Source organism: Zosterops lateralis (genome assembly GCF_965231275.1).
Source record: "Zosterops lateralis genome assembly, chromosome: 4".
NCBI lineage: Eukaryota > Metazoa > Chordata > Aves > Passeriformes > Zosteropidae > Zosterops > Zosterops lateralis.
The window spans coordinates 49,359,879-49,431,967 of NC_139765.1; the positions used below are offsets into that span (position 1 = coordinate 49,359,879).

Genomic DNA, 72,089 nt, shown 5'->3' on the forward strand with positions numbered 1-72,089 from the left:
ATGGTATGTACAACAGACAGCTTCCCCATGATACTGTATAGAAGACATGAATTCTGGAACATCTCCTGAACAACCAGCCCCCCATGCTTGCCTCCACCTATTCATCTTCAAGGGCTAGTCCCTAATCCCTTATGGACATAATTTTGTCGCAAAGGTGCCTCACAGCTGTATTTAATAGTCTTTCCAGTGCTGCTTCTGCAATGACTTCTCCCATTATCGGTCTCCCTCACTTTAAAGTTCCACGAGAACTTCTCTGCTATAAACCATACCATCATGCTCCTCCTCTCCTTCTGCTCTCTCTGGTGTTTGATTTCTTCCACAGCCAGTTCAGGTCTCTAAATTCAGCCCACTAAGAGGACAAAAAATTAATTAATCACAAGATTATATCTTCTGGTTACAGAGTTGAACTGGCTACTCAAGGAATCAGGTAAGAACCAGAGATGGTACAAGTAAGGTCATTAGACTGGGCAAAGGGCAGAAATGAATGAAGAAGGAAAAACCAGTACTGCTTTATCTAGAAATGGTTGTTAGATAGGACCATATGTCTTCTCTCCTTGTTCCTCAGCTACACAGTCACCTTTAATGAGTAATTTTTTAATGATGCAAAAATGGTTTTATTTCTCCCCAAAACATATTTGTTAGTGATATGTAAGTCATTAAACCACTTAAAGTCAATTGCACCATGTAGCTGTGTAGCGCTAAAAGCATAGGCAAACTACTTGTAGGACAAGCCCTAAGAAAGACCAAATTCAGTAAGCAAATATAAGCATCCACCTGTGGCTGAACTTATGCCTCTTTGTCACAGGAAAAGAAATCAGATTTTCTGAAAACTTTGGAAAAATGTTTTTATTTGTTGAAAAAGCAGTTTGCTCTGATTCTTGAGACATCAGCTGCAGTCCTGAATATTAAGCCATGCTTTTCACCTGTTTCAGAGCTAGAAAACCTCTACACTAGAGGCCGAGGCAAACAGCAGAATAAAATGGCTGAAGTAAATTATATGCCACGTATTTTCATTTTAAATGAAGGCACAGATGTAGGGAATGATCTTTGTGGCTGACTTGTGACTCTCAGCTAGCATTCCCATCCGCTGGATCAGAGCCTAAGCTTGTATTTCAATAGAGGCAGCAAATGCTAGAATCATATCAAGGCCATATTATATTATGACATTATTGTATGAAGAAGGATTAGAGTGCAGTAGAAAGTCTTCCAGAACCGATAAAAACAGAAGTGGCAAGCCCAAGCAGGGAGTTTACTTACTGCAGTCCAGATAATTGTCCTAATTTCAATTTTTCTGTCAGTATACCATCTGAAACTATAAATCACATACCCTGAGACTAGTCCTTTGACAACCTGTAACTTACTGAGTAAGATCTCAAGTGGGTACCTTTTTAACTGGGCTAAGAGTAGGTTTGATCAGTAGAAAAAGCAAGAGTTTTTGATCTATCAAAGTGACAGCTTGGAGACCTATGATCCTAGTGACAACTTCAGTCTGTTTAAGAGAAAAGTTTGTGCTTGCAGAGCCAAACCAGAATTTTTTTTAATGGCTCTAAAAAGAGGTCTGGTATGCAGAAAGTTTGATCATCAGAGCCCGTTTCCTAACACTTGATAGATTTGCTTTTCTCAGATGTGGGTGGCAAGTATCACAAGATACTGGATTATGAACAGACACATAAAGAATTCAATTACCTATTAATGTTCCTTGGCATCTGTAACCGTGAAAGCATGATCCCATATACCATAACTACTTTATTTCAATAGCATTAGACATCATCTCTTCAAGCCTAGGCTGAAGTTATTAAATACAAATTATAGCACAAGAGTTCCTATGATTCTATCCAGATGGTGCTTAAATTATCCTTCTCTAGACATATGCAATCTTTATGTAAATTATTACTAATGGAAAATCTGAGAACCACAGAACCTTTACTGGAGCTGTCTTGCATGGGAAAGAAGCCAAACAAGTGCTCATAACATTATATTGTCAGCAGAGCTGTATAGGAAATTAGTTCCCATTCCACAGTTTTTTTGAGAGTATAAATAAAAAGTTGTCTCGCATTGCATTGGAACAAACCCAAGAATGTTCCAAGTGAGAAACCTGATAGAAACAGCCTTCACCCATTATTGAACTAACTACTCCCATAGTGGAAGTAGTCCCCATGGTTACAGTCTTCTACCCTGACCTAGGCAAAGCAGATATTGCTCTTCTGCAACTCATGTAAATACCTTACCCCTAATGAGATGGAAATTGTTTTTCTTTGTTCTCTTCTATGCTCAAAAATTCTACTCGTAGTATTTGAATTCCTGCAGAAAACTTTGATCTCAAAGAACTGCTCTGTTGTCAAGACAAAATAAAAAACTGTTTGCCATAAAATTTCTAAATAACCATAGTTTTCAAAAGTTTGCCTCTGGATATTGAGAGACCTCTGACATAATTCACAACAAAAGAAAAAAAAAAAAAAACTTATTGACTTTGATAAAGTCCAGGTAGCCAATAGATAAACATCAAATTTTTGATCTCTCTTCAGATAGAAAATACAAGTATGTAGACAGCTGTTACAAATCAAAGTATACCTGTTTCTTTTGTCCCAAGGAGCCCAGATCTGCACACATTACTTCTTTCTGATAAGGCATTATCAGTGTAGAGGGGAAGGATCACCTCCCTCAATCTGCTACTCAGGATATCCTTTGTCTTCTTTGCCACAAAGGAAAATGCCTAGTGCATGATCAAGTCAGTGTCCACCACTACCCCCATGTACTTTTCTGCAAAGTTGATTTTCAGTGGCTCAGCCCCCAGCAGGTATTAGTGCCTGGGGTTGTTTCTGCCCAGCTGCAGGTCCCTGCAGTTCCTGTTGAATTTAATGAGGTTTCTGTCAGCCCATTTGTCCAGTCTGTCCAGATCTCTCTAGATAGCAGTAGAACCCTCTGATGTGTCTGTTACACTCACCTGCTTTGCATTATCATCTTGCTGTGGATACCCTCTGCCCCATCACCCAGTAATGAGGATGCTCTCTCATTTACCAAACCAGTTATGTCATGGACGCACCTCAGGATTATATCAGGTTGGTCAAGCATGACTTGGTAAATCCATGCTGAATACCTTTGTCATTTATATGCCTCAAAATGGTTTGGGGATGAGCTGCTCCACCAACCACCACAGGGATAAAGGTAAGGGTGGACTAGCCTGTAGTCCCCTTGGTCCTCATTCTCCTGCTTTTTTTGAAGATAGGAGTTACCCTTACTTGTCTCCAGGCTTTAGGCACTTCTCCCAGTAACCATGATGAATCCAAAATTATCCGCTGGTCTCAAAATGGCATCATCCAACTTTCTTGGCAGTCCTAGGTATCTCCCACTAGGACCTACAGACTTACATATGCCCAGTTTGCTTGTGCATGCCCTGACCTCACCTTCTTCTACCAAAGGTATGTTTTTCTTGTTCCAGTCTTTCCCACTGGTATCTGGGATTTCTGAAGGCCAGTCCTATTAGTAAAGACTGAGGTGAAAATGGCAATGCCTTTTGCATATTCCATGTCACCAGGGCCACTTCCCCATCTAGCTACATGTCCACATTTCCCCTACTCTTCCTTTTGCTACTTGTGTACTCAAGAACTTTATCTTGCTGCTTTTGACATCATTTCTCAGGTTCAACTACAAGTGGACTTTGGCTTTCACGTATCTTTGCATGCCAGACAGTGTCTCAGTATTCCTCTCAGGTTACCCATTCCAGCTTCCACCTTCTATAAACTCCCTTTTTCTGTTTGAATTTTGCCAGGAGTTTCTTGTTCATCCACTAATGAAATATTTATAGAAACTTACTAAGCTCTTTTAAGAACAAGAAGTGCATCTCTGGCTCTACTTAGTATTTTTTTCGGATACCATACATTTTAATTTTTTATAATTTATAATACATTTTGAGTAGGTGTTTGAGACAGTGTTGAGTAGGGATTTTTGCCTAAGAGATTTATTAGAGATTTAGTAATGCAGGAACCTTCTTCAGGTTGTAACTACTAGGACTGAGACTGAAAACCAGAGATGAAATAAAGAATTAGCTCTCTTCTCTAGTACATAATTTCTGAGTTATATCCAATAATTGACTTAGAAACCTAAAAGTGACACGTTTAGAACCTAAGGTACATAGACCTCATGGAGCAGTCCCATAATTCAGAACAGACTCCAAGTCATGAAGCATATTGAGCAAAAAAGAAATGCTAGTCAGCAACCAGCTGTCTCCTAACTTGGCTGAATCACCCATACTTGATAGAAAATATCTCTGCTTGTTGGGAAACAGAGACTCCTTCTATCCCAGTTCTTTCGAACAACAGAGCACAGCTTATTCTTTCCTTTTAGAAAAGGTTTTTCTTTTATTTTTTTCTCTCCTTCTCTTTATGCCCTTAAAACTGTCCACAAAGTGGACAAGCTCCTCTTCTGGTTGAAGGAAGCTTTGATTTTCCCAGCAAGTGTCAAAATCATCAAGCTCCACTGCATTTTTTGCCCCATTTTGCTTTGCACTGTTTCAAGAACTGAGAAGTCACAGGGACAGTCAGGGAGAACAAGAAAGAGCACAACTGTAGCCTGTGTTAAGGGTTCTTTGGGATAACAAGCCCTCATTTGTAAAACTGTATGTTTACCCAACATCTGGCCAATGTAGGCCTTGGGACTGCATAGCCATGTAGACAGATCCACTATGTCACTATTTCAGTTAGCACTTTTTCTTTTCTGTACAGTGGTACTACTATAAAAGCACAGTTAATACAGAGTAGCCAAAGTCTGGTAGCTAGTCCATGGTCCTAACAGATGGAAGCTGTAGTTTGATTCCCCATCATGCTGAGGAAAACTTAAGACCTTGTATTCTGACCTGGGGGAGGGTTCACTATCTACTCAGGCTTTATAGAAAAAGCAGGGCAAAGCCTCTTCTGTCTATATTCTTTTAAAAAGGCAATAGCGGTTACCAAACCTCACATTAAATTAGCCTCTATTTCATGCATGTCTGAAACTTCCTAACATACTAAGCCTTTGTGTAGATAGAAATACAGTGAAATTTAGTTTCTAGATTTTGAATGGACCAAGCATGTACCAATTATCAAAATTACTGTATCAATATTAACACTCATGGTATCTGAAATCTGAGACAGTAAAAAAAAAAAAAAAAAAAAAAAAAAAAAAAAAAAAAAAAAAGGTAAAATGGAGAACCATATATATGCTTATCTGGTAAGCAGATAATCAATAATACCTCCAGACTTACAACTTTTGATTTCTCCACCCAAATTCACTTCTGTGTTTTTACTGGACCTGCCACAAGACATTTCATGTAACATTCCTTTGTTTTATTCAAATGGGTACAGAAAGGCAAATGTTATTCCCTTCTCAAACTGAAATGTTTCTTTAAAACTAAATTACTGTATTAAGCCACTTTGAGGCAAGACAGGCTCCTTATATTTATATCACACTTCAGATTATATTTACAAGAAAAGATCTTAAAAGCAGTGTCATTACTTCTAACATATAAAGCACTGAGTAAACAGCAAAATTAGGAGAACTTAACTGGAAGCCAGTCTCAAGTATTTGCTTGAAAAGTTTAAACAGAGGAACTGTTTATTAAATAACAGCTTTACTGGAAACAAATTTTCAGCATTGCTAAGTTATGATACTTTCCATCTGAGGATGGATATTTAAATCACCTATATAATCTACATACCTAATGTTTGGAGAAATGTAGTTACATTTATCATTAGGGTATCTGAGTGCAAAGAAAATTGTAGAACCAGGAAAATTATCTGACAGACCATCCACTCTCTGCTGTCCCTGTTGCTAGAAACATATATGGTAGAAGTATTAGCCTTTCCCAACTTCTGCCTCTTGGGTTTATGAACATTGCTGTGGGAAAGTTAGTGCTGGGATACATCGTGTGCTTTCCTTAGAAAATACTAATATTTAAAACAGGTCTTGGATATTTCCCAGGCAGTTATGATAAAGCCCAGCTCTGTGCCCTGGTATGTCAATGTTGTTCTTCTGGCAACTTCAAAATCTTTAAGTAGAAGAGTCATACAAGATCACATTCACAGAATAGGAAATTATTTCTGCCTGGCAAATTAAAGCCATAGTAAGCACAGAAACCAGATAGAATCTTAAAATGCATTCTTTATTGATCCAGGTCTCAGAGAAAGTGTGCTCCAATGGCCATCTGCTAGTTTGCAAAGCAGAAGTTTTATATTACTGTTTGAATTTTCCATTATATGCATAAATTTGTAGGCTTCATATACAAATTTGTAGATAGGAAAGTTGTTAAAAGATTACCACATTCTGGCACTAAATGACACAATTGAAATATGCACAAATCACAACCAAAGCAACTCCAACTCAAGAAGTTTAGGAAAAATAAAAGCAAATGAAATTATTAACTGAGCAGTGTTATAGCTTAGTAGGGAAAAAAAGAAAAATTACATGATCAAAACTGTTATTATGCCATTATACCCAGAGAGGTAAGGATAAGCAAAATATGCTTAAACCATACAAGATTTTCTTTCTCTTTTGTTTCCTAAAATGAAAATACGCTCCTTCATCCATACCCAAATGAAAAGCATATAATGAGAACTATGGTGGTTTCATTTCTCTGCTTATTTTAGTCAAAAATGCCTATTTAGTCTTTGCAATTGCTGGCATTCAACAGCACATTTACTGAACAAGAATAATCTCCTGCTTACTCCTTTGACCTTAGTGTGAGGCAGTCATGTGGCTTGATGGTATTCAAACCACAGGGCCCCAGGTACACCAGCATCAGACACTCCTAACTTCCCCTTGTCTTTCAACCCCCAAGCCAGCAGGAATCAACCACTAAACCAAACAAAACAGACTGAGAACCAGAAATGAGAAACAAAATTTCAAACTCAACCAAACAAAATACATGCAACAGCTCCTATTGTTCACCTCTGTTAGGGAGACACACACTAAACACGGCAGCATCACCTGGTGGACTGTGTTGTCTCATTTTATCTAATGATGCAGCTTGAGCCCACCCTCTCTTAGTTTTTTACTGAATTTCTTGGCCAAGGTCTGCTGCATAGATTCACCTGTAGGAGCTGTTGGTCCTACATGGCCCACACCATGATGCCAGTCCTAGCAGAAAAGTCAGCTTTGCTTTTATCTGCTAACAGACAACAAACAGACCTGGTCTCATTTTCACTTTGCAGCAAACATCTTTCAACAAGTGGTGTCAGATAAAAGAATTAAACACTGAAAGATAAGTATCTCTGGCCTGTGGGGAACCAAAAAAATGACATAAGATCTACTTAAGAAAAGCTGTTCTGTGTGGAGAGAAAAACTAGATTCTGCAAATGAATGATAAAACTATATATCAAATTATTCACCACCGAGGGTAGCTATAAAGTCTGTATGAATGTTTGTTACTTTTTCCAAAGATAAAATATGAAATATTAAAATACTTATGGAAATATTCAGTCTTGCAAATGCTTCATTTTTCTGTCATTTTTTCATTATGTGAACATTATAGGTAAAATACATTTTATATTATCAGTGACATCCCAGAACTGAACACATGCCTAGGAGTTTGAAGACTGGGATCAGAGCCTAACTTTTGTTCCTCCAGCAGGCAGGTAGGTGGAGCCTGGGACCCAGCCCTTGTGGGCCCGGCCCTGCCCAGGAAGTTTCTGGGGATTCGGGAGCAATCTGGCCCAGGCAGGGCAGGGCAGGACTTTGCCCACTGCCGCCTTCCGCTCCTCCTCAAGCCAATAAACCACAGAATGAAAGAATTGTCAGCGTGGGTAGGGACCTCTGGAGATCCTCTTGTCCAACTCCCCTGACAAGGCAGGGATCACCCAGAGCAGGTGGCACAGGAACTCCCCACAGGTGGGGTCTGAATGTCTCCAGTGAGGGAGACCCCACGACCTCCCTGGGCAGCCTGTTCCAGTGCTCTGCCATCCTCAATGTGAAAACGTTCTTCCTTACATTGAGGTGAAACTTTTTGTGTTTTAGTTCATAGCCACTGCTCCTCGCTCTGTCACTGGGCACCACTGAGAAGAGCCTGTCACCATCCAACTGACAGCCTCCTTTGAGATATTTATATGCATTAATGTCAGTGTTCTCTAGATTAAACAGGCCCAGCTGCTGCAGTCTCTCCTCATAAAAGAGATGCTCCAGACTCCAAATGATCTTTGTGGCCCTACACTGAACCCTCTCCAGCAGCTCTTTGTCTCTCTTGTACTGAGGAGCCCAGAACTCCACACAGCGCTGCAGATGTTGCCTCAGCAGGGCCGAGTAGAGGGACAGGACCTGCTGGCCACACTCTTCCCAAGGCACCACAGGTTACAGGCCCTCCTGGCTTCGAGGGCATGCTCGCATTATAGCCCGAGATTTCCTCTTTTCTCATGCTCGGGAGGCTCCACATTTGCAGACGTCTGTACCCGCAGGCGAGACACCGCACCAGGAGCGCCCTGGTTGTGACCCCCGCCCCGCCGGGGCTGACTCAGGCCGGGCTGGGCCGGGCGGGGCGGGGCGGGGCGGGGTCCGCCGGCGGGGATTGGCTGCCGGGCCGGCGGCGACCGGCGGGGATTGGCTGCCGCGCGGCCTTTGTTCGGCTGCAGCCACTGCCGCAGGGCAGCGGAAGTTTGAGCGCTGCGGAGCGCGCGAGCGGAGCCTGGTCTGGGGGAGCCGCTCCGCGCCAGCCCCGCCATGGACCTGGAGAATAAAGTGAAGAAGGTAAGGCGGGCTGCCCGCCGGCTCATCTGCCGCGCACGCCGGTGTCCGCTCTCTGCGGAGCGGCGGACCCGCCTCGTCGCCGCAGCCCCCGCGGGGCCCGCCCTGGGGTCGCCCCCGGTGCCGGGATCGGCCCTTCCCGTGCCCCCGGGCCCGCGGCAGGGGCGGGGGCAGGAGCGGTGTCTGCGGGCGCCCTCGGGGCGTGTGGCTGGGCCGCCCCGCCGCTCCCACCATGGGTACTCGCCGCACTTGGTGCCCCAGGTGGGGACGTACCGCTCTTCTGTCATGCAAGTAAAACGTGTTCCGTCCCCCCAGTAAACCCCTGAGATCTGATAGTTGTTTCCATGTACCTGCGCTTTGTATGTAGGTATGAAACTTCAATTACAAGCGGACAGGTCGCTGTTTGTGGTTATGTTAGTGATTAATTTCAGAGCTACGATGTGACTGAGTCCTTACAAGTGTGTTACCACCGTTCCTATGGATTACCCCCTTGAGGGAGAAGCCTGGGCTTGATTTTTCTTTCTTTTTAAAGGTATATTGACAAGTTAGTTGCGTCAAAACTGGCAAGAAACCAAAGATAAGTAAAAGAAAGCAATAGGTAATCCAATTGCATTGACTCTCTTTCCAAAACTCACCATTTAAGACTTCTATGTTAAACTGACTTCATGTGGGACACTCACGTAAGTCTTTTACTTCTAGTTCTTTTCACAAATTAAATGTAGTGCTAAAGCACTGACTTTATTAATTCAAAAAGTTATTTGTACTATCTATTTTGATACTTTATTTGATAAAGGGAAAAGGAGCTTTGTATGTGAACACAGGTTAAATCTATACATAACCTTCATTGATCTGTGAAAAGTAGAGTATTGAAGTGCATGTTGTATGAATGTGAATGGGGTGTATTCCTGAATTGTTTTATTTAAAGGTAGCAACTTGTTTTAAAACACAGACGTGCACTTTTGTATACCTGTGTGCTTTTCTGACAGGTAAGAAAGGCTAGAAACTGCAGGCTAGAAACTGGCTTGGGGATGGAAGTAGTTTTGTAGTGTGGAAGGCTACCTGTTAAGGCTGAATCCTAGCAATGATTAGCCTTGAGCTGCAGTTTGCTTTAAGTGAAGTCACCACATGATAATGTCACTTGAGTGAGGATCCTGCTTTGGAGGCACTGTCTATCTCATCCCAGTCATTAGGCCATCAGCTTATAGAGGGGTGTAGCTAAGTAGTGTCCCTGACTTTAGAAGCTAGTGGTGTGCACAGGCTTGTGTCTCTTGTGTGATTCCTTGATGCAATGAAAATAAGCTTCTTGAGTAGGTTTGCTTACGTTTTCTAAGCACAATTTAAAACTTAACCTTGATGGCATTGCAGAGCTTGTTCACTGGAAGTTTTTCGAACTCCAGGAGGTGAGAGATGCATATTTGTGGAAGATAGAGCATTATAATTCAGAATTTATTCATCTAAAGAGAAAATAAGTATGGGGTGTAAAATGACTGATAAAACTCTGCAGATAATGATTAAGTGAACTTGTAGATACTGAACATCTGCTTTAAATTCCACTGTATTGGGTAGTTGCGCATGTTTTAAATTTATTTGACTATTTTTGTCATATTTTTCTTTGCTTATCTTTTACTTCTCTTCATCAACTTTGAAGATTCCTGAAGACTTTTCTGAACCTGCTCAGATAGACACAGAAGCTAGTTCCACAAAAGAATCCAGCAAAGCTTTGTTTAGTGAAAGTAGTATTTCTATTCTGCTCTGCTTTAGTAATATGCAAAGATGTCTGTGATTTGAAAAGCTTCATATTTCCTCTGTTTCTACTTTATGTATATTCAGAAAACTATTTCTGTTATTGTGCTGTTCTCCCTCCTTTGCTCACATTTTCTGCCCATCTTTGTAACTTGGGTGGAGCTCATTTTCCCAGAGAACAGAAGAGGCTCTGTGAAAGTCCCTATGGGGAGAACTGGGAAGCTTTGCTAGGTACCAGCGAGTTTGGTACAAAATTCTTCTTTTTTGACTATCAAGATTTATTTAATCAAAACTTCTTAGATATTGTACACTGAATAGAATTACAGTTCATGTCAACTCTGGACAACTGTGTCTTCCTTTTCTGTCCTTTAATTCCAATTCTCAACCTGTTTATTATATTTTTCCTTCTCTCATTTTTGCCAACTTCCTTCTTTCTTGAAGGGTGGAAGAAAATTCTGAGGAGTTTCCAGTCAAGATTGTCAAAACCAGTAAACTACTTGGCTTTTAGAAGAAACTTGTCCTGAGGTGGAGATGCCTGTGTCAGATTTTTTAGTCCATCAGCAGCAATGGGTTGCTTTACGACATGGTGTAGTTCTCACCTGTCTTTGTCTTGCACCCTGAAGCAAAATAGCTTGAGTTCTCTTACAAGATGTGCTTTGTACTTTATGTAACTTCTATTTTGTAGTGACTTGTATATGTTTATTGCCTGGCAAATAACCTGGTAAATGTTACAGACTGGTGAGTGTATAACTTGCCTGTTGGGCAGGAAGTTCTTAGAACGCTGGGCAGAAGAAAGCAGGAATTGTCATGTTGTCCCCAGAGAAGTAATTCCATTGCACTTTTGAACTCTCAGTTTAGATGTTGGCTGTTCTGTAGCCCTGGTGTTCAGCAGAGCAGAAGGAAATGAATGCCTGTAGGAGCCGAATGCTGTGTGGAGGCTCAGACTCTCAGCTGGTGCTGTAGAAAAGCTTCTTCCCCTACCTACAACTGCTGATTTATAACTGTATAGGGAAATATATCGGGATGTTTTCTGTTTCTGGAAAACCTGATAGGTGAAGTTTCCAAGGTGACGTTTCTAAGAGTTCTCTAAGTGTTAGTAATCTGTGAGTTCATTCTTCAGTTTTGAGCTTCTATATTGTCACTTTGGAAAGCTGCTACATAAGTTTTTATCTACATGCCTATGTTTGTATGAAGAAAAAAAGCACTCAGAGAAAGTCTGTTCATTGTTGATATCAGGTTTGGTGGGTTTTGGTTTTTTTTCTCCAAATGTAACAGTTGTAGCACAGTCTGTCTAACTGGAATTGCTTCCCTCCAGTACATGACCACTAGAAATCCAACGTGTGCCTGTTCTTCAGCAGGAAAAGCTCCTGCCCCATCTACCACAATTTCTAGCTTTTCATCCTTTTAGCAGTGGATTCCTTACATATTTGCTGCCTGTGACAGAAGAACAGCAGTCCTGTTTAGTGTACCCTTCTTAGGGAATCTTAAGGGCACAATTACTTTGCCTCAGACTTTTAATTTAATTTCTGTTTGGTTACTTTCATGTCTTGTAAAACTAATCTTGCTGTCTTAACAAGTGGCTAAAGGAACCAGTGCTACCATGTAGATGTCTTGCTTGGTCTGAATCCTGGGCTCTGGATGACCACAGCCTGCCAGAAACAGAAATTTCAGCATGGACTTTCTGCACTGAGCAATATATATGCAGAACATATGCAAATGTGTGAAAAAGCATTTAAATTTTGTAGTCAGTTCACCATGCTTTTTAGAGCTATTAAATAACTTGCAAACATCTAGGCACTGAATAGTGTCTTTTTGGCTGTCTTGTGAATACTAAGTCTGAGACTTCCCTGGTCTTCTACAATTTACCTTTCAAGGGGATGAGGAGTTTAGGGGAAACTGTACAGTTTTCTCCTTTTTCTCTGGAGGAATTGGATTTGCTTTTGCATTTCAGGATCACGAAGATAGATTGTATAAAACGATTGTACAACAGATCTAAAGGGTAAAAACAGTAGCTCCAGCTTGGAAAGTACTTGTGCAAGAAACAGACCACTCCTTCTCCCAAATACAATATATGCTGTGTTCTCAAACCTTGCTTTGAGGCTATAGGGAAAATGAAGATTTACTGCTTTGTGTTGAATGCTCTAGCAGAACTTTGTCCCAGCAGCCTGGATTCCTGCCCTGTCTGCCACCTCTGTGAACTTGGTAAAATGAATCAGTAGGTCACGCTCCTGCTTTTCAGCCCTGCTGGCAGCATGGTCTCCTGCTTCACTAAAGAAAATAAGAATCTGGCAGTGAGTATAAACTTTCACAGTATAATACTTGCTTTATAGAAAGAACTTTGCTTGTGATGGAGAAGGGGCGGGGCGGTTTGGGGGGAAGAGGTGCAGCTTCTCTAATGTGGAATTTGTGCCTGGTTATTTTTCAATGGCGTGAGACTTAGTTTGTTCTGTTACAGTTGGAAAACCAAACACTGAGTGCTTTAGACATTGCTAAGTCAACAACTGTAATGATCTTTGATAAATGAACGGTGAATAAAGTATGGATAGAAGCAAAGTCAACTTTTCTGTGTTTTGCAAAGCATGATTTAGTAATGTCTGCTGGGCTGCACTTCCTGTTGAGGTCACTGTTTGTTTTGGTGTTACTGCTATGGAAACCCATTATAGCAGATCTTTTTTGCTGTTTCATGTGTATAGTAAGATGAAGGAAATGTACTTTCCTTGCAGGGGTGAGTTTTGCCTGCAAATGGAAGTATGAAAACTTTTATGTAGATATGAGAAGACCTACTTCAGTTTTGTTCACAAGGAAACTTAGTTACTGCTTCCTGCATGTGCTATGGGGTTTGAAGGTTTTTTTTCCCCATCGAAGTTAAAAAAAATATGTGAATAATTTTTTGAACTACCTGTCTGAATCCACACCTCTAGTTATTTTTTGTCCAGCATCCCTGAATAGCAGCTTGGCAAATATGGCAAGGCTAAATTAAAAGTTTTGACTTTTGCTTTTTTTTTGTTCCTGAGTCAAAAGTTCTCTCCAGGTGTCTGTCATTCATGAAATGCCTGAATAGCAAGTCAAGACACTGTTTGAATGCAGGACTTCGTGACTTTTAAGGTCAGATGAAGCTTTCTTGGATAGGGTATAATTATAAGCCAAGTATTTTACAGCAAGGGGGAAAATTCACTTATTTTGAGTTACAGTGTTCTGTCATAAAAGTAACACAGATCTGCTTCTTCAGTTGTTCCTAGAAAAAAGAAAGAAATGTAAGTAATAGTAATTGTGAGTAGCAATTGTCAATGAAATTTTATTAGTAAAAGTTGCTTAAAATGACTTTTCTACTTCAAGAAAGTATACTGAATGTGTCATGCAAATTACTATCCTCTTCCTAGCAGATACAAAGTGTACAATAATGAAGGTGTAGATGTGAATATCTATAATGTAGAGTGTTTTAAGATGGTAAAGTGAAATCTAAATAGATGTGCATGTTTCACTTATATATAACTAAAACTTATGTGTATGGTTATATATATATATATATGGTTATATATATATTTATACATAATTTTTATAGGGGTGTATATGTACAAACTTCCCTAATTTATAGGTTTAGCTGATGATCAAAATTGATGGGGTTCTTTTAGACCCTGGGGACATTCAGGAAAAGCAGGGCTGTTAGGATGAAAACATGTCACACCTGTTACCTTGTGTCTTAAACTTGGTCAAATGAACAGGTCAGGGGAGTGAGTAGGGTTCTGTCATGACATTTCCAGGAGACACCAGATCTAACTGTACTCCAGAACTGCTGTGTATGTGTTTCTGGTTTTGTTGAGGGAATTTTTTGTTGTTTTAAAAGTCTCCCTAATGCTTTATTTGTGCCTTGTTTTCAGTCTGAGGTTGTCTAGCTACAGCTCTTAAAAACAGTTAAAAAGCATGCACTTTCCTGCATGACTAAAGCTCCTAAAAAATTACTGTGTAGGTTTCCAAGTCTGCTTATCAAAACCTAATGTTAGGGGACACAACTGGGTAAGAGTGCTGCTGTCAAAACAAAATACGTGGAGTATTGTGAAAATACCTCTGGAGTACTGCATGATGGATGGTGTTGTATTGGAGGTTTACAGGTAGTGTTACAGTGTGTGTCAGCTGCATTCAAACTTAGCTAGTGTAATGCTGGACTTTGTGAATAAACACTTGTTTTCTATCCAGCTGAGCTGTCTTTAATAGCTGTTAGCCTTTTGAAGGTACACTATGTAGCAGTGTTTTAAATATTTAAATTCTGACCTATTTGATATTTAGAAGATACCAAATAAAATAAATTCCTGGGACTTGTGTACTCAGGCTACTGCAGCTTCTTGATTTATTCTTCTGCCTGTCCTGCCCAGATCATCTTCCAAATATTTTTCTTGGATGCAACCACTTTTTGGCATCCTTCTTTCTGTGCAAAATGGACTTCTGTACCCAGGTTTCTTAATTCCAGTTAACTTTTTCCCTACATCCTACATCAAAATGCATATTAAAAAACTCAGGGTCACGTTTGCCATCAATTTTAATAGACATGTTAAATATAAAGAGGTTTGTTGGATACTGTTCTTTGTTAGAGATCGGAATTGTATTTTCCTTCTCATACAGTGTCTGTCAAAGTTCTGTAAGAGCATTATCCAGATATTCATATGTCCTCTGTAGTGGTTTGTTGGGGTTTTTTTCATTCTGGAATTGTAAGATGTCTCGTTGGTCTTCTGTTTTTAAAGTTTAAATGTTGTGGCCTATTTTAATTTTCCACTTACTGTGCTTCCCTGCTTTCAAGAAGACTTCTGATGGTACAGCATATATTGATACCAGATCAGGTCTCAGCAACAGACCATGCACAGCAATGAGACTTCTCAGGTTTTTGGGGGTTTTTTTTGTGTTTGTCCTTCCTGCTGTACCTTCCCTTCTTTGAAAGTGCCTAAAACACATTAAGATGTACTAGAAATCTGTTGTGCTCTTACAGGTGCTCAGACTCCCACTCAAGCATCCAAATAGATCAATAATTAACTAATCTTCAAACCAGAACATTCCTGCGATTTTATGGTAAATCCAAGAATAGCTTTGACATGGATCACTTTAGTTCTTGCTTGGAGCACTGAAGAGCACAGAAGAAATATCTGCAGAAAGGATAGTGAAGAGGATTTAGTTCTAATCTGAAGCTCACTGTTAATTGTTGCAGTCCATTAATGACAGCATTCTTACTGCATAGCCACATCCTTTCAAATTGTGGAGGGATCTGTAACATTGGAATGGTTTTTGATCTTTTGCAGAGGCTAAGTACCAGTATTGTGTCTTATTGTCTAGCAGGATGAAGCTCACCTGCCTGATGGTACAGGAGTCCTCTTGGAGTGAGGAAGGAAAAGCAGCTGAGGCCTGAGTTAATTCTGGTCTCCTGGTGGGACTGTAATGTGTACAAGGAGGAGATAAGAAATGTTCAATAAACTTAAGAATAAACCCTTCTGATAAGCCGAGTTTAAACTATTTCGTAGGAACTGCTTTTTATCTTCTGAACAAACTCTTAGACACTTGAATATGATCATTTGGGTTTAAGATGATAGTAAAGCTTCTGTGCATGACTCCTTACTGTAAAGTCAGCCAGCTTTTGTCACTAGCTTCCAGTGTGAACTGAGATGGGGCAATCTTTCACTAATTGTCACTTGGCCGTAACCACTTAGAACTTCTTGCCCTTGGGTACTGTGTAATCTTGAAAGCAACGTGCAACAGATTATCTCAGTCATAGCTATATAAATCAATACTGGGTATTTTGATAATACCAGATGGGTTTGGTTTTCTTTTGCTGTAAAATGAAAATTAATGGCAGCAGACAGACAGGACCTTCTGGCAGTGTTTCAGTTGACCTGTCTGTGCCATTTCTCCCATAACTCTATTTATGGGGAAAATGAGTTCCCTGCTGTTCTCAGGTACACGTTACCTTTCCAGTCCTCAGCCTGCTCTGTATCTCTGGGTGCTTCTGCTTGGAGCTGGCTCTCTTCTGCAGAAAACATGGGGATAGGTATGGTAGCAGTAAAGAAGCACCAAACCACAGTTTTAGGCTTTCTAATTTCCTAAGCTACAGCTGAATTGGCTGCTGAAGAAGAAAGTCGTTTCTGAGGCTGATGCTTTTGTACAGCTGAAGGATGTCCTGTAACAAGACTCTGGAGAAATATGTGTAATGCACTGACTTCTGGATAAGAATAGCCCACAGTGCTTTTCAGTTTGGCTATTTTATATCTTAATTTTTGGCAAGCAGTCGTGTAGTTTCTGTCAGAACAAAGGCTGAGGCTGTGTGTGCATCTAGAATCACATGTGATTGGTTTTTAGTGTGCTTTTCAGTCTTGAGTGAAGCCTTTTCCATAGGGTGCCCAGACATTGTGTATAGAAAGGTAATTCCCTTCTTTCTGGTTCATAGCAAACTGAAAAACCTGTTTCCAAACAAGTCTCTCTCATTTGCTAATTCAATTTATTTGTCTTGAGCTGCACAAGCATTTACATAATAATGTGCTCTTTCTTTCTGGGGAGGGAATGTAGCATGCTGTATTTCTGAAGAAATCTGCACTAAGACTACTGGCTGGGAAAGTGCAAGTAGACTGGCTGCTTGTTGTCCCTGTAGTCTGGAGAGTATGTTCTGGGTGGGGCTTTTAGAGAGCACATATTTCTTCTCCTTAATTTGTTTCTAAATGAAGGGGTTTTTTAGCTTAAAGAAACCCTTAAATGTCGGGAAGCTTGGAAATGATAGTTAAAATGGTTTTTGCAATTTTTTAATATTTCTTACTTGAATTTCAGAATCTGCTTTGGGAATTCTTGAAATGTCAAGCTTATTTCTCTGTAGCATAAAACAGTACTCTCTAAACAAGTGATCCTATATTTCTAAACCTTAAAATTACAGGAAATTATTTTCCTTTCTTCTCATTCCACTCTTTTTGAAGAAAGGGAGAGCCTGAGCATAAAGAAGTAATGGCAGTTTGTAAGTGAAATAGCAGCAAGAGAGAATGGCTTAATGTCTTTTGCTGAGGGGGGGTGAGGGATAGATTGGGGTTTTATGGGAGTTTGTTTATTAGGGCAGTGCAGTCATAATTTAACAACTTTTTAGAGAGGATGACATTAAAAACAGGACAACACCAAACAAAAAACCAACCTGTCTCTTCCCCCTACCACTCCCCCTCCCACCCCGCCCCCCCCCCCCCAAAAAAAAAAAAGTGTTTGTTGTTTTTTGTTTTTCCTTTAGAAAACATCTTGGCTAACATCTTAGTCTCTTTGAGTGTGAATTGGGAAGAGTGCTCAGTGTTTTTTGTGATTCATGGTGTGTATGCGTGCATGCGGGAGATGTCTGGATTCCAGATGAGAAGTCTCATATAAATGCCCATCTTCGGTGAAGGTGAACTTTTATTAACCAGTTAGTGTATCAGAAGTGTAGCTGATGAAGAGCCTAATCTTTAAAGTTATGTTTATTTTACATATCTACTGGTAGGCTTCAGGTTAGCACCTGTAAGGTAGAGTTCTTGAGCCCTTAGGTTGATGAAGATGTCACCATGATCACAGCCAGCTTGTATTTAATCTTCCAGATATGGAAGAAATAATGTTATGTCCTTCCATCCATCCCTGCAATAGCTTAATAGCTGCCAACATACCTCTTTTCTCTAAATATATCATGATCTTCAGGGAAGTTTTTCTCAGGGTTGTCAGATGACTGTTGAAGCAGTGATCCTTTAAATTACAAAGTAGCTGAAAACAGGGTATTCCCTGCATTTTATCATGTGTTCTGTATATAACAAGTGGTTTATGAATAATCCATTTTTTATTTTGGACAAAAACAAGTTAAAAGTTGAGCTGGTTTGTATCCTTGTACATATAACAATAGTAGTATGATTTCTCTCAGTAAATGGCAAACTTAATAATACACTTAATAATACACATCTGATTAACTTTGGCATTGTGTTGTTGTTGCCAGAACTAAAAGTAGTGCCAGAATTTGTCAGTTCTAACTCAGTTTCCATTCATGATAAGAGCTAAACTGCAGGTGAGCTGTTTCTACCTACAGCTGGTTGGGAGCCCTCCTCCTACTGCGTGGGGTGTGGGGATGGATTCCTCTCTGCATGTTGGGCATGGGACTGTGTACCTAACTGTGGCCACATTTCTGTGGTCTTTCATCTGTCTCATTTGAGAGCTGTGTTCCTCAAAGGTTTAAAGCACTGGAATGAGACATTTTAATTTTAATGTGTTATATAAATGTGTAAGTTACTGTGCTTCATATTTGTTTTTCACCTCAAACCTCAAGTGGCTATTACTAGGTTAAATTCACTGATGTGTTGATACATTGTGTGAATACCTTTACTCTGCACTGTTTTCTGTATTCTCTGATACTTTCTCTGCAGCATGAATTGATCATCCATCCTTTTGAAACCCTTTGCATATCACTTCTGGTCATTGATTTTGTTAACTGTGCTGTTTTACTCTTTCCCCTCAAAAAGTATCTGGTATGAGTCCAGCTGAAATGTGATTGTAAAGGGTATATGCTGCTCTCAGTCACTATCAGAGTAGCCTCAAATATATTTGGAAATATTAGACAAACCACTTAGTTGTTTCCTTTATTCCAGGTTAGTGCATACAAATGTGGGGTCTCATATTTCTTGATCTCCTGTATTTTGCCAAGTCACATAATGTAAATCACTTTGTCCAGACAGCTCGATTAAATGTCCTTTGACTTGAGGTCTTCTGCCCTCACTGTGGTTTCACAGCCTTAGACCTAAGGAAATGCTGCAAAGAATCTGCTCTTTGCCTTGTGTGAAGTTTGTAGAGCAAGCTGGGCTGGAGAGAAAAGTCACCAGCAGAGTACTAAGGCTACCTCTGCTTGCTTAGCTCAACCAGGTGTACAGGCTTGTGTGAACACTGCTACTTACATAGATACAATAGGAAGGTGAGTGGACCCCAAAATGCTGTCCTTACGTCAGCTTACTCAAATGCTTAATCTTTTGCTTTAGCTGTTGATTGCAGATTATAAAGGCATCAGAAGGATCATTCATACAGCATAATTCTTGAAGCTGACTGTAGTCATCTTCTTCTGTACACAGATGGGCTTAGGCCATGAGATAGGATTCGGTGCCCCCTGCTTAAAATGCAAGGAAAAGTGTGAAGGATTTGAGCTTCATTACTGGAGGTAAGTGACACCAAATGTTTCCTAAGCTGTGACTCAGCACTGCAGATCTTGACATATGTATGCAAATGTTTTAGTAACCATTTTTGTTCTCTCTCTCAATTAAACTGTTAAGATATTTTTAAAAAGCTGACACAGTTCAGGGCCAGAACTTCTCAGGTGCTCAATGGAGTATCTAATCACTTGTAAGCATAAATTTCAGCTGCCCTGAAGTGAATGGTAGAATGGTAGTACTTCTACTGCAGCATTTGCTTTAGCTGACTTAAACAATTGAAATAGATTTGTAAAACTATGTCTAGCTTTACAGTAAGAGACATGATGGGGGAAGTGTGTTTTATCTCTGTAATAAAATGCTTTTTCAGCTCCCAACCAAATATGTAAGCTTTGTCAGAGATGCAAGGCAAAATTATTTTGAAAATATTTGAAACTTTGTATACACTTACAACTTACTTAGATGGGGGAGGAGGTGTCACTTGTGTGTGTCACACAAATTCAAATAAGTTAGATGATACTGAGCCTTAGATGGTGAACTGTTCCTAAATCAGTCAGTTGATGATAGCAGTAGTCTGTCATTAGTTATGCAGAAACTTTATATTTCATTAAGACCTTTCTTATTTTACTGAAACAGGATATATATATATGTATATTAATGCATTTATGTATCACTGGCCCAGTTCACTCATATTACTGGATGTGCTCTTAAGATGTAGTTTAGTAATTCTGATTTTTTAGAAAAAAGTCAATCTTAAAGGGAAAAGCCTGAAAGGAACAGAAAATTGTTGTTAGTAGCACTAGCACATGCTATCAATGAAAATTATTACCGTTAACCAATGCTAATTAGATACAGTGAAAATGCATTTGCAGTAGATTTTTTTTTTTTGTTTTATAAGGTAGCCTTTGTATCCCAGCCATAGCAGCATCACGTGCTGGTAAGGCTTAGGAGATTTTACATCTTTGCCCAAATATTTGACTGCAGATGAGAAAATAATCATGCAAATAGTTTAGAAAATAATCATGCAAACAAAAACAAAACACAGCAAAAACGTGTTTTAAGTTGATACATAATCCAGAAGCTATATTGTTATCTTTAATATGTAGCTATTGAAGCAGCTTACAAATAATGATGTGGATCAAGAAGTGGTAATGCACTAGTAAGTAAATGTGATTATCTAAAGATAAAAGAAATAATTCATTTATTGAAAGACTTTTTCAATATGCACTGTGAGGGGTTGTGTGTAGAAGTAATAGTAAAAAACCAGAATTAATGTAATGCAATAAAAGAATTTTAAAAAGTGCTAAAGTCAGTAGGGTTTATCCATGGTTAGATGAGAAACTGTATTACTTTCTACTTGAAAACTCTTTTGTTCATAGTCATGATGTCAGGTGGGGAAGTTACAAGTGTGGAAGGAAAAAGTCCAGTTAACTTTCTCTCCTTTTTAATTTTTTTAAACTTTTTCTTAGTTGCCAATGTTACACCTTGTAACTGCTAGATTATTCTTTAACATGAAATAATTTGGAATAAGAAGAAATAAAATGGCTGAAGTGATTTAGTTGCATCATGGTATGATTGCAAAGTGAAAAGGTGTCGGCTTCTGTGTGGGTTTTTTGCCTGTGTTTTTCTTTATCCATATTGCATTATCTTCCTGTGGCTCATTGTGCATCAGAACACTGTCTCTCCTAGAAAGTAAGAGTTTGTAGACAGCAGTGGATTAAAGAGCAAGTATTGAAAATTATGTAAAAACAGTAACTATTTAGCTAAGATTTAATTTAGAAACTGGGTCCATATAGTATAGACCAGATCAATAAGGTGGCTGGAAGTAGTCTGAGAAGCTTCTCTAAACGTCAAAAAAATGTGGCACATACCTCTGAAACAGTGAAAAAGGTCGTAATTGAGAGAATTCAAGAACTGGTTGGAAAATAGCTGTTTCTTCAGCAGAGTTGCCACTGGGAGACAGTAAGAGTGTGAATCTGAAGTCTTAATTTAGTTTTGTGTTAATAGCTTTCAAAGGAAAAAATATATTAATATGCTTTGCATGATGCATATATTTTGCTAGTCTACCACATAAATGGAAAGTGATGCATCCCAAATATGTTTACTTAATTGTTAGCCTTTAAATCTGAAACTCTGTTTTAAGTGGGAACAAACTGTAGCACAGGTGGACAGAATATTGTATTTATAACATGAATAATTAAAAATCAGTTCAAGCTTACCCACTTATTTCATTGCTACTCATCTCTAGAAGACAAGTGTTGAAGTAAGAATTGTATTTAGAGAAACAGTTACACACTAGGAGAATTACTGGGGGTAGGGATTGACCCTGGTCAGCAGCTAAACACCCACAGAGCTGCTCACTCCCTGTCCCAGACATCACGGCGAGAGACAGAAAAGGAGAAACAAAAGTGAGGGAACTCATGGATTGAAATAGTTTAATAGCTGCAGTGGTGGGTGAGCAAGTGATGCAAAGGGAATCAGTGGCCATCTCCCTCCAGCAAACTGATGCTCAGCCAGTCTCCAAGCAGTAACTACATAAGAAGGTGGAAACCCTGACTTCTTCCTGTTTTTCTGTTTTATTGCTCATGATGAGTTACACGGCATTTAAACCCCACTGACCAGTTAGAGTCAGCTGCACCCCTTCCCAGGTTCTCTACTTGCTGAGGACGGGGCAGAATTCAAAAACGGAGAGGCCTTGACTTTGTACTGGAAGAGGCCTGTTTTAGCTACAAACCCAAAGCACAGCTCCGTAAGGGCACCTTGGAGACGGTGACCTCCATCCGAGCCAGACGCAGCCCGGCCGGCGGGGCAGTAGCGTGTGCCGGGTGTGGCTCTGCCGCGGGCCGTGCCGGGCTGACACTGCCCTCTCCTGGGGACAGCCGAGCAGCTTCGGCACATCGCACAGCCTTTGGTCTGATACATGAAACGCTGCTACTCAAAGAGTCAACGTGCAATTTCTTTTTGTATTTCCATACTAAAGATAATTCTTCCACTGAGGAGTCAGATTCTAAAGTGCACAAAATACTCAAGTGTACCTATTTAGTAGCAGGGCTTTGCAAGGAGCTGCAAAGAGCTTGTTCTCTATACTGGGACTATTTGGAATATATCTCTTCTGGGGTGGCATGTACTGTTTTAAGACTTTTGTGCTGTAAATCTTGACACACTGTATAGGCAGGTTTTATAGGTGCAGAACTGTAAATCGAGGCTATTATGGAAAGGGTGGTAAACCAAGCCTTTAATAAAATTTATTCCTAAATTTTGAAGTTCTGATAGTGCCAGGTTGTAAGCTGAACAAAAAATGAGTAAAATGAGAGATGTGGTCTACAATGGTAATTGAATGATTAATAACTACCTGGTTTGTCTTAGTGTGTTAATAGCTTTTGCTTTAAAATTTGTCCTCAGAATCATGCTTCTGTCCAAGTGTAACAGCAGTAGAAGGTGGAGAAGGTCTTTTTAATTTAGGTGTTAGATTTCTTTCAGGCTGCAAAATAACCCCCTCACATGTACAGTGGGTCATGCTGGATGTAAGAGATTGCTACTCAGTTACATATTGCTCTTTGGGAATGTATTTCCCACTAGAGGGAACTATGGGACAGGAGTGAGAAGTTGCTAAATACAGGAGGGAAGATTCTGATTTACATTGGTTGATATATACCAGAAAGTGGTAACTGTCCCTGATGTGACTCACCAAGATGTTTAAAAAAACTTCAGAAAACAAGAACCTTAAGCTTGGGAATCATCTTTTTCAGCATGTGGCTTCTCTCACATGGAAGGTAGGAGGAGCCTTCAGTTGCCTTTTAGATTTTCTGATACTACAGCTGACAGGGAAGCAGTTCAAAGCAGTTGCAATTACTTGCAGCTGCATTAATAGCAAGAAACCATAACAGAAGGAATCACGAAGTCATAGACTTGGATGAAGAAGCAAGGTGCCTTCTCAGTAATTTCACTGATGATGCAAAGCTGGGAGGAGTGGCCAATATGCCAGAGTGTTGTGCAGCCCTTCAGAAGGATTTTGACAGGTTGGAGAGATGAGCAGAGGTGAACCATCTGAAATTCAGCAAAGGCAAATGCAGGGTCCTGCACCTGGGGAAGAATAACGCCAAGCACCAGCGCAGGCTGGAGGCTGACCTGCTGGAAAGCAGCTCTGTGGGGAAGGACCTGGGGATCCTGTGGACAAGAAGCTGTCCCTGAGCCAGCAGTGTGCCCTGGGGGCCAGGAAGGCCAGTGGTGTCCTGGGGTGCATTCTGCATGTGGAGTGCTGTGTCCTGTTCTATGCTCCTCAGTACAAGAGAGACATGGAGCTCCTGGAGTGGGTTCAGTGGAGGGCAGCAAAGATGATTAAGGGCCTGGAGCATCTCTCTTAAGAGGAGAGGCTGAGGGAGCTGAGGCTGTACAGCCTCGAGAAGTGATGACTGAGAGGGGACCTCATCAATCTGTCAGTATCTGAAGGGAGGGTGTCAAGAGGATGGAGCCAGGGTCTGCTTGGTGGTGCTGAACAATATGGTAAAGGGCAAGGGACAGGAAGAAACTGATGCACAGGAAGTTCCACATGAATATGAAGAAGAACTTCTTTACTGTGCAGATGACTGAGCATGGGAACAGGTTGCCCAGAGAGGCTGTGGAGTCTCCCTCACTGGAGATACTCGAGTCATCTGGATTTCTGTGATTCTGTAATAGGAAGAGGTGAGTCGTCTTGCATGGAGGGCACAAGCCTCAGGACTTGCCAGGTCTTTGTTGAGGTTTTCTCAGTAGCTTGCAGCTGCTGCCTCCTGTTGCTAGGAACCAGCGTAGGAAAGATCATGATCCATCTTAGTTTTCCTCTCTATACACCAAAACATAGACAATCAGGAGGGTGGTTAACATTTGATTTTGGAGAAGGAACTGGAAGTCTTTGATGCTTCCTGTAGGCAGACATTCAGGACACAGGAATTCATCACTTCAGAGGATGGAATTTCTATACCTTTCTTCCTTATTCTTTCTAACTACTCAAGACCTGCTAGCAAGTCTAGCTAATAGACCTGTCTTTACAGTGATTCCACAGATTTTGAAGTTTCTTTCCCTGTCTTGAATGTTTTGAGTGGGAAAAGCTTTTCAAATTGCTGAGATGTGTGTGAGGAAAATTGTTCTGCTTTGATGAGGTCCTGAGAGCTGTGAAGAAAAGCAGAAGTCCCTAACATCTCCTTCAGCAGGAATCTTGCTGAATGTCCTTAAGTGAAGAGAAAATGTTTTCAACAATGCAGATGGAGAGAACAAGAAATTTTCACTGCCTCTTGACAGAGTTAAAGGAGATATATATTTGTGTCTGTGGGTGTATATAACAACAATTGTTTCCTCTTGCATGAGGTGCTCACTTTAACATCAAAGGTAAAAATAAAGCATTGATTATCAGACAGATTTGTGAAATGTAAATTTGAGGTAATGGAATGGGGTCACTTCAGTGAGATAGCTGTATTAAAGACAGAAAAATGACCAGCCAGTCTATTCTAAAGAGAAGTAATTGGCTATATACCTTCTGCATAGGGGACAGTGAGTGACTAATGAGCAGGATTGTGCTGTGGCAACTAGTGAAAGAAGTTAGGACTAAATTGGAAGCCGTATTATTCAGGAATAGTTATGTGTAAATATCAGTTAGATATCTTTTAGTAATAGAAATTACTCAAGAGGAGAGATTACATAAATCAGGATACTATTTTGGGCTGTTAGCAGCTTTATGGACATCTTCATGTGGCTGAGATCCAGGGGGAGCATTGGTGAGCATGGGAAATGGCAACAGCCTGGGGGATTTTCCTTTAATTTACTGAGATATGCTGACATCAGTTGTGACTTTGTGACTCAGCTTTCTCCACATTCTTTGTGTATTGTTTTATCCTGTTTTCAGGGGCATAATGGTACACGAGTTCTAATGCCAAAGCCACTATTACACTTGTAACATAGCCCCTCTAACAGCTTCTTGTAAACTGTTGGCAAAGAATTATTCACTTAACTTTGAAAGAGCAAGGAGATTAGACTGAAATGTACACAGTCAAATTCTTAATTTCAGTGTGTGCAGGGGTGGGGAAGATTGGTGAGTACGTCATTATTTTTAATGCAAGTATAAAGTGCAGTAGTTCTATGCCAGTTTTCTAGGAAGGACCTATGGACAAATTGCCTGCTTTCACTTCTTTGCAAGTACCTATTTATGAGGAAAGCAAAAAAAAAAGCTCTCAGAGTTACTGCAGTCAGTGAAACAAGCCTTCAAGATGGGACCTAGAATAATGACAGCAGCTGAGTCAGGGTGTTCATCTAATTGAAAGTAGAAACAGGATCTCTAAGCTATCCTGCATTCTGAAAGAATACTATTAGGAGAAAGAAACACAATTTCATGATGTAACATGAGCAAAAATAAGGTGTTCTTGTGGCTTTTCCAGCACATATGAAAGTCCTAGGATGAATTCCACCCCAGCTTGTGGAGGGTGGTCTGGTATGTGACTGCTGTCAATGCTGCTTTACTGTAGTTTGGATGCTGTAGAGTGGGGAGAGTGCATAGCCTGTCACATGGCAGTTGTGACCACAGAGGCAATACAGCAATATGAACTGTTCTCACTGAGCTCTGTCTTGCAGCAGAGCAGTTCTGGACAGCCTGATCATACTTCAATTGCCTAAGTCTGTGCAGGGAACCCAAGAACATCTGGTCTTCATGAATGTTATTAAATCACATTCTATCAAGACGTGAGACTAAAATAGGGGGTTAGTATTACTAAAGATTGAAGTTGTAAGAGTAAATAAAGTGTTTGATGTCATTGTTTGGATGGACAAAGTGCTTCAATTGCAGTTAGGGTGTGTGCTGCGAGGCATAAAGCTGCATGGTCATCATGATGTAAATCACTAAATCTGGAAAATGCAAGGTGCAATTCTGTCTGGTATTAGATGTCCAAAAAAAAAAAACGACTAAGAAAGGGTAATAAGGTATAAGCACATGCATGCTGTAAAAGATGAGCAAAGTGAATATGAACTGCTTTATTAGTACATTAGTCTGTAAGTATTAGCTGTGTAAAAGAATGGTGTGGACAGATGCTGAAGATCTTGCAAAATTTTGTTTTGAGCACTTGAGATGCATAGTAAAGCTTTTAGGCTTAATGGGCAATGGTAGGTCATGCTTGAATGTTTTAGTAAACTGGGAGATTGCAAAGTGGTTACTGTTTAGTACCTATCCCAAGTAAGTATCAGCTTTGAAATTCAGCACATCTTTTCTGTTGTGGAAATGAGTTGGAAACTGTCAGACAGTCTACATCTCAATTAGTGATCTCTCTAGGTATTTGTGTTGTAAAGCAGAGTCACTTCTGTTTAACCTTCTTATTTTGCATGAGTAGCTCATTTTTATTGCAGTTAGGTGTTTTTATTTGGAGTGGGCTTTAGAAGTTAAATTACCACGAAGTATGATTTCTGTATAACCACATGACCAGGGCAGCATCCACCACACACTGAAATGTTAGTACCCCTCATCCTAAACTAGTGTACGTATAGAGAGCATATGTTTGGGCGTGGCTGTCATTTCAGGTGGCCAGTTAAAGGTCCTCCTTCCTTTCCCATTACCTCAGGGGCTTGCTGTAGTCATGCAATGTTCTTGCTGTGTTCCTATTACATACCTTGTCTTAAGGCACCTAACTTGCCTTCAAGACTATATAAAGCAAGATGCAGAACAATGTTAGAGTCTGATGGGTTTTGGCAAGCAGGGTTCAGAAGCATTTTATAGCCAATAGTTTATGCTATTTGCTGTATGAAGGATATATAACGGGGTAAAAACACTGCTCATTCCTCTTCAGACTCTAGAGATCCAGAAGGTTGATATGTTTTCTCAGTTTTTATAGTAAAAACTTCTAGGTAACATCTAGTTTCACTAATTTCTGTATGCTGTGGCTGACTGCTTTGAACTGAAGTTCTGGAGATGCTGTTAATAAATAATGAACTAGCTTGTCTAATCCAAGGTTCTGTTCATTATATATGAATTGTTTAATTATGCTTAAGGTAACAAATTGCTTTCTAATATTCATTAGCCAAAGCAGTGGAAATGTGTTGTATATGAAAGAATATAATTTATATCCCAGTAAGTAGATAGGCTTCTACCTTTTAAGGCAGTTTTTGGTGAAATTTCTCTCTACAGCATGTGCCAGAGTACCTCTGACTTGGTTCAGAGCTGTTTTGAAAGGCTTTGTCCATATACACCTTTAACTTTTCTTTCATCTTCTCTTTAAATGCTGTGCTTTGAATAGAACTTAATGCAATTACACTCTTTGTATGTCTGTATGCATTTTCTTCCTTTTTAGGAAATACTTGTTTCCACATGATAGCAATCCAGTGATAACCAAATATCATGCATACAGTGAAATACATGTGAAGAAAATAGTATAGTGTGTGTAACTTTGAATGTATGAAGACCAGCTGAAAAACTAAAAGCCCAAGCAAATGATTGCTCAGGGAATCTTGTTGATGCATTAAGTTATTATGAATCTGGTAGGTGACTGATAATGGATATGTATGTGTTTGAGATAGTATTGAGATATATCTCAGTATGTGAGATGTAACTGAAGAAATGACATAGCTTCGTGTTAAAAATGCGTTACTCTAGTCAACTGATATCGATCTGATAACAAGATGTAAATAAACAATGTAAATAATGCAATAGGACATATAAGGAGGTGTTGGACATACTACAGAAAAACATGTATTTCCTAAAGAAAGCACTGAAAAAAACGGTTTGGGTTCCTGGTGACTGCACACCCAGATGATGTGAAATTGCAATTTTGTTGCTGTTTCGGTGAATTTCAGGAAAATATGCCGCAACTGCAAATGTGGCCAGGAGGAGCATGATATCCCTTCAAGCAATGAGGATGATCGGAAAGTGGGGAAACTCTTTGAAGATACAAAATACACAAGCCTCATTGCAAAGCTGAAGAGTGATGGCAATCCTATGTATAAACGCAATGTAATGATACTGACCAGCCCAGTGCCAGCCAAGAACATATCCATCGATACTGTGACTTATGAGTGGGCTCCTCCTGTTCAGAATCAGACTCTTGTAAGTCCAACTCACATTTTTTCATGTTCAAGGCAGGCGTTGGTGCGAGAGAAAGTAGGAGAACTTACTGGAAAGATAACTTTGCCTCTTGTAGTCATCCTTTCTTCCTCCTCAAAGCTGAAAATACGGTGCCTGTTTAATGAATCTTGCATCTGTCATCTTGCTTTGTGGATATTTGAATGTAGAAATTCCTAAAAACCTAGGGAGATGGGGTAGTTTTTAGTACATAGGATTAAGAATTACCTACTAAGTTTCTGTAACCTGCCCCCTTTTTTTCTTTTTTTTTTTTTTTCTTTTTTGTTTTTTTGTTTTTTTGTTTTTTTGGTTTTTTGGTTTTTTTGGTTTTTTTGGTTTTTTTCTTTTAAATAAACTTGAAAAATTTGCATGGCTTGTGGGCTTAAAGAAAAAAAAAAAACAAAACCCAACACCACATCAATTTATATAATTGTTTAAACTTAAGGGGAGCACTTAGACTTAAAGTCTTGGTAATAGTTTTTACTCTATATGGTAAGAACAAGGTCAGTGTTGGCATCTAAAAGAACAGCTTTCTTCTAGTATATTTTCAGCTGAAGTAGAGGAGATGGTAGATAGCCTTCTGAGGATCTTGCTTCACTTTTCAAACTTTTATTACTAAGTTATTGTACCAAAATGTGCAATGCATGCCAGAATGACATTATCTCAAATTATTCTTTTTCAGTGAATTAATCAAACCTTGTGCATTTAAGACTTATGTAACATTCAGTTACCAGTTTGGTTTTTAGCCTTGTCATTGCTTTATTAAAACTAGGACTTTCTTTTTTTTCCATTATTTAGCTAGAGTTATTTTTTCAACGGGCTGTATGCCCCAAGCAGATTATTTCAGATTCTGCTTTTCTAAGACTATACTCACAATCAGTATTTATAGATAGAGACAAGGTGCTGTGTAAATGTTATTTACTCAAAGAAGTAATAACTCTTTTCTTTATGTTGTAAAAGGCTTAAAAAGGAGCCTGTCTCCTACTCTGGGAAGAAGCCAATTAATGCATCTGCTGTATTTTATCTCCACTACTGTTTCAGGAGCTTAATGTTTATGGAAAGAACCTTGTTTTTGACAAATTTGACTGTCACTAAAAACAGCAGAGATTATTTTAGTTGTGTTTGCATATGAGAATGGGTCTGTAGTTGAAGTGCCATCTGATATGTAATTCCTCCTGACTCAGGCCAGGCAGTACATGCAGATGTTACCGCGGGAGAAGCAGCCCGTTGCTGGCTCGGAAGGTGCGCAGTACAGGAAGAAGCAGTTGGCAAAGCAGCTGCCTGCTCACGATCAGGATCCTTCAAAATGCCACGAGCTTTCTCCCAATGAAGTTAAGCACATGGAACAATTTGTGAAGAAGTACAAAAAAGAGGCACTTGGTGTAGGAGATGTCAAGCTTCCTGGTGAGGTGGGAGTGGGAGCTCCTGATGAGAATAAGTTGAAAAATGGTGGTGGCAGAGGTACGTCATCTGCTGTTGGAACAATGGAGAAGTCCCCCAAAAAAGCATCTCAATATGTAAGTATAAGAAGGGAAAGATAAAGAAGGTACATTCTTATCTGAATGCTCTCTTTGTTCATTTTTGCCCAATTAAATTGATTGTTCATTTGCAATAGCAAAAATCTGGGGAGGGAAGGAAAGAAGGGGAAATGGAAATTGTTGTGAATGTCTGCATAGAGCCCTGGTTTCTGACAGTATTTAATGCATTGCAGCAAATAACTTCCCAGGTGACACTTTCATCCTCAGTGCAAAAATATGTTAACTTGGAGATAGTATATTAGGGTGGCTTTTACAGAAGGATAATCAAAAAGTTTGTGTCATCTTATGGACTAGTTGTTACATTCTTCTCCTCTTTAGGAGTTCGTTTAATTTTAGAAGCTTGTTCTCTCCTCTTTCTTGGAAGAGTATTGAAATTACCCACTTGACAAATTGTGCTTAAAATGAAATTAAATTAAGGAATAATAAAGTAACACGTTTCCATCCTGTGTCCAACAAGTTAAGCCATACAATGGCTCTTTTGACTAGTATTCTTTTCATATTCAGCTCCATTTTCTTATCTATTTTTTTCCTTTGGCATCTGATTTCTCTTGGTAATAATTCAATAAAAACAAGATATATAAAACTACCCAATTTTCATCAGTATTTCAAAAACTATAGCTTTAATCAGTATTTCTCACATAACTACTGCTGTGCATGTCTCAACTAAAAATTACAAATACAAAATAGGGGTAAGATTACTGAAGGAACATTAAATGAGTTTAGTGGAGGTAGACATTACTTAGGAGTGTCAAAAGCTCTATGATAAGTTGATTTCTAGAAATGCTGCTATTATATATGTATGAATCCTTAAAGTTTTCTGCAGGTTGCTTACAGAAAATTAATATACAAGTTCTAGATGGAGAAAAAGGCTTGCTTAACATTGGTTGTAGAATGTGGCTTTTGGTGTTATTGAGGATGTGGTGTGCCTTTTTTTGTTGTTCATTTCTGAACTGACAGTATATATGACTACTAGTGTGAAATATAAGACCAACACAGGTTTTAGCTTTGGACATGGCCCCTTACTCTGAAAATTTTCAAGCTGTGCCATTTGGTTACCTGTAGGTATTTGATAATTTTTTTTTTGCTCACTTTCTTGTTAGGAAGAATCTAAGAAACTAAAAAATTATTGTACCATGGCTTGATTAGGTTACTGTAATTTTGTCTTAAATCAGCCTTTCCTGACAGTTTACTTTAGTTTCACAACAGCAATTTTAAATCTCCTCAAGGAAGACCTACACCTGTTCAGCACTTCCCAGTTTTCCTTACTCCAGCATCTGAGTATTCTTCCTGCAGTATAAGCCAAGCATATGTTATCACTGGGGGTCATGATTTAGACAGAGGCTTGTAAGTGCTTAATAGCATAAGTGAACGTTTGGGTTTCTTGCCTGTTGTTAGGTACTGAGTTTACACTGGGTTAAACAATCAGGATTTAGATATAGGGGGTTTTTAAAGTATTTTGGCGGGGGTCTGATTTCTGCAATGAGACTTTGTTTCAGCTGTTTGATTTAGCATTATCTCAACTGCTTTCCAGCAGTTCAACATGAATTAATACAAAGAGGAGCTGTTAAATATATAGCAAAAAAATGCCATCCTTGTCTACACGGCTTTTTTTAATTGGTTCTGCATTTTTGCTCATCCAGTTTTCTTGTACATTGTCTTTCAGACTGAGTTTGAAAGCTGTATTCCTGTAGCTGTGGTAAAAAGAATCTCTTAAAAAATTAATTTTCTTTATAGGAATAGACTGCACTTCCTAGAAACCTGATAAAACATTTAAAAAGCAAACCCAACAACACTAACAACCAGGTCTCCACTATTAATGTAAATATACCTATAATAATTGTTTCTGTGTTTACAAATATAAAGCTTTTTCACCATATCTGAAAGCTGAATTAAAGCAAAATAGATACTCAGCATATTTTCATCTTGTAAAAAAGGAAATTTTTATGTAGCTTTTAACCACCAAAGCTGGAGATGTTGTAAATGGTAGGCAAGTGAATCACATTGCTTAGACCTGGGTCTAGGCAGCTGCCTAACCTTCCAGTGGACTTCTCTTGGAGTATAAGGTCTAAAGTAGAAAGGTCAGAAACCTTTATATACATGTATATTTGAACTTTTCCTTCAATTAGTTTCCCTACATTCTGCATCCTATTTGTGTTGCAAGTTGTTCTTCCACTTTTGTTGTGTTTCTGTGTGTCTTGAAATTGTCTGGCATCTTGGATCTGATCAATATGCCTTACAGCTGAGGCACTTTATATGTATTTTATTTTCATATGCACACACAAAGCCATTTGTAGCTGATATGAGTCATAGAGGAAAACCTTCCCAGGATGTTGAGCTCAGTCCACAAACCAGCTGGAGTGCAGGAAATGCCAGACTGGTGATTAAACTGTAGATAATTTTTTTTTTTTTTGGTTCAGTAACATAAATCACCTGTGTTTTTTTACTTGATGGCAAAACCCTCTCTGTAAGCAGGTACAGGGCAGAAGATTGACTGTGGACTCTCTGAAACTATTTGAAGTGTAGCTGTGTATGTATCTGTAGTAGTTCATCCATAGTGACTCTCTGTGTCCTAAAATCATTTATCACAGACTGTTGGACAGCAGCCACAAGTGACTAGCATCCCTAGAACATAGCCTTAAACAGAATCAATTTGAAATATTCACTTATTTTTTATTTTCACCCCCAGTGATGCAGATATGGCTTGGTCTTCTCATGACCTATAAGTACAGCCATTTCCTTGTCATGTGTTCTGGTCATAGTTGGTTAGCTTGGATGGAGGCCCATTATTCTCTCCTTATTCCAAAGTATGTAAGGTTTACAGAGGATAACGTGAATTTTCATTGGCTGTTGTTTTCTTTAAACACTGGACTGCAATTGCAGAATGTTAATACAGCAAACTACAACAATCCTTTTAAGGAGCACTAATGCTATGATAGTAGAAAGGGCATCATCTTGAATTGCTTAGTTAAACCTAAACTATGGTACAGGTGTATCCTGAACCACTACTGTCTACTAATGGGATTAAAGTAATGCTTTAATTTCGGTGTGGAAAGATGGCATTTATTAAATATATCGATAGCATGTAATTTTTATAAATATAGCTCTCAAAGACTTAACTAACTTGGTAATAACCTCTTTCCAGTCCTGCTATCACTGCAAACTGAACATGAGGGAAGGGGACCCAGCTGTCTATGCGGAACGTGCTGGATATGACAAGTTGTGGCATCCAGGTTGTTTCGTTTGTTGCACCTGCCGTGAGCTTCTAGTAGACATGATCTACTTCTGGAAGAATGGTAACCTCTATTGTGGAAGACATTATTGTGATAGTGAAAGACCCCGCTGTGCTGGATGTGATGAGGTAGGAAATACCCTAGTCCTTTCTTCTAGCACATAAGTTTGTTCCCCTGAGAAGTGATTAGGAGTTTTAGTAAAATGTTTTAGTGCAGGAAGATGATATGCCTTCACCAATTTAGTTTATATTTTAGTTCACAAAGAACTGAGACCAATATGGACACTGCACATTCAGGAAGATCCTTAGTTTGTCTTGGGTTTGATGGTGATTTTGCACAATCTATGGGGACCGTGGAATGTGATATGTGGGGAAAAATTCTTCCAACAAGTCCCACTTATGCAGTGATCTCATTATCAGGGGCACTAGGAGCCAAACTGACCCTGGGCAGCAACAGGGAACAGCCCTCCTGAGGCCTCTGGTATCTGCAGGCTCTTGGGAGCAGCTTTTGGGAAATAGTTAAACAATGGTGGAACCATTGGGAGTTCTTGCAAATCACAAAACATCCAGAGGCTATTAAAACGTACACTGTTCAAACGAATGTACTTGCTTACTTGTATACTTGTTTATATCTTCCTCACAGCTAATATTCAGCAATGAATATACTCTCGCAGAAGGGCAAAACTGGCATCTGAAACACTTCTGCTGTTTTGATTGTGATTGTGTTCTGGCTGGCATAACCTATATAATGGTGAATGACAAGCCAGTCTGCAAATCCTGCTACATGAAGAGCCATGCTGCGGTAAGGTCCTTACAGATATCTTGGTGTTGTGAAGGAAGGGAACATATGTCTATGGAGCTTCAAACTCTTACTTTTTCTCAGTCTGGGAGTATCTGAAGTGTATAAATTGAATGTGCATTAGGCTCGAGTCAGTTATTTTCTTCCTCTTTCGGAAAAAAACCCACCAAAACTCACAACTTTAGACAGGCAAGTGTTTTGTCCTTTCATAAACTTGAACAAAAGCCACTGCCGGGGTGGGGGGAAGCTGTTAGAAAAACACCTCGAACTTCGCCAGTGGTGAAGCAGGACTTGGTAACAGAAGGAGTAAAGCAGGTGACGATGGGTGATGCTGTTTAGTTTAGTTCATTGAGCCTGGTGGGAATCAACTTCAGCTGATCTGCTAAAAGCCTGTAGTGATAACTGCAATCTAGGTACTTTTGTTCCATGTATTTCTAACCATATGTGTTGAAAAGGAGAGTGATTGACCGGACACAGCTAGAAGTTTGGAAAATAATGGTAGTTCTTGATTCGTGGTTATGCTGGAAACTAATCTGAGATGCTGGTGCATTCATATTTGTAAGTGAGCTAGCTGCTAGTTGGGGGCTCAGTCTAATATGCACCTAGATGTTTATATAGTGAATGGAGAAAAAAATGGTCATCTCTAGTTGGCAGCTAATAATATTCTGAGGTAGGTGTGAGGAATTGGGTTTTTTGGAGGCTTTTTTTTTTTTTCCTCTTAAAACATCAACTTCCTCTATCTAAATTATTGTTTGTTAAGAACCAGATTTTAAGATGAATTGTGTTCCAGACTTTCTAATAACCTTTAATTATTTGGCATTGCCACAGAGCTGTCAATGCACAGGAAGATTTGTAGCTAATTTCTTCACGTATTTAGGTTAATATATGAAGATCTGTGCTGTTTGACATAAAAGGTTTTTATGATTATTTGGGTATTGGGAAATCCTAACCATCATAACTGTCTAAACTTAGTCCCAGCAGCAAATAACTTGTGTGTCCATTTTATTATTCTGTACCCTGAATTGTAATCAAAACACTTTAAAAATAAAAAAAATCAAAAGCTGGAGACTTTTTAAAAGGCTTCTTTTAACACCTGTATGTTTCCTCCAAAAACACTTTAAGAGTTTCAGGTTTTATTGCACTTGAGGAGAGCATGTGTGTGCTTCATGTCAATATTGTTTTATTTCTAAACAGGTCTGCCAAGGCTGTCATAATGCTATAGATCCTGAGGTTCAGCGTGTGACATACAACAACTTCAACTGGCACGCTACACGGGAATGCTTCTTGTGCTCCTGCTGCAGCAAGTGTCTGATTGGCCAGAAGTTCATATCTATGGAAGGGATGCTTTTCTGCTCAGTGGAATGTAAGGAAAAGATGATGTCATAAAAGAAGACATGCACAGAACTAAATTAGTATTGCTGTGTTCCAAAGGCTCTTGCATTTCTACTGTAAAATATATAGTGTCAGGGCATTTAAAATTATTGAAAGTATTAAATAGCATTTCCCAAAGATTTTTTTTAATGTCTAAAGCTTCCTATATAATCTTCATTTCTTAGCTGTAATAACACTTTATTTTTCGCAGTACTGTTTCTGAGTCTTATTTCAAATTACTTCATATCACAGAAATGTAAGAAAGTATGTTACAGACTCTATACATTCTAAGGGAGCTCTTCACTGTGAAGAATATTTTTGCTCTATCTTGTCTAATAGAACAAGAAAATGTGAAAATGCTCCAATTTATCTTGCTTTGTATGATAAATAACTCTTTCACCTCTGGTTTCAGTAATTTATCATTTTTATCGTTTTTCTCAAGCACTTTAGACAAGATGATCAGTTTTACTGCCATGTATGGCTTTGTTTTCCTGACTTCAAGTATGCAGGAAGAATGACACTAAAAAAAATTGCCTTTAATAATTTTTTGGTTTTGTCACATGGTTTCTTGAGGGACAGTGACTACTCTTAGGTCTAGTTTTGAAAGTAGCTCCACCAGTAGAAAAATGTTGGCTTGTGTTTCTTTCTTGCAACTGTTCATGCCTGGAAAAGTTTTAATTTTACAAAAACTGAAGTTATGTTATAGATTGGGGGTGGGGAGTGTTGGTGTTAGAAAACAAGAGTAGGTCTTGCTTAGATTAAAAAAACCCCACCAGAAGTAGTGGGTGTCACTGTTAGCCTTTCAGAACTGACTTCTGTTCTATATTGTGAATGTTCCTTTCATAAGTTGTGCCTTCTATCAAGAGGAATGTGGCACACAGTACTGTATGCATTTCCAAGAATGTATTTTTGCGAATGAATCCTACTTTTGATTTCTGCATTCTGAACCAAAGCATGAAGAAGTCTTTCCCAGAAAATTTCCTGTATTTAAGTGAAAAAAATCACAACTGTGTATTAGCTTTGCTTACTAGACAAACCAAATGTGTGGCTCTTTCTTTTTTTTAATAACTATAGACCCTACAGTTAAGGTTTTTAGATGTCTTTGCGGCAAACACTGAATGGGGCCTAAAAAAAAATAAGGTAATTATTTTTTAAAGAAAAATCTATGCAAGTCTTATGTTCAGTTCTTTTAAGTTTTATGGTGATTGTATTGTAACATCTATAAATAAAATTAGTGGTTTTCACTTAAGTTGTCTACTAATTCTGTTCCTGTTCAATCCCCTTCAGGGAAGGTGAGGAGGAAAGGAAATCTTCCCATACTTTACTTTACTTTAGCCTGGACATGATTTCCTAAAAACTGAAGGCCTGTATTACTGTGCAGTGGTTACTGTCTTGTGTAACATTGTTGATGTGTTTATAGGTACAAAACAGTGTGTCTTGTTCCAACAAACGCACGACTTCATAATTTAGTGTTATTTTCTATTCACATAAACTATTTTAAGACATTGAATGGAAAGTTTTGAATTCATAAAAGTGAGGTAATGTGTTGAGAAAATAAAATGCATTGTGACCATTTGAGTGCTGCAAAAATAAGACCCTCTGAGATTCACTGAGATTTTTATATGTTGTCTAAGTTGAAACTTTATATCCATGTTCTTGAAGCCTGTATAGCTTTTCTGAGAGATCCTGAGGAAGTACAAAAAAGTATATGTATTTCAGCTCATACCCAATGAACTGTATCCCTGCCAGATTTGCAGGTTTAAACCAAGAAAAACCAGAATGTCTGTGAGAGAAGGCTTTCCATGTAAGTGCTACTTAAGCTGTAGCAGGTTGTGTAGTTTAACCTGTACAGGACATGCTGTGAGAACACTGTTTCAGGGTGGGATAAGGTCTTATTTAATGGTTATCCATAAGGAAGGCTTAATAGTGACGGGGTTTTATGTCTTGAGTACATCTGTCCTTACCCACTCACTAACATCTCTTCTGGAAGATGTTGCTGATGTTTATAAAGAACTGTGAAAAGATCTTTTTTCACCTTTCCCTGCCCTTCCCTTGCCATGCTGTGTAACAGCTTTCTCATTAATGTGATGACTTGGACTGATGGCAGTCATATTTTTCACTTTATATCCTGTTTTGAACAGTTTTGTTACTTAAACTTTATTATTGTGTAACCTTCATTTACAAGGCTGAGCAGGAGATACCTCAGGGCTTATTTATTCCATCAAGACACAATTGCCAAGGAAATTTATGTCAAACCAAGCAACTTCAATAGTCCATCAACTAGGACTGAATTTCCATGCCTCTTCTGAAGTATGTTGGCTTTAGCTGGCATTCTTTTTGAATATCTTCCCTTGCCTGCTTGATCCCTCTGGCTCTCCTCCATGGAACCTGATGCATCTAAGTGTTTCTTCTGTGGGGCATCCAAATTTTCATTTCTGTTAATGCTGGAATTGGAAAGGATTATGTCTTAAGAACATCAAGTGTAATGTACAAGTGATACACAGAGAAGACAAAGATACTGCTGTGTAACTTCACAATAGGTCAGAGGTTATTAGGAGTGCTGAATTGTTCTTGTAATGAGCTAGGAAGGAATTTATGTTCCTGCAGATAATTTTTTTTGTGTTAGCTGAAAGATATGTCAACACACTGGAGCTTGAAAACAAGCATTAAGGAGATTTCATTCTGTCACTGTCATAATAAAAATATTGGCAGTAAAGGGGTTTTTCTCTTGCATTTTTGGCTCTTTTATTAGAAGTCCCTTTGGACCTATTTATCTTAATAGGCTAAGAATAGAAGCTGGAAGCTTTTGCATACTTCAGTAATAAAAATATATACTTTCCAGATGAAATTTTAACCTCTCTTGAATGTTGAAGTTCTTTGCTTAAGAGCAGAACTTCCTTGGTAAGAAAGTCGTAAGTAGTCATTTTAATAGCTAAATCTTTTTATTTAAGGAAGAGCTATCCTCTGGGTCTGTAAAATTGAGGCTGGTAAAAGCTTTGCAAAAACCTTGAAAGAACAAAGCTAAGGAAAAGCATCTTTGAATTAGTAACATTTATACATGGTAGGAATAATCTGTAACTTTTATTGAGATTTAGATTACATAGTATGGTTACATTACTTAGTATGGTTACACATGCTAGAAATAAAAATATATTTTTATCAGGTCTTATATGTATTTATTACCCCTGGAAATTTAAAGTTTATGTATTAAAAGACATGATAAAGAGCAATCAATACAGCAACTTCCCATTTGCTTCTAGAATCGTCGGTTTAAGTCTTATGGAACACAATGGTGTGAAGCAAAATTACCTGACTTTGTTATATAATGACCATTAGCACAGAAGTATTTGCTTGCAGAACTGGAGGTACTTGGACACTCTGGACCCTCTGTTCCCAGAAGAACTGGTGAGGTAGGGAGGGCAGAATGATAACATTTTGCTCAACAGCTTCTGCTAAATTTTGCATGGGTTTGGGATGCTAGAGCTAGGGATGAGTGGCAAGAAGGAGATGGGCAGTCCCAGAAAGAGTCAGCAGTTCAACTAGCAGCATGCTCTCCAAGGGACCAGCATCACAATTACTGTACTCAGAGAGCAGGATGAAGGAGGCTAGTGTCTATAGCAGTTCAAGGGCAGAAAATCAGAGTTAGGTAGGGTGTCCTCAGGTCATGGGCATGCTCTCCCACCATAGGAGCATCCCATACCTTGTTGAATCACAGTGGAAAGCCATCATAAAAATCACCACCACAAGAGCAGTCCTCTGGGTCCCAAGTAGTCCTCCTTTCTCAGCCCAAGCAAAACACTGACAGAGAAGATTCTAGTCTGATTCACATCAATATATATGAATGCTTTTGTGTGGTGCAAAAGGGTAGGAAAGGACTGTAAAAAATCATTTGCTAGGCCTCCACACCTCTTCATCTGTCAGGACTGTGGAGTGCCCTGTTTTATCCTAGAACTGACAGAAACCCACTCCAACTGCTTCTCACATACCCATCAGTCTTGCAAAGAGCTGCTTGTTAATGGTATAAAGTTGAAGCCTCTCTGCACCTACTGCATCTACTACCTTATTGCTTCGAAGTGCTGAGGCTGAAGAAGTCTATGGGCCAGGGCCTTCTACTTCTGCTTTTACTCGATCCTTCAGTAAAAAAAGTAAATTGAGTTTGTTAATTAAACATAAGGCCAAAGAATGGTACTTAATAAGGTTAAGTGTACTGCCAAAGAGGTCCTAGAAGTAAGTGCTAAATAGAAAACCTATCATCTAATTATCATCAAGTACTGAAAATAACGTGCTCATTTTTTCCAAGTCCTTATTTACATAAAATGATGGGTAAAGGAGCTTTAGGGAGCTGAAGTCCAAAACCATCTGAGCCAAGACTAGGCCTAGATTGTAGACTGCCACCCCGTGTTCACTCCTAACTCACAAAAAATGAGCCAGATCAGCTTTACCTCTGGCAAGCACTGAGGTAATACATGCTGCAGAGTGCCATCACCAGAGCAGCAGATTTAGTGGTTACTGTGAACAATCACAACAAGGTGTTACAGGTCAGTTTCCCCCTTTGCCTCCCCCCTAAAAAAGTGAAAAAAGAACCAAATAAGAGGATGTTTCTGCTGCAAATTAAGCCCAGCATTGTTCAGATTTGGATTGATGCCCGACATTGTCATAGAAAACTTTTGCACCCAGTTTATGAGAAACTGGTCAAGCTTCATGTATTTACTAACTTTTCATTTGTTAAAAAAAATTGATGTCACAGTAAAGCATCGAGGCTATTTATTGGTTGCCCTGAATGAGTTGTTTACATGAGTCAAGACTTGAGTTTTATGCTGGCAGTAACTGGATTCTTGGAAGCAGCCACCTGATGTTCCTCAGTTCCCCAGCAGATGCCGTCTGTGCTGCGCTCAGCACACGGGCTGCTGCATCCGCAGGGCAGGGCTCTGGGAAACAGCAGGAAAGTATGCTTTGAACTGAAAGAGATGTTCTGAAGGCTTTAAGAAAGAGTAAGCTGAGGACAGGGCTCTCAGTCCAGGAAGCAGTGCAGAACTGGAAAACAGCATGACCAGGAATTTGGATAGGGGAAAGAGGCACTAGGAAGATTATTTTAGAATGAGCATGAGTAGAGTGGGAAAATAGAGGGAAAATGTGTAATAAGCCAGTGCATAATGCTGAATCATGGAAGCACTGTGAAATACTTTTGACTTACTATTAAAAGGTAAAATACGTGAAGTACTGAAGTTCAATTGCTCTAGAAAAGGAAAATTGATGATGCTGTTTAATTGCTATGGGTAGAAATCAGGCCGCAAGGGTAAGAAACAAGCTGCCATAACCAAGGTTGTGAGATAAGAAGAGGACTTCAAGGTGACAGGTGGTGAGAAGAGATTCTTTAGCCTTGATGAGTCGTATCTCGAGTGCTGTGTCCAGTTTTGTGCTCCTCAGTACAAGAGAGACCTGCAGCTGCTGGAATGGGCTCAGCAGAGGACACCGAAGCTGATTGAGGGGCTGGAGCATCTCTTACAAGGAAAGGCTGAGGGAGCTGGGGCTGTTCAGCCTCAGGAAGAGACAACTGAGACTCATTAATGTCTATCTGTATCTGAAGGGAGGGTGTCAAGGGGATGCGAGCCAGGCTCTGCTCAGTAGTGCCAAGCAATAGGACAAAAAGCAACAGACAGAAACTGCACAGGAAGTGCATCTCATATTCACCTGTATATAAGAAATAATTTTACTGTGCAGGTGACTGAGCACTGGAACAGTTTGCCCAGAGAGGTTGTAGAGTCTGCCTCACTGGAGATATTTGAAAACCACTTGAACACAATCTTGTGCCACGTCGCCTTGGGATGAATGACCCTGCTTTAACAGGGAAGTTGGACCAGATGACCCACTGTGGTCCTTTCAGTCTTACCCATTCAGTGATTCTGTGATTCAGTAGTAATCCATGTTCCTAATGTTGCATATTTATATCTAAAAAGTTATCTGTTACACTTGTATGGCGATTAATAGGTGTGCCTCATTTCAATAAAGCAAAAGTGGGTTTGTGTGCTAATGGTCTGAAGCACTGTGCTGAAGTCTGCTGCCTGAGCTTAGCTTTATGACTATTCCTAGCAAGGAGATCTGATTCTGAGGAATTTCACTTCTCATTCTGAGGAATTAGAGCAGAAGTGAAACACAGGAATAGCATTTGGAAGGCATTTGGAAAAGTTTGGTGATCCCTATATTCCTAAACAAGCAAGACACTGATGTCCATTCAAATTTTCTTAAAAAGATAAGGGCATCCAGGCCAGATGTTTATGCACTGGTAACAGCTACAAAACATAAAAACAAAATCAACTACCCATCTTTTAACTGTGGAAACAGTGTTTGAGGGTTTATAGGACCTCAGAAAGATTTAAACTGAAGAGACCTCTAGGAGAAGAGACCTCGTCCAGTTCAATCCTCTTGCTGAAAGCGGGGTAAAAATTGTGGGTATTTTTTTACTCAGGGCTTTGTACAGCCAAGGACAAGGTCCTGCTTATTCCAATGATGGTTGTAATTTAGTTCTTTTTATCTCCTGGCCTGCTCTGGTTTTCACTGTGACACATCACTGAAAAGGTACCTACCAGCTGTCATTTCTCCCTCTACCTAAGATCATTGCTCCAAAATGTCCTCCTTAAGAAAGTCAAAGCATTTTCAAGTACCCAAACGAAAGCAGCTTAGCTCCCGGAGGTTTTATGATTAATTGACAACCTAATTGTATTATATTAATTTGCAGCAAGAGTTTCTCCTTTAGAGACTTCAAAGAATCTAATTGGGAAACCATACTTATAAATGTATTTATGACTTTTATCATCATCTACATTTTCTAAGTAGCAGAAACTCCATACAGGCAAGAACTCTGAGGTTTTCTGCTGCTTAATACGTAACCTCTGACTAATGCATTTCCCATGATTAGGGAATTCATTAGATCTTTTTTGCCCATGTGAAATTTCTGTTGTCTTTTAAGAGGCTGAGGCTCAGAAGAGGTTCAGCATTAACAAACAAAACTTGTTTTGTGAGTTTTTTGAAACTTTTAGGAACTTAATATTAGATGTCTATCCCTCTGCCAAGTTTGGCTGAGGTTACAGGAGAAGAGGCTCCTCTGTCTCACACACAGACCGCCTACATGGAAAACACATCCACACATGACTCAGTCTGAAGAGTTTTTCCAAAAGCACCTTAACTAACACTTCAGTGTGGTCTGCTCCCATTTCTATCTGACACTAGCAAGTTTCAGAACAGGCAGAAAAATCCATGTTTAGCATTTGCAGCATTTCCTACTGATGTGTTTTGGTGGGGTGACCCTCTGTTCAGCATTTTGGCTCTAACCTTTACTGCATTTCAAGTTCTGGACCCAAAAATGGCACATTCTGAAAGTCAAGATTTGAGTACTAACACCTTTTAGTTAGATTGTGTAGAAATTTCACTCAATTGAAGCTATTGAGGCTTATCTTGTCTCAATTGGACACATATTCATCAAACAAAATATGGAAAAAAGCCAACAACATAGCTTAAAGTTCCAGCTGAAACAAGCTGGGAGGTATTTTTAATTAGTAAGTTTGGTGTGTATTCAGGAGAAAAATCAAGAATAATCAGTAAGAATAAAATCAGTAAACAGTTCATCAGTTCTTAGAAAACATTTTAATGACCCTCCAGAATAGGGAGCCAGAACACTGTGGGCAGAAGACAAACAGCATCTCTCTCATTCCAGGAATTCAATGCACTTTTTTTTGCTTCAAAAGCTCTCAATATGATAGGCATTCCAAAGTTTTTCAGGCCACTTTTGTGGAATTGCATCTATTCTATTGCTTCTTTTTTTATTATTTATTTTGTTTTGGATTTTTTAATATGTCAGGAAAATTATCTCTGAAACTGAATATTCCTCTACAAATTTCTCAATTACAGCAAACAAACAGGTTCTTAGCCCACTCTAATTTAATTGTAGTGCATAGAAAGTATCAATACACACTGTTTGGAATCCTTTTTATGTAATACTTCTTTCCTGTCTAAAAACATAAGGAATCAGCATCATTAAGTAGACTGCAGATTACAACTGCAAAGCGAAATCATCCGACATCTAATTCCAGTTGCCAGCTGAATGCAAGAGGACATTGTCTAAATTCCTTGGGCATTTTATTCCTTAGTTCCCATCCTATGTGGGAAGGGTGTAATAGCAACGTCATAGTGATATTTTGAAGCCTGGCTCACTCTAGCCAGTAAAGTTTATTGAATCTGTAAACTGTATAACTGTAGTTCAACAAATGGTCTTAACAGTCTTTTTTGAAATACCTTTTTTCTTCATTTTGAAATTCTCATACAAAACTGCCAAACAGAATCTGGGCTTTATATTTAGGAAGCCTGCAATCATTCCATGAAGTTTAAGAATTCTGGCAGTGATCTGGAAAACTTAAGAGGTAATGAAAGGTTACCAGGAGGAATGCAGAACTGCCTTGTATGGTAGTGGAGAATAGAACCAGTACATATTTTGATAATACAGCACAGCTCTTGTCTTTGGGGTGGGCCTTGGTTGTATAGTTCTGCCTGCATCTGAAATGCATGGCAGTGTAAACATCACACAGAGATTCTCTTAAACATTTGTAAATAGTTCGGCAATTTTGAGAAATGGGGTGGAGCCTGCAGAGGCTAAAGAAAGAAGCATTATTCTTATGCTTGCTGAATTCACTGTCCCAAGCCCAGTTCTGAGCCTAATGTAAACCACTGCCACTTGCCTTCAGGCACAGTTGTACAATGTGTGTCTGACCAGACTTGGAAGGCACACACTGTTCCAGAGAGGGCTGTGCGGCATCCAAACCTGACCCAAATGTGATACCCCAAACTGAGGATTTCTTTCTACTTAGCAAGAAAAGGTCCAGTATCGGGTATATTGTAGGTGGCTTGGAGGAGATGCAACTGTTTTAACTGAAAACCAGAAATTCTGAGGTATCATGTGGAGGCTGAGTTTTCTTGCTCTCACTATTAACCACTTAGAGAAAGCCATTACCTTTTCTGATTCTGTGGTTTAGTTTTTTAAACGAGGATGGCAGTGCCAATGTTTCTGGGACTTTCTGGAGTCAATAATTTTAAAACAACTTGAAGATGAAGGGCAGTAAATGTTTATTCCAGGTGACTGTTCTCAACATTCCAGTTTCACTGAACTCCATATAGAAATTTTCTTGGCCAGCAGTACCTGGCTGTTACACATAGGCCTTGAGGCTCTAGTTGTATCTGCCACTCAGCTCCCCTGCTCTGAATCTTGGCTCAAGGTGTTTTCTTGTATTTCAGATATACCCTGATGCTGTTACTGCTCAGGTGAATTTTACTTAGTTCAGTGAATTGAACTTGTATACTGATTTAACTGCAGCTATTTATTTACTTAACAGAAGACAACATTTAAATAAAGAACCAAATAAAATCAATTTTTAAAAAACACAATATCCTTTAATTCCAAATGGTCTCATTAAGATTGCATAATTAGAAGTATGGTTTGCTATAGCAGCACTATAATAGTCTACAGTACTAATCATTCAGAGAACATCTATGGGGTGGGAGATCTCATTAGTGCAGGAAAATGTGGCATCAGCAAATGCTTCATCTTTCAAATTGAAAAGAACAAGTCCCTACTGACAGAAGTCTGTGGAAAAGGAATAGGATGTGGAATTTTAGATTCCCATCTCAAAGGAGCTGCCAGCATTCTTCATACGTGGTGGTACACAGGTCTCAGTCCCATTAGCAGAGGTAATAGGAAGACAGAGCTCTATGGGAGGGGTTCCCTGGGGACTCCAGTAACAGGACAGGAATTAGAAGCCTCTGAGGAATGTCAGAGTCCCACCCCATTAGCTAACCCATATCCTTCACTCTACATTCACAGCGATAGGGCTGACATCCACAAGTGAGGCAACACTGAGTCATCAGAGTCATCTAATCTAGCAAATTACTTTCACAGGATTCCTCACTTCTCATAAAGTGGACAAGAAATGTGGAGGTATAATTTTTTTGGTCAAGCATAGTTCTTTCACCCCAAGCCAATGACATTGCCTCTTCTGTTGCTAATAGTGATTCCTACAAGAAACCCGTCAGTGGGAAGGTACAGAAGTAAGACCTGGCCAGCAGCCTGCTCATACTGATCTGCAGCCAATTCAGCTGACTGATAGAACCATAGAATGATCACAGTTGGAAGAGACCTTAAAAATTTTCCACTCTAACCATCCACCCAGCACTACCACTGTAACACCACTAAATCACATCACCCAGTGCCAGATGCAGATGCCTCTTAAACATCCAGGTATGGTGAGTCAAGCACCTCCCTGGGCAACTTATTCCAATGCCTGACCACCCCAACAGCAGAGGTTTTTTTCCTAACAACAAATCTGAATCTTCCCTGTCTCAGCTTAAAGCAATTTCCTCTGGTCCTCTCACTGCAGGCACAGTAGAAGAGACCAGCCTCCACCTCACGACAGCCTCCTTTCAGGTGGTTGTGGAAAGTGATGAGCTCCTCCCTGGGTGTCCTTGAGACTAAAAAAACCCAGTTCACTCAGCCACTCCTTATAAAACACATTTTCTAGACCTTTCACCTTATTGTGCTTCACTGGATATGCTCCAGTGTCTCCAGGACCATTTTAAAGTGAGGGGCCCAAAACTGTACTGTATTAAAGATGCGGCATCACCAATGCTGAGTACAGGAGTGAAGTTCTCAGGTTTAGGAAGGGCTCTTTTCCTTTGGGTCGTTGTGTTTTTACCCCAGCCACCAACCAAGCCCCACAGAGCAGCTTGCTCACTGCCCCACCACCGGGACTAGGGGTAAAATCAGCTGGAAAACTCATGGAATGAGATAGAGACAGTTCAATAGGGAAAGCAAAAGCCGTGCACACAAGCAAAGCAAAACAAAACAAGGCATTAATTCACTGCTTCCTATGGGCAGCTGTTCAGCCATCTCCAGGAGAGCAGAGCCCCATCACACATAATGCTGACTTGGGAAGTCAAATGCCTTCACTCTGAACATCCCTCCTTTCCCCTTCATCCCCCCACTTTACATACTGAACATGATGTTCTGTGGCAATATATGGAATATCACTTTGGTCAGTTTGAATCACCTGCCCTGGCTGTGCCTCCTCCCACCTTGCCATGCATCCCCAGTCTTCTCACCAGCACTGCTCAGCAATAACAAAAACATCTAGATATTATCGGGACTGTTTTCAGCACAAATCCAAAGCACAGCCCCTCAGTCCACTATACCTCAGTTCAAACCAGTGCACGGGCTTAAGTCAGAAAATGTCATGGGGGAAGAATTTGCTTTAATAAGGGCAAAAGGCAAAAAAGCCCATTGTCCAGAGCATCTACATGCAGCTGACACTTTCTCTAGTGTTAAAAGAAAAAAGCTTTATAGATGGTCATATTATCAGGACTGTGCAACAGCTTACTTTGAGCATAACATTGAGACTTCATGCACTCTATGCCTAGAAAAGTAGCATGGGACAATTTCTAGTTAAGCAGTGATGTAAAGTCTGGAGAACAATAATAGAAAACTGAATTGGAAAGAAGACAAATGTGATTTCCTTTGGAAAATGTTGCTTTTGGGTCTCCAAACTGTCTCTTAGTCCACCACACTGTGCTAGGTGTTGTCTTATAAGGAGCTAAGAATATCCACATTTTACCTTAGTAAGCATGTAAGAATAAAGAAGCTCCTTTAGACTAATAAATGATGCTTCACATCAACAAATAGATAAGGGAGTAGTTTCTCTTCCCCTTTGTGTAAAAAATTGGTTCATCCTTCACAAAATTTTCTTTTTTCTGAAACAAATCTCTAGCACTCTGACCAGTCAACTTCTGCCAACTTAAGCAGATATTTCACTTCCCACCATGGGTGGAAGAGTGAAGATTTCAGCCACCATCTTAGACAAGGCTTTTCTCAGAGCAAAGCTATTTGCAGTAGGGCCTCACAAAAATATGTAAGTCCATCTTGAATGAGAAGCAATGATAAATACATACTGTGACAACTAGAGTCAGAGAAGAAAATGCAAAGTCCTGTTTTATATTAGCTGCAAATAAGCCAGTATGTAATAGTCTTCAAAGTATGAGATGTTTTCTTTCCTTTGTTTTGACTAAATTTGTAATAAGTCAATATAATAAAAGTCAGAGCAGAGCTGCTAAAGCCAATCCTCTCTTTGGCCTAAAACAACAGTAATGCAGGCAAGAGAAGTATTTTACTCTTTCAGTCATTTTGGAAACTGAACCGGATGGCTAACTGAGTCAAAGTTTAATTTCCTGAATATTTGTCAAAAATTCAGCATGTTTGTTTTGCAGGATGATAATGTGCTATACTCACCATGTTCAAAGTCAAGGCATAACATTGTTTAGTAGCTTCTATTTTATCTTTGTGTTATGTACACAAATAGAGTTTAGCCTCTCATAGTCAAACTGCAACACAGTTTATGCAAGGCACTTATCTGTGAAATAGTGCTGTAAAATATGGTAAATACCATGTGAAAAACATTTTTGTGTTGCTTAGACACAAGACTTCAGTGAAAGCAGGGTTTGCTTGCCAACTTGCAGGGGAGTTAAATGGGCTCAAAAAGGTGCTCTCTGTTCTTGCAATATCTAATTTTCCCATGTGTACTTTATACCTTGCCAGGAAACAACCAGGCAATAATGTTGCAATTAAATAGCAAAATAGGTAACATTGGAGGTTATGGGCAGCTAATGCTGATGTTCCCACTGTCTCTTTGCATGTCACTGTAAAGGGAATCTGGACTTCTCAACTTGCATCTCCTTAATTGCACCTAAGGTAGATGCCTAAAGTAAGAATTGTATATCACCAAGTAAATGCAATAATGATTTAACTTATGTTAAATCTATTCCCACTTCAGTGTCTCTGCTTTTTCCTTTTCCTGCTTTTTCAAGATAGCAAAAGAAAATAACTTTCAGATGCTTAGTATTCAGCCAGATGTGAGATGTGCGAACTCTTTTTTCCTACACCTTCACTTCCTTCTGGTAAACGCAGATTAGACAAGTGGTAAACAAATCCTTTCAAATCTAGTCCTCACATTTTAAAGCTGCAAATAAGAGCAATGATATTGGTAGGAATTTCAAGTGCTAAACACCATTATAGATACAGTACTTAATCCTGCAAATTGATGAGCACTCTTGACCTGATCCAGAAATACACTTTAAAAGATTTATGGCAATTTTTTTACATAAGATTGCTATTAAATGCTTTGCTGCATTGGGTGAAAATAGATAATGGCAAGATAAGGTTCATGTCACCTAATTTTAGCCATTTAACAATAAGACCTCAATATGAAGCTAATCATTAAAACTCAGCCTGTTACTAAAGAGAGGAGGTAAAATCATCTCCAGAGGGTGATTCTATTTTAGACATTTATTTATGAATGACTGAATTTTTCCCACTTGATGGTAGCCCTTTGGCTTAGACTACTCATGTGACTTTCTGAGAGTCAAAGTAATTCAGTTTAATTACATTTCTGCAAAATTTGTAGTGATTTCATTTAATCTATTAAATATTAAATATTAAAATATTGATATAATTTGAATGCAAAGATGAGGTCTGTGTCCTTCTGTTACTACATGTAAGCAGGAAGAGAAAATAAATGCTACCAGCCTCTTGAAGTCTCCTTTTTTAATATTACACAAGAGTGAAATCGCTCACCCACAAAATTGTCAAAGAGAAATAATTTATTCTCTTCTTATCTATTACTGAATCTGCAGATTGCTGTCACACCCATGGTGATACATTTATACCTAGTTCTCTGATGGAAAGAATTCAGGCAGTGAGAATGAACTGCCTGTTAGGAATGGAGCTCTTATCTAGATGTGGAGTCTCAGCTAAAAATGAATTAATAACTTGTTGAGTAAAAAAAAAAGAGCACAGCACTTCAGTTCTTACACATTAAGTTTTTTCAACAAGTGGATCACAATTAAAACTAAAGACTATCAAAAGGCAGCCACACAGCATTGTGGAAAATTCTGTAGTTGAGGTTTGCCAAACCTCCTTGTGTGGTCTCGAGATCCTCTGAAAGCTGATAAAAACAGTTTAAAAACTGTGATAATATCTAATGTCTTTCTCCCTGGAAGTGCGCTTAGCACTGAAAGGAAGAGATGGAAATCTTGATCGTAAAAATCTAGAATGAGTAAAATCTGGATAAAAGATATAAACTTTTGCTCAGTACCTGACTTCATTTTAATTTCCATGTAGTATCAATAAAATAAAACTCTTATCTCAAGCTTGATACAACATATTTTTGAGTGCAGCGAAGGCATTTTAATGCTATGTTCTCACAAGCTCAGGCTAACACATCTTAATTGTCTGTCAGTCAAGTGGCAGTGCTGGATGCGCTTGTGGTCCCAGCCCATTGTAAACAGGCAGCTAAACCAATCTTCATGGGTGACTGCTTATAAACTCAGATTCTTTTGCATTTGAAACAGGCCAGGAACACGCTTGGAGCAGTCAGGCTCTACCAGATCACTGAAAGCCAGTAATATCTTACGATCAAGAAGGCAAACGGAATTAGAAATGGGAGCCTGAAGAGCTACTGATTCTTTCACCAGTGGATTTGGGGGGAAAATGGTAAGATTTTTTTTCCCATTTACTACATCTTTCTGGTTTTAGCTGGCAAATAATTATATTACAGTGTAAGTCTGAGCCACAGCTTGATTAAATTGTTGTGATTTTTTCCCACAAATTTGGGATATATTTCTACAAATCATTGAAATTCACACGTATTTCTTCTTAATAAGTGATTACAGTGGGGCTGATTTACAAAATTTTCCAAACTCTACATCACCTCCAGGTCTTTCGTTTAATCACATAGAAATGTATTTTTTTGAAATAAACCTATTGATACAACTTTGTTTTCAAGACCTGTATTTCTCATCTGATAGCTTATATATCTGATTTGAGCTTATATGGATACTTGACACTTCTTCATTTAAATTACCTTCGTACATTTCAATGTGTTCATTGATGCCAATTTAAACGTAATTTTCTTGTTTGGAGAAGTGGCAAAATTGAAGTATACTCATTGAAAATGATACTGTAGTAATTCTAAAAGGTAATGCACTGCCCTGCAGTTTGGTTAGCCCGTATGGACCCAGCGAGGTCACTGGGGTTCCTTGTGAATGCAGGAGTCAGTGTGGGATGTAGGGCTGGGGCAGAAGTATTTGCTTTACCTTGTAAATGGATTTGAAATATTCCTGGGAGGGCTTTCAGGATCTGCCCAGATGAATGTGTTCCATCTTGAAGATGGATAATACTGATAACATACAGATGTTGTTTATTTGTAGAAATCCATTTCTTAGATTTTAGAAATGTCAGGGGTATACTGAGGAAAACAAATTTTCCAGTGTGGTGCAGCCTACCCTTGGTAACAAGGCATTTTATCCTTTCCATGAGCTGCCGTCCCAACAACTGACTCACAGAGAGTGTAAAGCAGATAGAACCATGCAGAACTGCTTTATTTGCAGGACCAAGAGATTCTGGGAAAAGGCATCTCCGGAAACTACTTAATAGCCACAAGGCCCACATAGCATCTAAGAAAACTTCCAACAGCTCGTGGGTTGGATCTTCAGCTGGTGTCAGAACATGTTCCCCATTACATTACAGCCTTGGGACAGTGGTAGTAGGTCACAACAAAACACCATTTACACCAACAGCCTGTCTCCAGCAGCGACCACAAGTCAGTGTCTAAGGAAGAGTGTGGGAACAAGGGAAACAGAAGATATATTACTGAAATGCATTCTCACCCTTGAGTAATTTTCAAATAAAAGTAAACTCTAAGAACAACATGGATATGTTGTAGGTTTCAGCTTGGTTTTGTTGGGTGTTTTTTAATTTGGTGCTATTTACTAATGTTTTACCCGTGGGCTTGTCTAGTTTCCTTTTAATGCTCTGTAAACTTTCAGCATTCACAGCACCTTGTGGCAAGCAGTTCCCAAGCTGAACTATTTAATGAAAAATAATTATCATGCTCTTTTTTTTTCTCATCTGTGTCCCTTAACCTAGAGAAAAAACATGGACAATTGTGGCAGTCCATTGAGATTTTTCACAGTGACAGTCATTAAGAAAATACTAAGTTCTGCAGCTGTTTTATCACTGTTGGGCCCTGGGGTTTGGGGGGGGGGGGGGGGGTGGGTGGTGGTTTTTTGGGTTTGGGTTTTTTTGTTTTGTTTTGTTCTTTTGTGTCTGTGTGGGGGGGGGGGGGGGGGTGTTTTTTTTTTTTACTGATGCCACTGCTGTCTCCTCCCAAGGAGTAAATGGGGTCAGTTCCCAGCTCTCCCACAGGGTGCCTCTGTGCCCTCTTGGGCTGTCACCTTATCTGTATAACCAAGTGTTGAAAGTACTGGCAGTTTAATCCCTTAAGCTTAATTTCCACATTCTTAACAATAGTTTGCTTCCCCCACCCTTTGCTTATCTTGTATATATACACAGAATGGTTTGCTGGAAGTGAGTCTGTTTTTTTTCTTAGTATACAGAGACCCCAAATCCAGAGGAAGGACAAATAAACTTTCAGGTTGACTTTGAAACTGTAATACTTTAATGAGAAATCAAAATAATCTTCTTTCTATTCTGCATCTGGTTATGAACTCTCAAGATCTTTCTTACATTATGTGGATTGGAATCTTGTTGTATTAAGCAATAGTAGAGCCTCTCACATGGCACAAGAAAAATGGGGGGAAAGGAGGCTTGAAGAATACTAAAAATCTTGAAAGCCATAATCAAATCATGAATATCACTAACTTCAATCACTGTATCTTTACACAAATACTGTGTATTATTTTTACTGTTTTTGACAGTTGCTGGTCTCAGGGATATTATGCTTTTGAGGAAAAGAAACTGGAAGAAAAAAGTACACTTGTGTGTCTGCAAGTTACTTTCTCCTTGGTCCAGTTGCATTCATGATCATTTCACTGCAAGATAGCTCACACTTTGAAATTCAAGAGCATTTGCTTTGGGAATATTTCAGGTGAAGCCACACTAAAATTGGGATCATGGTGTGTTAAGGTATTATCAGGGTCAGAGTAAAGAATCTTGGAATGTGTACATTCTTCAAGATAAGCACTTCTTTATGTCTCCTCTGAAGTCAGTAACATTTTAGCTTTGAGGACGAATTGGGGTCTATTCAGAGATGCATTGACTTCCAACAGAAATGGAATCAATCTTCTTTCATGTCAAATTATGCATCTCTGAATTCAGACCAACAAACGTCATTTCCATAATTTTATCTTTTCCTTATTAGATAAAAACAGAGTGGTGAAAGAGCTCTCAAGATATCACTAATTCACCTTCCACTGAAACTGTTCCCCACAGGTGGTTATTTATCCCATCTGCATATCCCAGTGAGGAAGAACCTGCAGTATCCCTTGGTCATCTGATGTCACTCATTGACCATACACTGCTAAGCAAAGCATGCTGTTTGCTGAAAAACACTCTCAGTTTGGTAATTTGGTAAGTGAGATCTGCTAATTAAGGAAGAAGATCTTTCTTAATAAAGAAATTCATGGAAGCTCCTGTTGTAATTCCTCCAACCCAGCTAAACCTATTGGGCAGTCATACTTTATTTATAACTAACACAGATATTTTCCCATCTCAAACTTGAAGATGTTTTATACCCTAGAAAGTGCTGATTTAAAAGAAGCATGGGTTACTTTGCAATGTACCTTTTCAAGTGCTTAGCTTGAGGAACTAGTGTTTTTCTAACTTTTCCTCCTAGCACACCCTTACTTAGCTGAGGCTCTTAATGAACTAGCACATTTATAACCTTCACAGTGTGGCAGCACAGAAATGCAGTAAGGACAAGAAGCTGTCTCTCATGGGTGCAAGCAATGTTCGGAGTCCCACAAACACCAGGGAGGTCAGTGTCTCCTTCATGGAAAGGGCACCACCTACTACTACCCTACTGCCACCCACCCTGCAGGGCCCCATTGCAGCTTCCCTCAGCTCCAAAGGTTTTCATGGCATGTGAAACCTTTTGCTGGCTAAATGCAGAAGGGAAAAACACTTAGAAATAGCCAGCTCAGAAAACTATGTAACGAATGCAGCGCTAGTGAGGAATAATGCTTGTTGGCATTCCCTGAACATGTTGCAGATCATTTACAGGTCTCAGCAAAATTCCTTCAGAGTGCCAGGCCCAGAGAGTGAATTAGTGTGCTTCATGCTGGTGAAGACATTTTCTTTAAACAAAATACAAAGTTTAGGAACTGCATGAGCTTTCCAAACAGCATTTTCTCCTTAGCTGGATAAGGAGCAGTAACCAATTAACAAATTTCTGGTTAGTTACACTTAGCTTTTTCTAATTTCTTTCAGCTCCAAAATCATTGAGCAATTTCTAAATGTGTTTAGGTCTGCTACCCAGATTGCTGTCCTTGAGTTGCTTACCAGAGTCCCTGACTGCCATCTGATTTTTTTTTTTCTTGTAATTTGCATGAGATATGTCTGTAATCTGGCAGGGAGGTACTTTATCCAATAGCCAGGCGTGTTGCAAAAGCCTCTTGTTATTTTTATCCAACTTAGCAAAGTTATTCGAGGAACTTTCAGTGCCTCAATGCTAAATGGTTATCTAGGTATCCGTTAAAAGGGAACAATGTTTCCTGACTGATTCTAAAGCATCTGGATTCTACTTTATTTGTCATAAATAGCTTATTTCTGCTCATGTAAAAGAGTTCCTCAGACCAACTGGAATAATAATAAGGCATGCAGCTACAGTCCGAGCAGCCAGCCAACCAGAGCATGATTCTTTATCATAGTTTTGCATTGTTCTGCTAACTGCATGATGCCAAAAAATAATAATAATAAAGAGAAATCCTTTGTTCCCTTTCACTAACCTAGAAGGTCACAAAACAGACAGTTCCTTCTTGATTACACTAAATAAATAAAAGTCTGATTCATAGAGGGGAAACAATCATCTGCCAACTGCCAAACCCTATAAAGGGTAAATCTGTTTTTACTTTGTGAGCCAGATTGATGAGTCATCGAGGCTATGACTACTACCAGCAAGAATTAAAATGTACCCAAAAATACAACCTCTCTTTGTACTACACAAGGGTAGCTCAACAGCAGACTCTGCTCTGGAGCAGGGACCACCCCACCACTTGCTCTCCAGAATCAGGGGGCCTCACTATCACAGCTACTGTCATACATTTGCTTTATTCACAGGCATAAACTCACCAAGGGAGATGAATAATTAAATTCCTCATTTGGGAAATCAGACACTATGGAAATAAACACCCACCTCTCCTCCCTCCTACCTCTCCTCCCCCCTCCCTGCCCTGGGCGAGCTGCCTTCAGAACATGCCATAACCAGAGGTTCCTCCTGGAGCCCAGTGACGTGCACTTGGATGCAGACAGGAAGGTTCTCAGTAGGGAAACATGAGCAGGCTGGTCCAGAGAAAGGCAGAGATAAAGATTAGGGGGGTTTCTTGATCTTTCTGCAAAGCGTACTCTCCAAGAGGCTCGAGAAAGCAGGATGAAATGAACTGGTCACTTAGTATCATGAAAATGTTGAAACAATGGCAACAAGAATAAAAAGGAGTTGTTCATTCATTTATTTTCTTTAAATGGGTGATTTTGCAAGTCCATTACAGTCACTGACAAAATTCCTGTTGATGGTGACTGTGCCAGAATTTCACCAACTGTGCTTATCCCCTAAATGCATGTTTTAGTAACTCATCAAAACTGATGCTGTAAGACTTTTAAGTACAGCTCTTTTCACTGAGACACATCACAACCCAACTGAAATTGTCTTCAAAGAGATAAGGTAAATCTTTGTCATTCCCTAAATCAGCTATGTTTCATTCCAAAAATTAACTTCTCCATCCTCAGCCATGCATGCTCAGGGTCCACAGATAATCCTTAGAAATTACGTAAGAGTCACTTGAAGTGAATAAAAATTAAATAAGGAAAAAATAATTCCCACCTACGGATTAAAGTAGTAGTCAATTCTCAGGTAAATATCTTTATTGTCAGCCTGGCATTTGGGACCCTTTGCACCAAGACCTATTATGGATCTGAGCCCCTAAATTTGGGTGTTGCTTATTAAAAATAAAGACTAGAATATCACCATATATTAACTTTCCAGTTACCTGGTTAGAAATCATTTTGGTAAAGATGTCTCAATGAGAAAAATAGAAAGAATGACACTGTATTCAAACACTGAATCATTAGGGGAAGAATGACAGGGAAGAATGCAAATACCTGTACACTTCTTTTAGGCCTTACATGAACATAAACAGGAGAACAGCTTCAACCTCTCCCAGACTGGAAGAGCTGCAATTGATACTCAAAGCTGTTTAGAACTGCTACTTTTATGTTCTCTACAGCACTATAATTAAATGCTGTAACCTTTAGAGACCAAGGTTATCAGTGCTGAACTGGAAAAAGTAACCTATTTTATTGAATTCTATTTGGTTTTATTTAAAATGCCACAAATTATTCATTTTTCTAATCCAACAAAGTGTTTACTTTTATTTAAATATTTTAAACTAATTTTATTTTTATTGCCATTTAAAGCAAGAGCCTGTTAAAGATAGTGGGGTTTTATGATTAAATTTTGTAATTCAGCCTTTAAAAAAATTATATTCACAGCTCCATACATTTGGTAGATTTTTATTGAGACACTTTCCTAGAAAACTCAGAAATTTAATATTAAAGCTACTTTATATTTTTAAGTGCTTTGGTCTTTAGACTGATGGGAATGGAGTTAAAATAGATAATTCCATGTTTCTTCTACAATTTCAATCTTTCACAGTTATTGTAACAATGACAATTGGATATGTAATGAAATATAAAGAAATATACAAAAAAACACAGAAGCATATTAGGCCTATGCAGTCACTAATAAAAGGTAGGGGAAGTCCTGATACCAAACACACCTGTCTTGCCAGCATCCATTTAGATATAAATATCTACTTTTTTTCCTGGTGGTTCCATCAGAACAAATTAGCATATATCCCTTGGGAGAGCAGGGTTATAAACTGCAGTCATATTCCTGTCTATGAAACCTCTGAATAATACATGTAATTCGTGACTCATATGCCAAGAATCCCAATTCAGTGTATCTATCAGCAGTACTAAGTGTTCTAATCATTTTCTTAATAAATTAATGAAATGCTATTAGTCATTTAACAGTTATAAAGTTCTCAAAAGCACAAAAGATTTTATACATATTTATATATATATATATGTATATGTATATATTTATATTTATTTATTATTTTATATATATATATATAAACCTGTAAAAATGGAGGTGGAAAGTCAGTGAACTGGGGTGGAGTCTGAAAATTCTTCCCTAACCTTGTGCATGTGGCTAATTTTTCTGCACCTCAGTTTTCCAGGCACAATAAGCTCATAATCATTCTCTGCCTTGGAGAAGTGTTGTGGTGACAAACCACATTTATTTGAGATCTTTACATATACAATGATGAAGGCAGCCATAAAAATAAGTAGGCAGATAAAAGTGATTCTCTTGGCTGAAATAAAATTATGCTTGCTAAATTAATTTCAAATTTCACATTCTTGTCTGTGTATAGAGACCTATGTTATGGGAAATAAACCATGGGTTTACTGCTGAGGAGTTGCCCTGAAAAGAAATAGTTGACATCTTTTTCAGGTTTCCATTATTCTGTTTGTCTTTCTTGATTTCAATCACTTAATTTTTCTATGTCTTTTTGGAAATTTCAAAATTGTTTCCATCCCATCCTCTCCTCCCAAACAAAATGTCTGGACAGATGTGTGGGCCTGGGCTGCTCAGAGAGCTGGGTGACAGAGGTACAGACAAGGCTGTAAGTCCTTAAAGCAGCAGTGCTGTGCCCCGAACTCAGGGTGTTTGCAGAGGTGAGATCACAGATACATGGAGGAATCTGACTTGAACTTAAAAAAGACCTAGGAGTGGGGAGAGATAAAACCCAAAATGCCAGTAAACAGAGAAGGTTGTGTCCGGTCTAGCACTGAACATATTGACTGATTTCTTGATGGTACATGGTTTTGTCCAAGCCAAGAGAGATTGTAAAGGTGACAAGCTTTTATGTTCTTCAATCTTTCTGCAAGGGTGGTGTACAGACTTTGAGAACTATCTCCAAGATAGAGGGCAAGGTGCAGAGCATATTGTGCATATAGCAGCCAAAGCAGATGAGAAAAATGCTGTCTTAGCATTCAGTGACACAAAGTTACCAGCTCTCTCTACAGTCTGGTCTCACTTCAGAAAAGGATAAAACCAGTATAAAGCCTCAAAGTTTCTTTCTCTTGGTGCTTTTTATTTCTCCCTTGCCTTTGAACAGGTATTTTGAGACAAGAGGATTCTTTTGTGATGTTTAGAAAATTAAATAGGGACAGAAAGGGAAAACACAGTGTGGCATATTATATTCCTGGCTCAAGCAAATGAAATGGAAACAGGGACATTAGCCTTCTGAATTGTTCTTATCATGAAGTTGTGAAATTGCAATGGAAATGAAAAGTAACAAAACAAAGAGTTGTTACATCTTACTTGAAGGATCTAGCAGGAGAGAAAAGCCACGTGTTCTTAATGTGCTCTTAAAAAAAATTAAAGGCAAAGACTCTTTTATGAGAAAAGCAGGTTCCTACAAATGTAGTGAAGAGCACAGAGATCAGCAGGATGCCAAACTGAATCAAACCACTTCCTATAAGCAACCATTATATGTGATTCATTCTAGTGGGATGAAAGTTAAAGAACATTTAGAGTAAGAAGAGAGCTGTAGCTGTAGGTGAAGAGAGTGGAAAAGAATATGGATTATTCAAATCACAGTCTACATGTGAGAAAACATGGTAACTGGAAACATATTGCAAGGGCTCATTTGAATGGACACTACCAGAGACATAATGCTAAAAACAAAAAGGAGACAACTCACCACACCAAGAGAAAAGAAAAAAGAGCAGAGGTTTCTGAGTTGAAATTTCCATGTCCAATACTGTTTTATTGTGTGGCAGGAAGAAAGACTGATTAATAAGGTTCAGATTAGGGCCTGGCACAAGGAGGGGGCAGTGGCAAGGAAAGAAAAAGGAAATTATAAAGCAAACAGAAGGAGTAGCAACAGCAGTGTTGAAGTACTAACAATTTGCCTTGAGCAATAATCAAGAGAAGTAAAGAAAATGCAATTAATTAAAGCCAACTTTGAATAATATGAGGACAAGGCCAATTACTAATATAATAAAATAAGCTTACATATTACTGGTTTTATTGCTACTTTTAATTGGACTGACTCCTACCAAGTATATTTTCCTGCTTCATATTGGATTTTTGCAGATTTAGTCCCTAAAATAATTTTCAAGTCCAGATTACAGTGGCAGGGGAAGAAAAGCAGAAAGATCAAATCCTGAGCATATTTCTGCTTTTCACTCTGACAAGCACTTTTAAGAACAAAACCAAGCTCTGAACAAGGGGAAGCTACTGCTGAGGGAAGAAGCTGGGTGACAGTCTTCTGCAGGGGAAGCACTGGCACTGATTTCTGGGGCCAAATGTATTCAAAATTCATGTCTCTACAGCAGAAATAGCCAGGATGAGAGATGTGAGCAAGGAATTAGAGTGTGACATAGGGGAAAAGGCTTCTTTTAGAGAAGTTGCACACTTTAAAGAGAGAAGACTGGCCCCTCTTTTCCTCACTGATTTCAGGATAACAGGATTTTTCATGCATTTTTTGCAACTAAACCACAGTTCCATTTGTAGGTACCTAACTTTCCAAAGGTAATAAGCTAAAGAGGTCTCTAAATATGTAAAATCTGCAGCAATGTAATTTATTGGCCCAAATGCTGCATGTAATGCTGCAAAACATTGTGTAAACAAATGAGAAGACCATCTACATGGAATTTATTCCCTGCAAGAAACAACAGCTATGTGTGTTTACAGTTTTAACAGTATCATGCCCGTTTGGAGGACTTATGCACAGTTTATAAATTCACTTGTGAGTGCTCAGTCTCTGCCCACTATAAACTATGGACATTTACCAAAATCAGGGAAATAGTCTGGAGTTCCTGCTAAATGAGAACCACGTTTCAATATTTCTTTCATTTGTGTAAGTACATGTGTGTGTAACTGCTCCCAAATAACAGAGAATACAAGCCTTGAAAAATTATTAACTTACCAGCTCTTCAGTTTAAGGAATAAAGATTTCTGTCTTTAGTTGAAAAAGACATGAGCTTATTTGCTGACATTAACCAAGGTAAGATTCATACAGCCTTGTCTGAAATCTTGTGTTTTCTTTACAGAGGAGAATGACAAATCACTGGAGATAGATTATACATGAAAAGCCAGAGCCTTCACCCTATTATGAAAAATGTTCTGAGGAATGAGCCTTGTCACAAGCACTTCACAGAAATCTTGCCCAGCTGAAAAATGACACTAACAGCCTTTTGCTACTCTTTGAAGAACTTGGTTCTTTATGTGCTTTATTTCAATAACCTCTAAATGTGAATAAAGCCGTAGACAGTCAGTCTGAGGCATACATTCACCCACATATTGTATGGAGAAGAGCAAAATTAGGTGCTGATCAAACAAAGGCAACAGAGAGAGTGGAAATAAATATTCTTCAAAGGAAGGACACTGCAGTGTGGGAACCCCAGCAACAGTTTTTATTCTTTGCCTTCATCTTCAAGTTATTGTTTGACTTTTATTGGAAGAAATCTTTCCCCCTGTCACACCCTCTGCTTTCTCTTCTGTTTCAGAGCAAGAGAGAGTCAAACCTTGGCGAAGAAGCACAAGAAAGGAAAGTGCAAGAACTTAAACAACAACGAAAACTTTTATTCTAGGATAAGAAATAAAACAGGCTCTACTTTGTTGGTATTTGTTGTAAAACTCTGGTCTAAGTATTTTTCCTATTAGTCCATCTGGCAGGCTGCAGTAACTGTTCCTACACCTTGACTCAGCCAGCAAGGATGAGTCAGCGACCCAGAGAGCAGGAACACGAGCGAGGAGCTGAGTGTGTACCAACAGCACTTGTAGCCAGAACTGAACTGAAACCAGGCAGAAAAGAAAAGCTGTTCACCTAACATGGTCTTCTCATTTCAGCTAATTTAAACATCCCTGTGGCAAAAGCTCTACCTCTGAGTCAGCAAAATGCCTTAAGCCCAGTTCACTGGAGAAGCCCTATTTAAGTAACAACTGAAAAATACACAGAGGTATTAGAAAATAATATATATATAAGAGTGATTGTGGAAATTCTATGATTAGGGACCACAAGATGAGCTAGAAAAGAATGGTTTTGTTCTCCAAACTGATATATGGGTTATAAGCCAGCAGCCAGCAATCCTTGGGAACAGTGAGGGTCCAAGCTGCTAGTGGTGGGACTAAATCCTGAGCTGCCTCCTCTGGTCTCTGGCCAGTGGTGGGACAGTCCTAAAGAAAATTTCTTTCAGCTCTATCTCAGCTGTCAGAAAGTGAGCTCAGCTGGCAAGCTGCATTCCCTGCACTTGTCTCTGACCATGGTTATTTGATAAATTGTGTTAGTCAGACCACAGCCTCCATGAGAACCAGCTGTTGCAGCTTCATTGCTGCCACTTGCACCAGCTTGGGATGTACCACTCATTTACAAGGTACCACTATATCCAGAATTTTTAATAATTACCCCAGAAGGAGTTTCAATAGAATTATAAAAATTCCATGAGAAGATGAAAATTAATCTCAAAAGACAGGTGTGGATGTATATTTCTTATGGAGAGATGCATTGTTTTTTTGCCACGTGCCACAGTATTAAATTGTCATCTAGATTGCAACATATATATTCAAATGATAGTGTAATTCATGGCAGAGAAATGAAAACAAAAGGGACACGTAGTAACAGAGGCAGGCAAATTAATAAAGCTTTAATTACAGGTATCAGATTTTTTTTTTTTAAGGGAAGAAACATCCTAGCAATCCCTGAGGCACCTCTCTTCCCCAGGATATGGCTCACAGGGCACTGGGCAACACCTCCAGCTCTTCATGATCAGGATGAAGGACTTGAGCACCTTCTGACTGTGCCTTCCCTGAACACACAGCACTGCCTTCCTGCCTGGGTATTTGTGTGAGCAAAGCATTTGTGTTCTACTCCCACCTAAACCCCACCTCAAGGACACAGGATGGAGATGGAGAGGACAAAAGAGACAGCCAGTGCCCTAAGAGCATCTATAAATCCTGGTTGCACTAGAGGAAAGATAACATTTCTACTTTATCACCATAGGGACTTGGTTTTTTGAAATATAAAAAAATTTTTAAAGCTCTGAAAGGGCAAACCCTGCAACATTTTCATTTTCCTGTTTTTCATTAAATCTCCTCCACTTTCCAATCACATTCCAGATGATCAGAAACAAGAAGATATTAGTAAACAATATCTTTAACCAAAACGCAATTTCCTCTCATGTCAAAATGAAAGATAATCTGTGCAACTTCAGGGATTTGGAGGCCTCTCTATCAGAAAATGTCTTTTCCTCACATTAGCTAATTCAAGAGAACCTTCTAAATAGTCCTCCAGAGACAGCAGTTCCCTTTTATTGCATTCATCTGTCTTTTATGGCTTTGCTCTCATGAAAGATTAATAGCTGCAAAAGGTCAAGGGCCAGTGTGAACATTTAGTCTGACCTGCATAGCATAGGCTATCAAATTTTACCCAGTAATTCTTGCACCGAATCCCATTAATTGGAGATAAAACATCATATATCTTTTAGTAAAAAATGTGGGTTTTTTGATTTAAAGGCTGAAAATTATGAGAAGCCTGCTCCATAAATTTGTTCCATGGTTTATTTACCCTGACCTGCAAATTTTCACTGGAGCTTATTAAGATTTTTTTCAGTTAAATATTTTACACTGGAGAAATTTGGATATTATCAAAGGAGCATAGTCCTTGAGCTTTATCTCACCATTTTAATTCCATGAAAAAAAAAAAAAAAAAACCAAAACCAACAAACAGAAAGTGTCATATTCCTCAACACATTAGAGTCTTTGTTCTGATTTACTTTTTGGGTGTTCTTTCCTCAGTATCAGGACAACTGGGGAACCAGGCTACTCACGTTACCTGTGCAGTGCTAGGCAGTGGCAATGCCTCTTGTGATGTCTCAGCCAGGCCAGATGTTCTCAGACACACTGAGCTGGTAACCCCATCCTCATCATGTGCACATTCCCAAATACCAGCAAAATCCTACCATTCCTATCAGGCCTGTGATCTTACTTAAAAGTGCCATAAATCTCATTTGTCCCTCCTATGTTTGAAATATGGCTCTGGCCTCAGGATACTCATCCATTGCTTTCAAATAAACCACCCAAAGTAAATTAATCTGGCAGAAGGCTATAGGCTCATAGGGGCAATCTGTTAACTTTGTGGAGCAGGGTTTGGTCTCAGCCTGCTGACAGATCGATGGCAAGCCTGAGAGCCTCTGCTGATGGACAGCCTGAGCTACACAGATTAGTCTGACCTGAAAAATTGTGTAACATACAGACACTGAAGTGATGATAGTACAGTCAGAGGTTTGGATTACTTTACATCCTTTCACAACAGATTCCCTTTCCCATGGACTGAAATTCAGTAACAGGAATTTATCAGAGTGGCTCTGACATGGTTTTCCAACTAATTTCTTCCCTCTCTGTAAAATAAACCATAGGCTTCTAGATATAAGAAGCCGAAAGTCGTGAAGGAAACTTTTTTCCAGCAGATAATTTAGTTTCTATAAGCTGAAGTTTAAAATAAAAAAGATATATTTTGTATCAAATAATTTTCAATAAAATTAGCATAATTTCTTCTTCAAAATAGTATTTGTTTGTGTATTTCTAGTACTTTTAACTTTGTAAATAAATTTTATACATAGTCAATAATACAAAATACTTTCTCAAAGAAATATACCAAGCAGCTTTGCATCAAAACTATTTTATTGAAAATTTTTTAAATTTCTAGTTTATGCAGCAATGTCAAAGTTCCAAATAGTATAATCACAATTTCTGACCTCACTATGACTATATTTATATATTAGTAGCAGAAATCTGGACAACATAAATCTCACAAACTATATCACTGTGGTAGAGGATAATGGAAGCCATTTCCTCCAATTCTTGCTCACAGACTTTTTGGACAGACATAAGAACTCAAGCACACTCTTCAACCTCTCCCCATTGTACAAGGATCTCAGAGAATATCCTAAGCTTATCACCTCTGCTCATTGGCTAGCAGAAGGAGAATGAATCCAGGTCCAAGTGCCCATGGTAACACAGGATGCAACAGCAGAGTAAGACACAGAACATGTGAGTTCAGGAACGTGGGCACGAAATTAGAAAATTAATATTTAAAAATACCAATTCATATCAATTTTAAGCAATTTTTTTTTAATTTTGGCACTTTATGCAATATTTCTTAAACTTCTTTCTCTACTAATAAAACATTAAGAAACCAAAGATTTTGTGAAGTACTGTGAAAACATGATAAATGAAAGTATCGTGCCAAAAGTGTTCACAGCTCAATCACACAGAACAAAAGCAGATTACCAATGATGACAGCAAGACCACAAGAGTGAGGTCTGGTGAGCCAGTAAACACACTTTGGTTACAGCCACAAACACGCCAGACTTGTTTAGCCTTTCAGTTACATTAGCTCCTCAGATGACTTTGAATGGGAATATTCCTTTATGACATAGGTGTCAATAACAAGAATGTTATGTTCACTGTGTTATGTTCACTGTTCCCTTCCAATGATTGGAAGATAGGAGGTGATCCTTGCAGATATCAAGCACTGGTGACGAAATGGTGATCAAAACTGAGCACTGAAATTAATTCTCTGACATGCTGAAAATGGCTGGAATATACTTCCCATTCAGCAGATTTTCCTTTCTGTATCTGATACTCCTAACAGCTATTATACTGGGCACATTCTCACAGTCTATTGTTAAATTGAATAGTAGTTACAAATATAAGCATTTTTAAGAACTTCCTGTTTTTTGGCAGTTCATTTTTTTTCCTTTTGTAAATGAGTTCCGTGATTATTTTTACTGTGCTTATTGTCTCGACTTTTTAGCATCCTATTTGAAAACAGTAAATTGTTAGACTTTATTCCCCATTCTAAAAACTTGTCATTCATATTTGTGTGCTCTAAGATCCAGAATTCATAATATTCTCTTGGAAGAGCAAAAGCCTATGTAGCTGCCATCAATTTATTGAGAAGGTAATGTTTGGCTGAACCAGAAAAATTATCCTTTTGATTCTCAAAGTACCAGATGGAAGGCTGCTTTACTCCAGAAACACAATTTTAAATTACAGTGCCTTGGGAAAGGTCTTGGAGGTAGTTTAATAATGGGCTTCACAAGACAATAAGACTCCAGAACCTTCTCTGAATATTTCACCTTACTGACACATGGTGTTTTGCACAAATAATATCAGGGTAGCCCTGCCACAGACCTGCTGGGCACAGCTAGAACAGGGATGTTGCAGTAAAGCCCACCACTGCCTCTGCTTTCATTTATTCAGTTTGATTTTGGGAACTTTTTACATCATTCCCTACAAACCTGTCTTTCTGATGTAATCCAAGAACTTGAAGCTGGGAGGTGAGGGGACTGTTGAAACATATAATTACTCCATGGAAATCACTCCTTAAGTCTCAAAGGTGACAATTACAAATCAAAACTAACCATTTGACTTACGTATCTTACCAGAATATCACAATTATTTAGCAGATTATTGTTCCTTATTTTGTCTCTACTGTCCAGATCAGTATTACACTTGTCTTGAGTCAGATACCATTTTTGTAAGGGCAATGGCAACAGCCTATAATCTCTCTCGTATGATATTTAGACTTAAGCCACTCATAAGATTTTTACTTCTTCTGCTGCAGCTTACAGCACTAAATAGCAGATCTGGCTCAAAGCTTGATGATGCTTGTCTGTGCTGTGGCATGGACTGTTTCTATTTAAGGCTACATGACATCCTCATTGCAATTTCTTGTACAAAGAAATACTATTCAAAAATCGTTCCACTCATTTCAGTTGACTTTTAACATGTTTTTAGATCTGCAGGAGCACTTGACACTGGATTGTTAAACACCTACATACAAAATAACGAGGTTCCATGCAACATTCAATTTAAAAACATTGGCTGAATCACAGAAATAGTATAAAAAACCTGTCTACTTAAACACAACAATTTGTTTGTTTGTTTGTTCAGCCTGGAGAAGAGAAAACTGAGAGAAGTTCTCATTACAATCTTCAACACCTTCACAAGGGCAAGCAGAGGGGCAGGTACGAATCTCTTCACTCTCATGACCAGTGGCAGGACTCAAGGAAAAGGCATGAAACTGAGTCAGGAGAGGTTTAACTTGGATATCCAGAAAAGGTTTTCACACAGAGGGCAGTCAAGTACTGGAACAGCTTCCCCAGGGATGTGGTCACAGCACCAGCCTGACAGAACTCAAGAAGTGTTAGGACAAAGTTCTTGGGTTCATGCTGTGACTCTTTGGATTGTTCTGCACAGAGCCAGGAGTTCAGCTTTGATGATTCTTGTGGGTCCACTGCAACTCAGCATACTCTCTGATTCTATGACATCTGACAACCAAGCAGTTTGGTCAACTGGTCTCTGTATCTTTACAGATGGCATTTAATCTGTTTTCAATCCATGAAGACACAGGTTCTGAATGACACATCCATTGACTAAATAATAACTAAACACATCTTCTGTGTTGGTTAAGGATTCAGATTTTCTAGAGTTGAAAGTGGCAGAAAGATGATTATTCATACACGACACAGAAGGCTCCTCACAACATGTTAGTTCAACCCAATACAAAATTACTTATTTTCTATTTTTTTTCTTGAGAAAAACACTAGCTTTGAAAAAACAGCATGTTTTTGCCACACATGGGCATACTGAAAGACATTCCTCGTACTAAGAGGCCAAACACAACAAGAGCCAGCAAAAGAAGGTCAGACAAGTCAAAAGAAAAATGTAGCTTTTGAAAAAAATATTTTAAAATTGGGACACATAATTATTTAAAGAAGTCATCACATCAAGTGATGGATTATCTGTCTCTTCACATCTGTAATCAATTTGATTGTATCCCTTTCAGTATATGCTTCAACCAAAGACAAGCTGTAGGATCAGTTGCAAAACAATGAGACAACACTTCATCCTGTGTTAAGGAAGACAGGCTTTACAGGGCTTTCTTCTGTCCCAAAATACTCATTACTCCTTAAAAATCTGCTCAGTCTTTTATTTTCATATTTTCTAATTTTAAACTGAAAGGTGCTAGTTCAAAACTTTGAGTACCAGCCATCAATCATAAAAAATATTGCACAATAAATAAAAAAATGCCAAACTTAAATGCAACCAAGTAAAGCAGTAAACTAATGTCTCATCCTTTTTTGACTTTATGAATGCAGTTGTTTATTTGCTTTGCGCTCATGTCTCTTGGATTGGTAATACAGCACTGTTTAACACCTAGTTGGTGACATGGACAGTGAGACTGAGTGCATGTTCAGTAAATTGTTGATGACACTGAGCTGTATGGTGCTGTTAGGAAAGGATGCCATGCAGGGAGACCTGGAGAAGCTTGAGAGATGGTCCCGTGTGAAGCTCATGAAGATCAACAAGGCCAAGCGTAAGGTGCTGCACCTGGATCAGCGCAATCTCAAGCACAAGGACAGGCTGAGCTGAGAAGGAATTGAGAGTAGTCCTGAGGAGAAGGGCTTGGGGGTGTTGATGGACAAGAAGCTCAGCATGACCCAGCAATGCACAGCAGTTCAGAATGCCAACCATATCCTGGTCTGCATCAGAAGCGGTGTGGCCAGCAGGTTTTGGGATTCTGTCCCACTGCTCCACTCTGGTGAGACCACATCTGGAGTGCTGCATCCAGCTCTGGGGCCCCTGATTTAAAAAGGATGTGGGCCTGTCAGAGCAAGTCCAGAGGAGGCCACAAAGATGATCAGGGGGCTGGAACAGCTCTCCTATAAAAAGAGGGCAAGAGAATTGGGACTGTTTAGCCTGAGGAAGAGAAGGCTCCAGAGAGAACTTGGAGCACTTCCAGCACGTAAAGAGGGCCTTCAGGAGAGATGGATAGGAACTTTTTACAAGGGTGTGTAGAGATTGGACAGGGAAAATGGCTTTAAACTGAAAGAGGGGAGGTTTAGATTCCATATCAGGAAGAAATTCTTTACCATGAGGGTGGTGAGGCACTGGAATAAGTTTCCAAGAGAAGTTGTGGATTCCCTATCTCTGGAAGAGTTCAAGGCCAGGCTGGATGGGACTTGGAGCAACCTCACCTAGTGAGTGGCATCCCTGCCCATGGCAGGTGGGCTGGAACTAGATGGTGCTAAAGGTCCCTTCCAACTCAGACCGTTCCATGATTCTATGGTAATTTTTTTCTATTTTCTTAACTTTCATAGGGTTTCTTCTATATTGACTGACTTTTGCTTGTTGTAATAAATAGCAATTATCTCTTCCTGCTTGATTTCTGCACATGGCAGTTTCATGAAGAAAGGATTCCATTCCCTTGCCACGGGACTGTCAGTATACAAATCTTATTTGTTCTCCATCAGAGCTTGCAGCTGGGAAAGTCAATCCAAACTGACTCCTAACAAACTGAAAATGAGTGATTGCTCCTGATATCAGTGCTTCAACATTGGCTTTAAAAAAAAAAAAAAAAAAAAAAAAAAAAAAAAAAAAAAAAACCTTTTTTTTTTTTAGTATCTGGGGAGTCCTAGCTTCCAGAACTACATAGTTTGTCTGTAAGACACTGAATTCACTTTTAAGAGAAGGTTGAAGACCAGAGAGGTCTGACAACTTGACCTAAAGCCCTAAAATGCCTAAGATGTAAGACAAAAACCAAAAAACAGCATTGTTTCAGTTTAAAGCCAGTCTGATGCTTTTTGCTGCATAACTCACATTTTTCTAACTCCAAGTATGGACAATACCTTATATTGTGTTTTCTCACGGGGTCCTGGTTAAGAACAATGTGTGATTTTGCATAGGGATCTTCTCTTCAGTGTCATTTTGACTGCAGACAACACAAGTGCTTTTTGAGTGTGAAACACATAGCAGTCATGCTCTTTGTGGGCAGAAGGTAGATTGAAGCAATGATGGGCATACAGTAATCATTGTCTTTATATATCCAGGCCATTTATGGAGAAGCAAATAGAAATGCTGAGGCAGGAACCAAGGCTGTCTTGGCTGGGAGGAGTGCTGCAAAGAGCACAGTGTACATTGTTTCCTCTGTGAAGGTGGCTGCATTGTGGGGGCTGGAATAGTCCATGTCACCCTTCCAGGACAAATCCTCCAGAAGCAGGCAGCAGTAGGCATACTGTCCCTGCTCCTGTTGTGCACCTCCCCACTGGACACTAGCACAGCAGGGCAGTCACAGAATCAGCCTCCAAGTCCTGCTTCCTAAGAGGTGATCTCTGGGCAGAGGCACGGACTTGTTTGCCCAGCTGATCATTGTTTTCACAGAGACAATGTGCTTTTAAAAACAAGGTGCATATCTGTTAGACTGTTCATGGCAGTGAGACATTTCCTATTTCTTTTCTGTTTGCTCCCCTAAACAGAGATTTTTATTTTTTTTAATCTGTTACTAATTGGATAGCAATACATTTAATAAATATGAGCTTGTGACTCAAGCTCTACTAGCCCTCTGCAACAGGAAATAGAAGCTCTGGGCATTGCAGTGTCTATCACTCGTCCAACAGCCAGGACAGCCTCTTAGTCACAGTAACTAATGGCATTTTTGACCATAGCACTGCTTTTTATAAATGCATCTGGGCTGTTCATCCCAGGCTAATCCCGCCCTGGATCTGATGAATGCTGCAGTCCAGCTACATGCTGCTAATCCTCCAAGGGAAAGTGTCCCCACAAGTGTTTAAGATGACTCCTCTCACTAGATTCTGACACTAGTGAGTGAGATACTTTCAGGGAACTTTACAATGCTGTATCCCCCTGGGATATAGCAGGGACAGCCTGTGCAGGATGAATCAATGCCATACGTCAAGTACTGTTTGTATATGTTTCAGAGTAACTAGGCAAAGTCTTTTAACTTTCCATCCTAGAGCCCGAGCAGTACTTTCCTGAATGTCAGCCAGGAAAATTTTGTAGATTTGGCAGCAGGACTGTGGGAAGCCTGGTTGAAGACCAGCCCAGAGTGCTGGAGCAGCGGCTTTCTATAAAGAGAGAGAATCCAAACACCTTCCTTTGTTTCATGCTACAAACGAATACAAATGGAGCCCTGAGATTGCAATCAGGCTCCATTGTATAAGCACAGGCCTTTCCATTACTCCATTACAGCTTTTTGGCATGTAGAGCTTCATTATTTTTCAGCTGGAAAACTAATTAAAATGAATTCATTTTTATTTATCGGAGTGTTAATGCTTCAGTTCTCAAGTCTCCACTGGCTTCCAGCCATTTAATTTTGGTCCCTAGGGCAAAGCCTGACAAATTAAGATAAAGCCATTACTTAATGTTCCCCTCTTGAGAGAAAACAAGAAGTATTTCCTGTTCTTATTAATTGCACAGAGTCCATTTCCATGGTAAAATTTCAGCATGATCAGAGCTTTTGCACCCAACATCTCTCTCCTCCCGCGCTCCCTACTCAGCTGCAGTGGCTGAGGCAGGGAGCATTGCCAGGCTTCGGCTGGGCTTTCCTCAACACCCTGAAAACCACAAGGTGAACAAAGGCTTTGCTCAGGTGCTTGCCCTTTGCCCTTTGGAACCACCCTCTCCAGTACCTCCAAGGTACTTTTGCTTCAAGAGTGCTGTGCTTTACCTCCAAGGAGAACCCAGCCCTGGGGATCCTGGCCACGCCAAACGGGTTAGTCAGTGCTGTGGTATGGGCACTGCCCAGTTCAAGTGCATTCAAAGCAGCCAAAATCCGCCTTCTTTTTTTTCTTCCCCCAGTGTGCATATCACAGAAGTTCATGCACTTTTCCAGCAGTGTGTTGACTTAACCGGGAGCCTGGTGCAACAGGTAACAAACAGCCCTTTCCCATGGCAACACAGTTTAATTAATGCCTCTGCACCAGGGCAGGGGAAGAACTCCAGCCAGCAAGCGAGGTGCTGAGCCTTGGTTCGGGAAAGCAGCCAGAATGATGCAAAAAGTTTAGAGGGGAAGCAGAAAAACAAACAGAAAGGAAATACAGCAAAATAGCAGCAGCTGTGAGGGGACAGACAGAGAGCAGCACCACTGCATTTCCCTCCCCGCCAGTGTCTCTGGTACAAACCTCAAACCCCTTGGCCACCAGAGCTCTGCCCAGCATTGCTCTTCAATGCTCTCTTTATAACATTCTTACATTTAAACAAAGCTGACACCATTGAAGCCCAACTCCATAGCAGAAGTTCACCCAAATATTTTCATAAAGCCAGCTTGCTTAGGGAAAGGTTTGGCCAGACAAGGACACAGCTTGCTGAGTGCTGTTGAATTGCATTATCTAAGATGTATTGCCACGTTTGGGACTGAGAGCAGATATTGCAAAATATCTGTTGACTCCCTAGTAGCGGCACAGGGCTGGCACACTTGGCCAGGCTGTGCCAGTGCCTAGGAGGGGTGAATTTCTTCTGTAACCTCCCTGCAGGGTTGGGACACCTTGCTGCACCGGCCATGCTGGTGCAAGCTCTCGCAAGGAGCCAGAAGCGTCTCATACAAGTGCCAGCACACCTCTGCTGTGTTGTGCTGTGCTGTGCTGTGCTGTGCTGTGCTGTGCTGTGCTGACAAGTGCCAGGGCCAGCAGCTTTATCCCATGCAGGGACAGGCTCTGCCATACAGCCTTCTCCTGTCTGAGTCAAAGCCAAATCCTGCAGCCTCGCCGGGGCTGCCCAGAGGGGGCAGGAAAACACAGCCCTGAGATGCTCCCAGCCAGGGCCACCACGGAGGCTGTCAGGTCCCCCAGCGCTGAGAGCAGGAGGGGAAGGCAGGGAGGAGATGGCTGTTCCACAACAGCTTGGATTCGGGCGGGGACAGGGCTGGAAGCTCCGGGCTCCCATGTTTCTGGGACAGGCACAAACAAAAACATCCTCGAGGGCAGATGTTTGGAAAGGAAGCAAAGCACGTAGCTCCTCTTCTGCTAACTTACGCCAGACCAGGAAAGCAGCTGACTGAGGCATGCAAAGAACAAAACCTATTCACCAAAGACCTTCACACTGCCTGAGTGAACAGCAATATATTCCCTGCTCACCTTGCCCTCTCTCAAAATCAGCTATTCTTTGCTGATTTTTTTAAGTGTTGCTAATTTAAAATATGCATAGAATTTGAAGATGTCCTTGTAACTACTTTTTTGAAACTTCAGCATTTTCAGATGAATTATTATTGTGTATTTACAGTTTTGTACAGACATTCATTGCACAATCTCAGTTTTTCTAATCTCAGCACTAATCTCCGATGGGCCATTTTGTTCTACCACCTATTCCTGAGTTCCATACAGCTGAACTGTACTGGTAAAACAGCAGGCAAAGTTATGAAGATTGCAAAAAAATGCATCCTGATTTCATGTGAGATGATTCAGTGGATTGAAATTCAGAAGTGAGCAACAGGGAGA

General features: G+C 39.5%; 1 protein-coding gene across 1 annotated transcript; it reads left to right on the plus strand.

Moving 5' to 3' along the window:
• Window positions 1–8,600: 8,600 nt before the first annotated feature.
• On the plus strand, window positions 8,601–37,646 carry TES (testin LIM domain protein). Its single transcript, XM_083858805.1, has 7 exons — window positions 8,601–8,709; window positions 19,533–19,618; window positions 28,413–28,662; window positions 29,862–30,194; window positions 33,358–33,573; window positions 34,088–34,246; window positions 35,438–37,646. Exons 1-7 carry the CDS (start codon window positions 8,683–8,685, stop codon window positions 35,627–35,629), a joined length of 1,263 nt encoding a protein of 420 aa, XP_083714931.1. The 5' UTR covers window positions 8,601–8,682; the 3' UTR covers window positions 35,630–37,646.
• The last annotated feature ends 34,443 nt before the right edge of the window (window positions 37,647–72,089 follow it).

Excerpts from the sequence above, each read along its gene's own strand:
- TES (XM_083858805.1), top strand. The coding sequence starts at position 8,683 with ATGGACCTGGAGAATAAAGTGAAGAAG. Across the intron at positions 33,574-34,087 it reads GCTGTGCTGGATGTGATGAG|CTAATATTCAGCAATGAATA; the intron begins GTAGGAAATACC and ends TCTTCCTCACAG. Across the intron at positions 34,247-35,437 it reads ACATGAAGAGCCATGCTGCG|GTCTGCCAAGGCTGTCATAA; the intron begins GTAAGGTCCTTA and ends ATTTCTAAACAG.